The sequence below is a fragment of the Eublepharis macularius genome, chromosome 15 (assembly GCF_028583425.1).
Source record: "Eublepharis macularius isolate TG4126 chromosome 15, MPM_Emac_v1.0, whole genome shotgun sequence".
Classification (NCBI taxonomy): Eukaryota; Metazoa; Chordata; class Lepidosauria; order Squamata; family Eublepharidae; genus Eublepharis; species Eublepharis macularius.
In genome coordinates this window covers 22,156,046-22,209,652 of record NC_072804.1, presented here as the reverse complement: position 1 = coordinate 22,209,652, position 53,607 = coordinate 22,156,046, and the positions used below count along the sequence as shown (strand labels likewise).

The following is a 53,607-nucleotide window of genomic DNA, read 5'->3' as shown; positions in this document are numbered from 1 at the left end:
GTAAACAAAACATGGTTCAACCAGAAGCTAGGTACATCTTTATTGCTCTAGATTTATTCGTAGACTAGCGTTAAATTTGTGATGGCTTTTTCATCTTTGCTTGAGGGAGTAAGTTACAGAACAAAGAGGGCAATAAACTAACACTCTTAACAGGAAGATCTACAATAAACTTCTCAAATGTCCTGCTGTCCTAATACTGGAGGGGGAACTACAATTCCCATGAGTACCAATTGTTAAAGGGCCAGCACATATTTCTCACTACACAGATACAGAGGCTTTCTAAGCTGTGGTTACAGTGCACCCACAATGGGCCTTCCAATAACTCCTGACTAATCTCATCCACGCCCAGCCTCACTTCCCCTCACCCATTTTCCCTGCTATTCATCAAACCTGGTAGCTTTTCCCATCTGGTACTCACAGGGGCATCAAACACCATTTACACCTATAGTCTACCTCTGGAAAACCTATTTTGGGGATGAAGACCTCAGCTTGCCCCAGGGAGCAATTCTCCCTATATCTGGAGTCCTTAGCCACCAGTGCCTGTGTGTGTGTCTTTGGATCCATACACACGTCCCCAAATCCATTTGGGCCTTCTTCTCCACGAAACACTGGTCATTATGCTGCTACCTCTGCAGACCTCTATCTTCAAGACTGATAACTATAGTCTTCCCCAAAACTGTTTTCTCCCCTCTCCTCCCTGATTTTCTCTTAGTTAAGCCTCATATGTGTGCTATGTGTGATTTTTGTATGTTTGCCCTTTTGCTTCTCTTAACACAACTTTTCTGCCTGGTTCATTTCTAGAGTTCTCTTAAGGGGATAATTCCTGTAAACATTGGTGGACAATCCACCAATGGTGAGCTCCCCTTCACTGGCAGTTTTCAAGAAGAGGCTGGATGAATATTTGTCAGGGATGCTTTAGGCTCATCCTGCATTGGGCAGGGAGTTGGACTAGAAGGTCTGTATGGCTCCTTCCGTGATTCTGTGAATCCCAGTTACCGCCTCTCACTTGACTCCTTTAAGCCAATTCCCTTCAACAAATTAGGACACCGCCTATTGGATAACAGAAAGTGCCTCCTTTGCCTTGAAATCCCTGCCCAAGGAGTCCATTCAGGGTATGGGATGATTGGTTAATGGGGTTCTTGCAATCTGCTGACAGGTTAGATAATCATGAAATGGATTTCTCAGCGCTGGGCCAAGGACAGCCATTAACAGCAATGCGTATGACAAACAAAACCTGCATCAGTGAAGGAAAATCTATTTTGCCTCATGTTTTCTGAAAGCAGCAGGAGAAAATAATCCTCTCCTGGGAAAATGGTTGAACAAATATTTTGGTTTCCTGCGATAGATTAGCATAGCTACTAGCCATATGATACCTACTTAAAAAGTATAATATATAATGGCTGTACCTATTTGGCGAGATATCTATTCACAGCTTCTGCATTATTTATTTATTTAAAGAAGTCCTATGCCACCTTTCTACCCAAATAGGATCCCAAGGCACTGAACATCAAAATATTGAATCAGTCCAACTTTAAAACAAGATTTAAAATAGAGTATATATAAAATATTTAAACAGTTCAATAAAAATATAAACATACCAAGACAAAACTTGACAAGGGTGGAGAGCCAATAACAGGTATTGGTAGTATGCCAAATCAAACAAAGTCTTCACTAGCTGGCAGAAGGGAGACAAATCTCCCTGGGAAGGGAATTCCAAAGTTTTTGCACCACCACCAAGAAGGCCCTTTCTTGGGTTGTTAGAGGCCACCAGTAACAGTTTTTCATCAGTTACTATATAGACCTGAACTCCCACAATTCAATACCATTGAGAGAATCAAGAATATGGATACTATTCTTGTTGATTCCAGTCAATTAACAGTGGTACTCTTGAGTTTTTGGAACTAATGATGTATCTCATGAATGGCCTAAAAGATAGCTTAAGTGCTGAATGAATCTTTTTTAACCCCACCATGGAAATGATCTTTTTAAGGGGATGCTAACTTAGCTAAAAGACTGCAGGATTAATAGCACCGTTCTGCTTTCCTGGGAGTAAGCCCCATTGAAGAGATGTAAATATCCTGAGTAGGTCTGTCAGATTATTCTCTAAATCCAACAGTGGGGCATTCAAGTTCAATAGATTTCTTTACTGAAAGGGACCACTATATTATTACTTCCTTGAGGATGTCGTTAAGTAATACATTTAAAATTTGAGTCTTGATTTGACTTAACTAATTATTTACTTGCTAGACCGTTGTGGCAACTAATATGTTCTACAACATCTGGTTGGTATTCAAATTCTGAATTTGGTAGGTAAAGAAAAGTGGTGGAGTTTGTCTAGTGGTCTTCTGATGCTCGAAAATAATAGATGGATTTCTGTTTTGACCAATACAGATGAATTTCAAAAGGATCAGATCTGATTAATCATTCAAGCAGTTTACAAGAAGAGATGTATGGCTCAGAAAGCCATCACAGTTAAGAAAATACTGTCATTCATGAACTAGGAAATGAATGTTTGCTTTATTCTTTGAGCCATGGGAAACCAGTGCTCTCAAGGAGACAATTTGTTCTGAGAATTAAAAATGCAAACCTTTTATGTACCAGAAACCACCCATTTGGTTTAACCACAACTTGCAAATGAGGACTGGAGAAAGTGCTTAGAAAATCTGGCCCAGTAAAGGGCAAATAATGTTGTTTGATTTACAGAACTCCTAAGATCCCCTTTTATCTTTTCTGGAAATACAATCAAAATATATCTTTCCTGCTAATCAAATCTGGAGATACATTGAGCTGAGTTGTTTATCGACAACCATCTTTGGGCCACATGAGCTGAGCTCACTTTTCTTGGTGTTTTGAAGATCCTTAACAATTTACCTGTCCTGCCCTGGATAGCCCAGGTGAGCCTGATCTCATCAGATCTCAGAAGCTAAGCAGGGTTGGCCTTGGTTAGTAATTAGATGGGAGACCTCCAACGAAAGGCCAGGGTTGCAGAGGCAGGCAATGGCAAACCCCCTCTGTTAGTCTCTTGCCATGAAAACCCCACCAGGGGTTGCCATAAGTCAGCTATGACTTGAGGGCACTCACCACCACCACCAATTTATCTAAAATTATAACTCATATTCATATATGTTGCTGTGAAAGTGGAAGCTCCAAAATTAAGCTCCTCAAAGCCAAGAATCTGGCTGGGCAGCTTAATCTTTGCATTGGAACCAGGTACTCAGAGAAATTCTCAGACCATCAGTAGATTTTCACCTAAGACAGGGCCACAGCGGCCTCCAACCCCAGCCCTAACTGCTCTGCTCGAAGGAGGTCTTCAGACAGTGCCGGAGGACCCCAGAGAGGCAGCAGCCACGCCTCCCCCAGCTGCATCGGTTGCCACTGGGCCAGGGAAACAACAGAGCCGACCACGGGGGAGCGAGCTGGGGCAGGGAGCTTCGAGCACTGCTGCTACGTCACAGCCAGCCAGGATGCACAACAGGAACCTGCCAGCCTCCTGAGAGCAGTGGAGGCAACTGCAAGTGGGTGGTTGGGATGCTCCCGGGAGCAATGATGCTGCAAGCAGCCAGGGCTAGACCACCTGGGGAGGCACAGGTGTGGCAATCAGGCTGTGCAGCATGGAGAGGGCTAGCCAGCCCCACCTTACAGGCAGACCCTGAAGGGCCAGAGACAGGGAGGATCCTTAGGGCCCAAGGATGGACCTCTGGCCCCATCAGTCAGTCCCAGGGGGGAAACATTCAGAAACACAGTGCATTTCAACAATCATTTGAATGCCAGTCCACAGTCACAGAATTTAATCATTTCAGTACAGAAGACCACAGCTCCATGGTATCTAGTTCATGTTTGGTTCATTATCCAACTGAACCCATGACGCTGTCTTAGACCGAGTCAGACCTGTAGGATTCAAGCAAGGCGGGGCAGAACGCTGCCTATACTCAAGAGATAAAGACAACAAATCAGAACTTTTATTCTGATTTATGTTGATGATCTTCTTCATAACAAAGGAGAGGATCATCAACATAAATCAGAATAAAAGTCCATTCGTTGTCTTTCTTTCTTGAGTACAGGCAGCGTTCTGCCCCGCCTTGCTCGAATCCTTCTTTGATGAGCATTTGGTTCAGTTTCTGGTTCCAGGCCCTTGCAGCCTGTTTCAGTCCATAAATGCTCTTCTGCAGTTTTGCATACAAGTCCTTTTGTGGTCCTGCAAAGTCAGTATTGCGAGTCTCCCAAGGTCTTAGGCAGAGATCACCGACTTCTTGATCCTTTTAACTGGAGAGGCTGGGACTGAACCGGGGATGTTCTGTATGCCATGCAGATGCTCTGCCGCTGAGCCACGGCCCCAATTATTGATTTCCAAACAAGATTTACATTTTGTTGTTTAAACAGTATTTCCCATGGATGTGAATCCCAGCAATTGGGGGTGGGGGGAGACAAAAAATTCAATACATACGATCAAATATGTTAGTACTGATTTCACTGAGCTATGGCAACACCCTTTCATACTAAGTCATAATAGTAAAGAGTCCAGTAGCAGCTTTAAGATGGACCAACTTTATTGTAGCATAAGTTTTCGAGAGCCACAGCTCTCTTCATCAGATGCATCCTCCTCCGGATACTAGGCCACGTGACTGACATCATCCCATGGTGCTTGGTTAGGTGTGTGAAGGAGGTGGAGTGTGCCTTAGGCTATACCTTCTAAGAGACAAAGGACCCATCATGAAAAGGCTTCACTGGTGTGGTGGGAGGGTTGCCTGTGGAGTGAGGGATACAGGTTCTACCCTGTGTCCCTTTAACACAAGCTGTTTCCAGCCTAACTCTTTGGAATGCATGCAAATCAAGGCACTGTGACAGCCTTCAGACAGCCAGACTGTGCCTTGGATGTACGTAGAAGTCTGGAATGCTCCCCCACTAGGGGTGCCAGCCTCCAGGTAGTGGCTGGAGATCTCCCGGAATTACAACTAGTCTCCAGGCCACAGAGATCAGTTCACCTGGAGAAAATGGCTACTTTGGGGGGTGGACTCTATGGAATTATGCCATGCCAAGGTCCTTTCCCTGCCCAAGCCCCACTTTCTCCAGTTTTCTCCAGGTTTCACCCTCCAGATCTCCAGGAATTTCCCAAGTTGGAACTGGCAACCCTGTCCCCCATTGTTCTCCCTTGCGGTTAGAGGCCTCCTATATATGGGCACTGATGAGTGGGGCATGAGAGCAGTGCTGTGATTGGTAGAGTGATAGTGTTAGTAAAGGAAAGAGCAAGACTCCAGTAGCACCTATAAGACTAACAAAATTTTGGTAGGGTATGAGCTTTTGTGAGCCACAGGCAGCTCACTTCTTCAGATACAGCTAGAATGTGAGTCCATCTATCCTTTTATCTTGGAGAGTGGAGAAATCAGGGTAATGAGACACACTATCCTTTCTCTAGCATGAGGGAGAACAGTCACTTGTCCCACTTCCCAACATGTTAGGGCTCCTCTACTTAACACATGAGTGCAGTAGAGTTCCCAGGTGCCTGCTGGTGGTGGGCAAAATCCTGGGGATTTGCCCCCTTGTCTGCTGATTGCCCAGCAATCGGCAGGAAGTGGCAAGCTCTTGGAGGTTGCCTGACACTGGCAGGCACCTCATGAACGTGCACTGTGCACATGCTCCCAAAAGGCGCAGCGATGTCACCCCCGGAAGTGACATCATCGTGCCAGCTGCTGGAGCGTTCCCATGCTTCGTTTGGGGCCAATGTGGGCCCCAAACAGGCTGAATCGGCCCCATGTGGTGCATGGGAGCACTCACGGGGCCAGCACAGTGATGTCACTGCGTATGCCTCGGGGCACATGCTTCACATGCATCAGAAGAGGATCCTCATGTTCAGCACGAAGTAAGCGCCAGGTGTCCCTACCCTCTCGGTGGGAGGTGAGAGAGACCTGGCAACTCTAGAGCACAGTGATCCCCCAACTCTACTCCCAAGTATGGTTTTCCTTTGCTTTGTCCCCAGCGCCATTGTGACATAGAAGTTCCCCAACAAATCTGTCATGATCCTGGGCCTGTAGGCCTCAAGGGAGCCTGAGGCCTTACAGTAAATTTTCCAGTAGGCCTGGCTGCCAGTTCCCCTGCAGGCCTCCACTTCCCAAGATCCTTCCAGGTTTAGGACTGGGCTAAGGAAAAATGGAGGGAAAAGGAAGGCTAGTCTGAACCAAGGAGGCTGGGCCAAGGGAAAGTAACACAAGGCCCTCGCAAAGGAGCGTGGCGTTCTTCTCCCAGTAGCTGAGGGGCAGAGAGGTCACTACCAGCAGAAGAGTCAGGAAGGGCCAGGTTTGTAGGGGTCAGTTAGCTGCATCAGGAGGCTTTGTTTTTTTTTGCCGGCTTTTTATGTGTTCACTTGGCTTCGTATGTTCCGAATGCATCCCAGTTAAACTGTTTCTCCCAAGCATTTCCTTCACCTGTTTAGTAATTGCTCTTTTTAAATAAAGCCTTTTGCTTTACTTTATTTGAGTACCCGGTTTCCTGGGGGTAAAGCGTAGATGACTGGGGAAGGCAATGGCAAACCACCCCGTAAACAAAAGTCTGCCAAGAAAACGTCGTGATGTGACGTCCCTCCATGGGTCAGTAACGACTCGGTGCTTGCAAAGAGGACTACCTTTACCTATTTGGGTCTTCACGCCTCAAGCTCAACGACTCACCTGCCAACACCCTCACCAGTAGAGGAGCACTGTTAGGAAGGGTGAAGGGAAGGGGGGGGTGCTTTGAGCCCTCCGTAGTTTAACTTCGAGACCAGAGTGGTAACATCTAGTAAAGCCCTTGCCTGTTCCAGGGTTGGAAGGAGCAGGAGAGAGAAGGGTGGGCTGGGGCTAAAGGACCCCCTAGGAAGGGATGTCCATACTAGGAAAGGCCTCACATGGCCCTCTTACCCACGGTGATTTGTGAAACTTGCCTGGCTGTTTCCTTGCAAAGAAACAACATTTCCAAACTTTTTTGAAGAGAGGGGAGGGGGAAGAGGGAGGAGAGAATGAGGCAGAGGCAAGAGGGAGGAGGAATGAGACGGTGGGGGGGGGAGTGGTCAATCCTTGCAGGGGAGCTTTTCTCCAGCCACTGATGAGAGAGCCTTTTTTCAAATTGCCCTACAATGAGTTAAAAAAACAGACTTGGCACAGAGCAGCCTTCATTTTTGTGTGGTCTAATCTTGGAGATTAAGACACTGCTGCTGCTGGCTTTCTCTGGTTTGGCCTGCCTTTGGAGTAGTTTCCTGCCTGCCCTGTGTCTCCACTGCTGCTGCCTGGAAGAAGAGACCTCACTAGCAGGACTTCTGCCATCAGCCTGGTTTAAGAATCATAGACTTTCTGGGTTTTTCCTATCTTTTTTGGGGGAAGGGGGTTGGCCTGGTGTCTGGGAGGTATTGGATCTTAAAGTTTGCCTTTGAAAAAGCACCTTTGCTTTTGTGCGCATGCATGGGGGGGGGATACTTTTTGAACTTTGGTGTTATTTTGCTGAAGTAGAAAATGTGAGTGACACGCTGTGTGTCACAAACCAGCAGAGGCAAGCCCGCAGAAACACCCAATGAAGCTACAGAATGTTGCTGTGTTACGTAGGTAATTATTTCAGGAGTGGGAGAGATGGGCAGTGACGAAGGGCTGACACAGCCTGACGCTCAAGCAAGAGTCCCTTGAGCCGCTTTGAGTGGCTGCAGAGAGAGAGAGAGAGAACTCAGGTTTCCCGAAATCACCCCTCTCTCTCACATTCAGCCTGAGGCCGAGCAGGATCTGCCTTACTCACGTTTGCATGAAATGCCTTGCGCTTGTGCCTGGGTAATTGGCTTGGTTTTGTTCTGTAGAATTCCTCCACTGACTCTGGTTTCTGTGTGGCTGTTATGAATGACGGGGGTTCTGCTGGGCTAAGTTGCAACAGTGTCCCTTGCTTCAGTTCGGTTTGGGTGGCATGGACGTGATGCTCTGGTTTGATATTGGTCCCTTGGCTTCACTTTGGTTCCAAGGGGATTCCATTCCCACGCTTCAGTTTGGTTCTGCTGGCCTTTTTCCTGGATGACCTTGCATTGAGGAGTGTGCCTTGGCCACGGCAGCCTTGCCATGGTGCGTTGGTGCCCCCCCCCCCCCCGAGAACCATCTTGGAAGCTTCCCCATCATAGGGAACAATGGAGAGTGGCTGGGCAGCTTGTTCAGGGGACACTTAGGTTTTGGGGGGCTGTTAGTTTGGTTCTGTTGGATTTTCTGCAGGGATTCGCTTGCATTGGAAGTGTGCTTCCTTGCCCTTGTGTGTTTGTGCTCTGAGAACCAGCTTGGTAGCTTCCCCATCATAGGGAACAATGGAGAGTGGCTGTGGGCAGCTTGTTCAGGGGCACTTGAGTAGGGGTGGGGTGAGGCTTCGGGTTGGTTCTGTTGGTTCTGTCTGTGCATGCAGCTTGCGTTTAGGAGTGTGTTTTGGCCGGGTGTTTCTGCTCCAGTGTGTTTCTGCAGTAGGAGTCAGCTTTGACTTTTCCTATAGGAAACAATGGAGTGGCGGTGGGCACTTTGTTCAGGGGCCTATAGAATTGGACCCAGGGTCCGATATTCCAGAAACTTGGGCAAGGGGCTTTAGAGGACAATTGGGAGTGGGTTCCCAGCTCCCTGGATATCTTCCAGATAGTTTTCCCCATAGGGAATAATGGAGATAAGCTGGGGGCACTTTCTTAGGGGGCCCACAGAAATGGACTCCGGGGTCCAGTCTTCATGGAACTTAATGGGTCTTTAGAGAACAGTCAGAAATTTGGTGGAGTTTTCTTGAAAAATGATCCCCTCCATGATATTTTTTCCCACTGGGAATAATGGCTAAATTAACCCAGCTTTCTTTCATCTGAGCTGCATCAGAGAATCTTTTCTGGATTTTGGAAATTCCAGATTTTTCTGGGATCTCCAAATCCCAAAATCCCAGATTTTTTTGCGAGTACTCACTCCTAGTCCTAGTTATCGAATGTCCTATTACTGGTATTGTATTCATTTGCATTATGTAATCCACCTTGCATCTCAGTGAGAAAAATTGACTACAAATAAATAAATAACACTGCCTCAAGCCTGCCTGCTGCAATTGTTGAAAAGATGAATTATTTCTCTTTCCATACTCCTCAACTTTAAATAATGCAGCAGCTTTGTTACAGGTGAACACTCAATTGCGCGTGTTTGCGTTTATTCCTTTCTTTGGGCACTATTCACTTCTGTCTTAAAAAGTCAACCAGTTCCCCCCCCCTTTCCCTCCCCCCCTGCCACTATAGGCTGCTGGCTTGGCACATACCCCTCCCAGCAACAATGACCTCCTGGCCCAGACAGTTCACAGGGCAGTCCCACAATCTCAGTGCAGGCAGGCAGTGCAAAACACATGCAGCAGTAACAGTGCAGATACAGCGTTTCGTTGAGCGACCAATTAAAATGTGCAGCCAGCCTCCCAATCTCCTTGAGCTTCCAGAGGCCTCCGTTGAGCCTCAGTGAGAGGCGCCCTTTCTTGCCTTAAAGGGACAGTGCTGTAGATGCTGAAACAATTATTCCTACGGGGCACAGCCCCACTCAGCCTGCAAGCTTCTTGAAAATGTTTGGCAGGTGCCAGAAAAGGTGTCTGTGGGCACCCTGGCTCCCGTGGGCTACATGTTGGGGACCCCAGAGCTGGATTAACATAAAATGTTTCTACTGGGATAAATTTCGTTAGTTTCTATGGTGCCACTGGACACCTGTTCTATTGTGCTGAGAAAATGTAAGATGTAAACACAGAGAGGTCAAGCTACACTTGATAGAGATCACGGCTCTCTCCAGTTACAGCTGCAGGCAGTCCTGGTTCAGTGAGGCGGTGTATGGACGGCAGAGGGTTCCCTCTCATTCCCTCACAATTTGATAAACGGAACCAGATCTCTGGGAAGTTCTTAGCCATTTACAGGGGGAGGTCTTTCTCCTTAAAGGGCTATAACGGTGTGCGAGGTGACAGTACAGAAAACATTTGTGCTTCTACATTTGAATCTGGAACGGATTGGCTGCGGAAAATAACGCTATATGCATTAAAGCAATAAGGGTAAATTTGACCTTTTCCAGCTTGCAAATGCACCATAATCGTGATTTGAAATAAAACACCACTTCATTCTAAATGTCCACATTATTTGCACAAAGGTGTACAAAATATTATAATATAAAACATTGCTTTGATATAAAAATAACACCTTCTACATAAATTGACAAATTGCACTGGCAAACATATTTAATACTCGACATGGATAAATATCACCTTAGTGTGTGGGAACTCACATGAGCCACTGCTGGCACTGGTGACCTCTTGCCAGATACTCCTAACCTGGCTGTATTATGTCAGTACTTGGGGAAGGGGGGGGGGTGCAGAACTCTCTGGGCTCTCAGCATTTAGTCACCTTTGCAAGGTCCCAATTATGAAAAAGGCAAGAAGCTGCACTTCAGAAAGGGAGCGCTGCCAGCCAAACTGGGAGTTCGGAGTGCTCCACAGCAACACACACTCCAGCAGTTCGGCACACTATGAGTGCATCAGTATTCTCTGAGAACCTGAGCCTATCTCTGCATTACAATCACCACCTTGGAAGAAGCCATACAGAAGCCAGACTCTTGAGCTCTGAGAATCCTGAAACTCCCCCAGAGGCAAGCAGCTAACAGCTGAAGGGAATGCCGGCTGAGGGTCCTCACTGGCCTCCCCTTTCGCAGCTGGTCATCCCTAACAGTAAAGAAGGGAAAGAGCAGAGACACTCAGCTGCTGAGAGAGAGATGAGCAGGTAGGGAGGTGGGCAGTGACCCCCTACAGCTTTCTCTGCTTGTTTCTTTGGGAGATTCAGATTTCTTAACCATCACAGCGTAAGAACATAAGGCTTGCTGGATCAGACCACTGGTCCACCTGCTCCAGCATCCTGTCTCACACAGGGGCCAACCAGTTACTGCGGAGGGCTAACCAAAGGGCACAGAAACGGAGGCCTTCCCCTGAACTTGCCTCCTGGTACTGGGATTCAGAGGTTTGCTGTGTTGATTGCAGAGGTACCTTTTAGTCACCACGGCTAGTAGCCACTGACAGACCTTGACTTCTGCTTGGCTCCTTCTGATGTGATCGATGTCATGTGTCACTATGCTCTTAGGCAGTTTTCCTCTAACCTGTACCTGGGCCAGCCTAAGATATGTTGATGTCTGATACAAACACTTTAAATGGCACTCGCTACGCACATTGTCCCATACAGTGCAGATGAGATGACAAAGAGCCATGTGCCAGGGCTCTGGCAGTCTTCCCAATGGACTGTGCCCCCTGGATTAGATCTCTACTCAGCTCCTGCTCTGCCCTTAATGGCATCCTCCATCTGCTACCAGATGTTAATCAGGAAGTTACCAGCTTTACATCTAGACTCCGCCACGAACTCAGTGGGTGGCCTTAGGTGAAGCACTCTCACCGCCTTTGCCTGGGATCCTCAACGCACTGATAATGATACTGACCTCCCTTACGAGGTTGTTGGAAGGATTACAATAGAGAAACATACAGGAACGTGACAAGAAAACTCAAAGACCTTGATCCAGGAGAATATATTGCAGACTGGGGGAAATTGAAACAATATCTAGAAAAAAAAGGGGACGTGAAAGGAGGACTGTGGCAGTTTGAGAACTATTAATTTGTGATTGCTTAAATAGAAGAGAGAAGTAACTTTACCACTAATGGGAAAATTTAGCTATTAATTAACCTAAGCTAGTATTACTATTAAGAGACTTTATCAAAAATATACAGTTTAAATAGTGATGTAGAGAATGGATATATTAGTGGATTTGATAGAGTATACATAAGAGAATTTGAATATGCTTAGAGTAAGAGATATAATACATATATGATTTCGAACAATTTAATGGAAAAATAAGTTAAGTAATAAGATAGGTTAAGGGTTGGAAAGCTGTTGGAAGTCTATAAGGAGGGGGGAGGGAAAGGGTGGGGGTTGAAATAAATTAGGTCTGATGGGGAATGTATGTAATAACTATGTACTCACCAATAAAAATTTAAAAAAAGAGAGAGAAACATACAGGGAGGCTCTCTGAGCACTTTCAAGCAACATATATTGCCCACCACTCTTCAAGCTGACACCGAATGACTTCTCACTGACCCAATTCATTCTCGTTCTGCAAAGTCTTCATGGCTAAACCCCAGAGGGTCACGCTGGAGAAGAATGGCCCTTCGCTGTTTCTGTATTCAGTAGAAGATACACGACTATTCAGTTCATTGCTACAGCTGCTGCTTAAGCTAGCCCCAGCAGAGCGAATCATGGATATCCCATCAGACTGCAGACGTTCATCCTCCAGAGCCGTGTCCACTTCTTTAAAAGAAAACAGGCGATTGTGTCTTTGAGATCTGGAGAGTTTAACAGGATCTAAACTCAATTTCTGATGGTTTGCACAATCACTCTGATGTGCTGTGGGCTGCACTTTACGAAACGTTGTCGCAGAGTTGTCCAGTCCACTTGCTGAATTTCCTGATGGATGGATGGGAAATTTCACTGATACGGGCAGTAAAGTTACTGATATTTCTTGGGTAAATGAGTCTGATGTTTGGGACTTTTCAAGGTCAGACATTTCCACTGCCTGGGTAAGGTCCTCGAGACCATTTGGATCTTCACTGCCTGCTTTACAATGGATTTTTTTGTGCCGCCGTAAGACAGCAGAACGACTGAAGCATTTGTTGCAGGTCTCACAAGTATATGGCTTTTCCCCAGTATGAGTCCGGATGTGTCTTTGTAAGTCACCAGACTCTGCAAAGCATTTTCCTATAAAATAAAAAAAAGTATTAAGATACTGGCTCTTCCCAACAAAGACCAACTGCATATTTAGTGTGTTGCCCTGAACATCACTCCAATCAGTGCTTTTTTTCTGGGAAAAGAGGTGGTGGAACTCAGTGGGTTGCCCTCAGAGAAAATGGTCACATGACTGGTGGCCCCGCCCCCTGATCTCCAGACAGAGGGGAGTTTAGATTGCCCTCTGCGCTGCTTGGCGGCATGGAGGGCAATCTAAACTCCCCTCTGTCTGGAGATCAGGGGGCGGGGCCACCAGCCATGTGACCATTTTCAAGAGGTTCCGGAACTCCATTCCACCGTGTTCCTGCTGAAAAAAGCCGTGACTCCGATTCATAATTATCATTCCTAAACTGCCCCAAATATGTTTTTAAAAATAATTTTAATACAAACAAGAGAATGTTTGTAAGTATTGTCACTATGAACAGCAAGTATAGACAGAAGCATGAAAGAGGAGTTTCCAAGGGAACTTCCTTTAAAAGGAGCTTCTTGGTGGAAATGGGAGAAGGCAAGAGAGGCAAATGGGAAACAAGAAGAATACAGCTTCCAATGAACATAAATGTCAGTATGCTAATGAATGTGTATCCTATTGAACATGGAATTATTTTCTTAATTGCAACCCTGTGTTTCGAAAATACGACAATTTTAAGTGGAAAATGTCTCTTCATGACAGAAGAGAAAGACCCAGAGAAGAACTTTTGTGAATAGACCCCCCCGACTCATCCCAGGCCACACACACACAAAAGCATGTGGAACTTCATTACTGGCCAGAACATCCATAAGACAAAGGAAGTGTCACACCAGGGATTTTTATTTTTTTCCGAGACTTACCACAAGCTGAGCAGCTGTAAGGCCTCTCTCCTGTGTGCCTGATCCTGTGCTTCACTAACTTCCGGGGTAAGTTAAAGGATTTTCCGCACTCGTCACAGGTGAAAACTTTCTCTACTGCATGGTTCTTTTTGTGTTGTTTTAAATTACTGAAGTTACTAAACCCTGGAACGATGCAACAGAAAGCGATCAAGATGACGGCCTGCAAGGAGCAAGCCCCCTCGAGGACTTCACTAGGGTGGTGCAACTGTCCCCAGCAGCACATATCCACGTAGGGAGGGCAGGCCGTGCTGCAGACCACGGATGCAGAAGACCATACATGACCATATGCCCCATAACACACTGAGGCCGCAGCACCCAGGTTCGCTCCGAAGGCCTGCTACTCCTCCTCATGATGGGCCCAACCATGTGCGTCTCCCGTGCACCGCAACACTGCCAGCTGTTGCCCAGACATGCCCTCTCCCGCAGATGGAGATTGCCAGGGCAAGGGGCGCCCTGCTGCAGCTTCCTACGGTGCTGCAGGGTTTTGCAGGTAGCCCTGCACACGGTCCATTTTTAAACCCTTAAGAGGAGAGCTGACAACTCTTACATACCTCGGCCACAAATATCACATAGGTGAGGCTTTTCTCCAGTATGAATAATAATATGACGCTGGACATCCCCAGACGCAGCAAACCTAGGAAAAGAATCTGAGAGGTTATTCCAGTTGCATTTTAGAGATTTTTCATTCTTGGCCACCAAGACCCTGCTCTTGCATTTAAAAGTCTCCACGGTGAGAATTTGCCAGTCTGCTAGCAGACTCCACAGCAAACAGAAACAGAGTAAATAGAAAATAGTGTACAAACCACAAAGAATCAGTGTGGTGAGAGCTGCTGCGGGTGTCATGGTTACAAAGTGAGTTTAAATCCACTGTGGCTACATTTCTTTGTTGTGCATCTAAGAGGAGAGAAATGGTTGAAGTGCTGAGGAATGGATGTTTTTTGTCTCCTTGCTGACTATGCATGTCTATGTTGTTATGCCAATAAAGGTATTCAATTCGAGTTCAAATCCACACTGTCACAACGCTCACTGGGTGATCTTGGGACAGTCATTCTCTCTTGCCTCAGCTACCTCACAGAGTTATTGTGAGGACAGACAGAATGAAGGATGCGAGAACCACATAAGCCACCTCTTGGAGGAAGGCTGGGATCAATATGTTATGGACAGGTGACAGCTCGTCCCTTTTGAAGGCTCAGGGCTGTGTGTCAACAGTCCTACATGGAGGTTGTATGAACTGACACCTGCAATGCATTTGCTTCCATCCTGGGACATTGCCAGCAGCCGAATGATCTCCTATGGGGATTTTTAACCAAAGGACCCAGGCCTCTGTGTCACAAAGAAGCTGCTGCACTTAGCATTTGACCATCATCACAAAATGTGGAATTGCCAGATGGATGCAGGCTCGAAACACAACCTTGATCCAACATCAGGCACTGCCACACTGTTAAAGCTTAAAAATCTTCATGAAGTCCTTTACTTCCTCATGGCACTATTCATTTTCTTAATGTATCATTTAGTCTGAATAATGACAACGCTTGCATGTTGTCATTAAGTTTTTGTCTTGATGACAGAAGGGGTACTGATGAGGATACTGCAAGGAAAGAGTTAAAAATCTAACAAATATCCTGGGCATTTGTTGCATTGACAAAAAAAGAAAAAAGGGACAACAAGGAAGGGGCATCTTATGGACCTCCAGGTATGATGGGGGGGGGAATCGGGTCAAGCTTCCCCCACCTGGCAAGGAAGCTTCCGCGGCTGCAAAAGGATGCAGCAGGCAATTACGTCCCCACTGCATTTCATCCACAGGATCCCCCCAACCTTTGTCTCAAGGGGGTTGCAAAGAGCTGCTGGGGTAAAGGTAAAGTCTGTGAGCGCCTTCCATTCACAGTTCACAGGATCCAGCCCAAAGTTTTTACTTATTAAAGTAAGTAAATTATTTACTTATTTTTAAAAAATCTCACATTTAGAGAATACCACATTATTCCTTTAGAATTCCCAAAATGCTGAGATTTTGCAATGGGCAAAAGATTGGAAGATGATGGTTGCAGCTACTTGGGCAGCTATTTTCTGAAGTTGTCTATGCAAACCTTCCTGAAGTCCAGACAAATCCCTGGGATTTTAGTTAATTCAACCCCAGAGACTTTATTGCCTGCGTGTTAAAACACCCATGCCCTGACCTGGATAGCCCAGGTGAGCCTGATCTCATCAGATCTCAGAAGTGAAGCAGGGTCAGCCTTGGTCAGTAATTGGATGGGAGACCTCCAATAAAGACCTGGGTTACAGAGGCAGGCAATGGCAACCCGCCTATGTTAGTCTCTTGCCATGAAAACCCCACCAGGGGTCGCCATAAGTCAACTCTGAGGGCACTCCCCACCACCATTAAAACACTCATACTAGTTATACACACATCACAGTCATACAAACCTTTTCCCGCAGATTTCACAGATGTAAGGTTTTTCACCAGAATGCCGACGTAAATGAGTCTGAAGATTGCCCGCCTGCAAAGGCAAGGAAATTTTTTAATATAGCAGAAGGAGCCAAATAAGTCATTTTGCTAAAGGTTTACAACTGGAAGGGAGGACTTTCTTTACTTCCCAATGTTAGCAACGCAGCACTGGAAAAAATAATGGCTCACTATTAAGAATGAAAAAATGCTAAAATATTAAGATCAAAGAGTTTGATGCCAGCGATTGACATTGTTTTATTTGTATCACAGAAATGGCCACAACTTCCTGGGCAACACTGCCTACCGGTCTATGGGGAAAATCTCCATGCTTCATCCTTAGCCAGAGCATGATTGTCCTTGTGCTTGTATCTATAGCCCTTAGGAAGCAGGGAACACACGAGGCTCACCTAATCTCACCCCTTCACCATTTGAAAAGCCTCTTGCTCGCACAGCTGAGACCTCTGCCTCTTGACTGTTGCCTGGTGCAAGAGGAAGGGAGGTCTCCCAGCACCTGCACTGACAGCCATGAATTCAATCTTATGCTCTGCACTCTGCAAAGATGATATGATGGAGCTCAAGGAGTTAACACTGTCTGGCTCTAAGAGCAGCTCCTAAAGGCTAATCAAGGCCTGTAGCAAGGAATGACAGGCAGGAAAATACGCTTACCTAGGCACTTCTCCACTCGTGCTGGATCATATCCTCACCCTGTTCTTTTACTTATCCTAGCTACAAAAGCAATTACTGATTGTTGGGGGAACTTTTAAAAAATTAATGTGTTGTACTTTACGGATCAGATGTTTGTGGACATGAATGTCTTGGATGTCTTATATTCTTGAACTATCCCAACACTGTTAATGGAGAAAAGGTTTAAATGGCATCACCCGAGATGTAATCACCAATGAGTAATCTCATACATAAAGCTTTTCTTCATTAAAGAGGTTAAAAGTATCCTTTAGTATTTTCTATTCCCATCCACACATCCTACAGAATTACCAAGAAATTCTACACACATCGTAACCTACCTGTAAGATTAAAAAACTGAATAGCCACAGGTGGCCAGACTGTGTATGAATGAAAATAGACTCAGTCTCTCTCTACACGAGACATCTTACATGAGAACACTCAAGTGTAGAGAGACACATTAGCCTGTAAGTGTAGTTTTACCTCTCTACAGAGACAGCAAAGATAGCTCTTCAAAGGGATTGTTAACTTCCTCTTTTCCTCCTGGAAGGCTATGTCAATTTCACCTCCCCTGGGGGGAGGCAAAGAGGAAATTAACAAACCCTCTGAGGAGAGATCTTTGCCAGCTCTGTAGGTGAAAATGACAGAGAGTTTGGCTTTTTTAAAACTATGCTTCCCGGCTAGCACTGCGTCTTCCTACACTTGAGCGTTCTTGTGTAAGATGTCTCATGTAGAGAGAGACTCAGACACAGAAGAACACTTCAAAAATATACTTTAAAATTCCTACCTGTGAGAAACATTTCCCACAAATGTTACATTCAAATGGCTTCTCACCTGAAAAAAAAGCAAACACATATGCAATTGTAATTCTAGTGGCAAGATAAAATTTTACACTTGTTTAAAAGCAGAGGAGAATGATTGCCATCAAAGACAATCTATATTTAACAAGTTAGGCATCTTTGGTCCGATGTCTGAAGATAAACCTTTTCTAAAATTATCACCACTGGCAAACTGTTTATATCACAGAAGTTGCAAACAAGTTTTTAGAACCGCTCTAGAATTGTGCTCCTGTGTGTTGTTGGTTAACTACATGTTACATGTAATTACATGTTATTTTGGCAACTAGCCAATAGGTGGGACAAGCCCTTCATTCAATGAAGAGGTCTGTTCCCTTTATCGCTATCCCCTGCCACACAAACCTTTATATGCGCAGTGGTCTTCCCTCAAGTGAAGTGAATACAGAATTTCTTATCATGAAGGGAGCACCATTCACATGACCAGGAGCTCCTGCACCCTAAGGAGTCGCTGCAGCCCAAGGCACAGGCTGAAGCCATGCAAGACATCAACTTTTGCTAGCCCCAGTCTGCTCATTGCCTGGATGGGAGACTACCTAGGAACTGTATGTATGAATCCCATGAAAGGAGAAGAGAAACCAATATAACACGTAAGTAGGAGAGTTATCTAGGAATTCTTGCACAGTCATTCCCATCTACAGATGCCATTCCACTTTTCCTTCACACTTTCATCTTCCTCACACTGGAATTTGTTGAGAACTCTTGTCTTCTGAAGTTGCTCAGCCATGCACAAACTGGGAGTTTTGAATCACTTTTTTAGAAACAACAGATATACTTTTTTCTGAAATCCATCTTATTTATTTCATCTTGTTACTTGAGGTCCGTCAACACTCTGAGTAAGCTGTTAAGGCTCCAAATGTATTTCAAATAGAGACCTTTGTTTTTTTGATAACTAGGGTTAATCCATATTTCTGTATATGCTACAACTCTTTTGTTACAGATTTTTTTTAAATGTCAAGAAACTGAATAGTGTAGGCTTAGGTTTTGTAGTAGTAATTATTAGAAACTATGGTCATTAAAATACAAAACCCTGAAGGCTGAAAAATAAGTTGAGCTGAAATAGCTGAAGAAAATGGATCAAGGCCACTTAATCAGCTGCGCTGCAGCTGATTAAGTGGAAGGAGCCAATTTTAACATCAGCAACTGTTTGTGGCACTCTTGTTTACTTTCTAAGGCTAGTTCAGTTTCTTGGGGATAAAAAGAATACTAAAAATGGTATTTTTTCTTTCAAAGTGCTAGTTTTTTTAAAAAAGCCTAAAATATTTTATAGTTCTTTTATGTCTCAAAAGGTTACCATAAAGTTAGTAACATGCAAATTACTTAATTGTTTAACCTTCTTCCTCCGCAACTAAATATTCTTTGATATCCCTAAGTAATTTACATTTGCTACATATTCAGCATGATCCACCCAGAGCTAAGCACTAAGTCTTACTGACTTTGATGGGAAAGACGTGCATATGTACAGACGTAAGTCCCAAAGCGATCCACCTCTAGTTAAGTGTGCTTCAAACTGCAGTCTTAAGGGTATGTTTAAACTGAAATTAATAGGCTTTAAGCATGCTTAACTTTGACTGGACCATGCCCAGTGTTTTGCAAGTCTCATACCCTCACACAAAAAAACGTGCCCTATGCACACTCATTCAGAAGTAAGTCCCACTGAATTCAATGACCTTAGATCTGGGGACATACAGCTGTATCCTTAGACTGTTCTGCTAGGTTTTGTGGGCAGGTATTCCCTGGGGACAAGGATCAATGCGCCATCTATTAGCCATTTATCCTCACAGAAGATGTGACCCAGCAGTGTCATGTTAGACATGATGGATAAAACAAACCTCAGAAGGCACGTTTTATCACAAACCATTTCATCTTATTTCCAGCTCTCTATTTAACATAGATGTTGGAAAATAACAACCATGTTGCTTTGGTACGTAAGACATACAACTAAGCAGAAAATCACAGCAAAGAATCGGAGCTGAATTTTTAAAAGAACTGCAGGGGCTGCTTTGGGTTGCCTTTACTAGGCACACATGAACTTTTGATCACATTCATTTAAGATGATGAAGCTCATGGAATCTGATCATGTTATGCGATGATATACAAAAAGCATAATTACTGTGTATGATCTTTGTACCACTTATAACAGCATGGCATGGCCACTGTGCCATGCTGGCCTTTTCCACCTACAATATATTACCTGCTGCACGTAAGAGATTTTGTCAATTTATGTTGGAAAATGGATTGGAGGTCATACTATGGGAAGACCTTGTTTTGAATTCTGTATCTAATAAATTTTTGATTCAAGTTCTAGCAAAGATAGATGGTTTCCAGGATAAGAAGAGATGCTCTTTGTAAGACAAACAGGGTGACTCAGCACTGGCCTCTCCTACAGGAGAAGCAGAAGTATTACACTGTCCAAGTCTTTCTGCTTTCAGGACCCTGCCTACAGGAGCCCTGCCTACAGGAGCCCTGTGGATCATGCTCATTTTTATAGGTTGCAATGGGCTGTTGAGGGAAGGGGAAGGTGGGGAAAGATCCACTACCATGAGCATTCTTAATGTGCACAAACATAAGATCCAGCCCCACGTTCTGAAGCATGGTAGTGGCATCTGTATCACAATCCCTTTTCATTTTGCCCTTCCTCCAAGGAGCAACCTCAACTCTCCCTTCCTCCATTTTATTTTCACACCAACCCTGTGAGGTAGATAAGAATAACTGGCCAATCACCACCCAGCGCACTTCAGGAAAAGTGAAGGTTTAAACATGGGCTTCCCCAGGCACAGGTGAACACTCTAACCCCTACGCCTCATTCATGAAGTTATTTGGTGTGATGGCCAAGTTGATAAACCAGGGTTATAGCTGCCACTCTACTTCTGGAGATGCCTGCCCCGCAGAAACCAGAGCGCCGAGAAGATGGAATATGCACAGTATTTCTAAACATTGGTTCATCTCTATGTTTAGAAGCTCAAATCATAGTTTGTACTGTAAGTGCAACAAACCATGATTTGCTCTGATACCCAGACAGAGTGCATCTTGCTCACATGGCTATCCACAAAAACTTCCTTCTGAAAAGACTATAAAGCGAGGCTTTTTAGTGGCCCAAACTGGAAGTTATCTGTCTTTTCATGATATAATTAAATTGTAATTAGTCTGGAAGTATTCAATCACAATACCTGTATGAGACCTTATGTGCAGCTCCAGATTGCTTGGGTGTTTAAAAGCTTTTCCGCATGATGCACAAGGATACTGCCTCTCTGAAACAAAAATCTGGGACTGGTCATTTGCCTCAGAAAGTTCCAGGGACAGCTCAAGTTCAGCATTTTGCTCCAAGCCTTCTGAATTGACTAGCTCTTCAACGTCTTTGTTTTCAGCAGCAGCATCTGTCCTCTGCATATCACTTCCTCTTCCTGACTCCGTTTCCCTTGCATTGTCCCCATTAGCAATTTTAAGTTCAGGAGAACTTAAGTCTGAAGACTTTCGAGACCTTAGAAAATTCTGTTTTTTAAGAGGCATTGCTTTTTCAAGTCTTATCTGTTCGGCTGGCTGTAAAGACAAGCTTTCTGCATCATGATCTTCGTGACATTCATTTAAAGGCTGAACCAGGAAGTTTGAAGGTAAATGATCAGGTGATTCCAAAATACATTCCGAATGACCGATAGTACAAGCAGCACTAGTCTCAACTGCACTGCATTCTGCAGAGGCATTAAAGGTAAAGGATGGCTCTGGTGATCGTCCGCTGCTGGGACAAATGGTTTGTTTGTAGAACTGTTTGCTGTAAAAGTTACGAAGTTTATAATAACAATTTGGCTGCTTAAATGGGAGATCTGTGCAATTAACATCCATGGAATCTTGCTTCTTTTTGTTCATATCACTAGAAGGGATAGGAAGTGCAGCAGGCTGTGACCCTTGTAAATGATGATCATCCAAGAGTTTGCTGGGTTGTGCACCTGAGGAACAAGTGCACAGTAAACCGGCATCGTAAGTCTCACAATTCGTATCTGCAGCCAAAGTATTTTGTAAGGGAAAGGTATTGTTACAAGGCATACTAGCCGGCTGTTCCAAAACCGTGGAGGATTTTAAAAATGAACGACACGTGTTCAAGACATTCTGCACTTGTAGACATTGCGCAATTTCCAAAAGAACCTGTACGTTGTCCTGATTCAGGTCAAGATGGGACGTGTACATGTAGTCTAAGATTTGCCCTATGCCACCTACATTTTTTATATCTAGGTGAAAGACATCATTCTTCTGTCCTGAAGAATTCTGAAATAGGGTCCTGGAGAGGGGAGATGCACAGTTGTTTAAGAGACACAAACATACAGAATAGCCCAGCACAGAGATAAAAACGTTCTGAAACAAAGCATAAATAATTTGCATGGCATGTAGGTGCATGTCTACATCGACAGTACCCAACAGAGTAGTGTATCGTTTCTTTCCCTACCATTGCCTCTCTCTGAGATACTTCTTATGGCACAGCCCTGTAATCTGGGTAAAAATTCCTCTTGACTAAATCAGTTTTACATAGTTTGCAGAAAGCAAGTAGAGTGGGAGCTTTCCTGACCTCCTCAGGCAGGCCATTCCATAAGGTAGGGGCTACCACAGAGAAAGCACATGTGGGGACAGCTGCTGCTATTACCCAAGTGCAAGGTGGTATCTTCAGAAGGCCCTGTGCAAATGAGTGAAACTGCCGTGGTGGAACATAGCGGGAGAGGCCAAGAAGAGCTTTGACTGTGATAGCCATGACCTTGAACTGAGCCTGGTACTGATGGGAAGCCAATAAAATGACTGCAGAATGGGAGCAATATGCATGCTCCATCTAGGTCCTGAGACTAAATGAACTGCAGCATTCTGCATAAGCTGGAGTCTTCGAGTCAGCTTTGAGGGGAGACCTATGCAGAGTGCATTACAGTAGTCTAGTCTCAATGTTACTGTGCCATGAATCCAGGTGGCCAGATTGGCCATACCAAGGTAGGGGGCCATCTTCCAGGCTAGTCTGAGTTGTGAGAAGGCCTTTTTTGCAGCTTTATTTACTTGCTTCTCTAGCAGCACCTCGAGATCTAGTATAACCACTGGGCTCTTAACTGAGTCAGCCAGGGTCAACTGAACCCCGTCAAAGGTCGGAAGCACAATGTCCTCCAGGATCCCTGCTTTTCTAACCAGCATCACTTCTATCTTGTCTGGGCTCAATTTCAATTTATTTACTTTCAGCCAGTTGACGTCATCAAGCAGCAACTCGGTACCTCCATTGTATCACCAGAGGATCTGGATAACAAGATATAGAGCTGGGTGTCATCTGCATATTCACGGCATCCAATTCCATAGCTACAAATGAGTTCTCCAAAAGGCTTTACACAGAAGTTGAATAACATGGGGAGTAAGATCGTGCCTTGTGGAACCTCAATGAGGATAGCTGGTTTCCAATAGCAACCCTTTGAGTACATCCCATGAGGAATGATTTAAACAAACCAAAGCACATCCCCTGATACCTACTTCTGCCTCCAAACGCCTCAGTAGGATGGCGTGGTCTACTGTGTCGAAGGCTGCAGATAGATAATTCAAACAAAGCGGTTCATAGATTGAAACCTTGGCTTACTAGCTCATATTAAGCATGCATTAGTCCAAATGGCTCTGCATAGACTGGGACATGACAAACAAAACACTCCCACCCAAGATTTTAAACATACAAGATAAGCAGCTGGGGGTAGTCCAGAGCCTGGAGACTTGAACATATCGTATTAATAGACCTTGTAAGACAATGTTATTCTCACAGTGCACCATACAAGGACAAACACTGACATGGAATTTATCTCCTTTATTTGTTTGCTTCATTTATACCCTGGCCTTTCTCTCCAGTTGGGATACAAAGTGGCTTACATCATTCTCTTCTTTTTACATTTTATCTTCACAACTACCCTGTGAGGTAGGTTAGCGTGTCTCATTGTCCCAAGGTCGTCTGGCAAGCTTCCCTAAGGATTCAAACCTGGATCTACCAGATCCCAGCCCTACACCCTAACCACTATACTTGGCTCCAAATCTCAAATTCCATTTACCAAAAAAGAGCATATTTATAAAGCTCAAGAATGCTAAGCTCTGTTTCAGTTTGGGGCATGTGACTACAAAGAAGCTTGGGCAGGGATAACAATGTATTGGGCAAGTTTTTACTTTTGTACCAGTTTTTAACTGTAATAAAACATTCATTCATACTAGACAGGTTTTCCAGGGAGCAGAGAGCCTGCTCTCAGTACTTCTGTGCGTGACTGGTTAAAGTACTTGGTTAATTTATTTTATTATTGCTTATTGTATGTTGATTTTAGAATTATTATTTTCTTGTTATTATTGATTTTAACTGTTGTTCACTGCCCAGAGCCCCTGAGGATGGATGATTTTTAAATCGAAATAATAAATAAATAAATGTAGAATAAATTATGCCAAAGCTGTAAATGTACATGACATATGCTTTTCTAGCAAACAGGGCACAAGAGGACTGTCTAAATTGCAGCATATCATTCAACATACCTGAAATACTGGCTGAAAGCAGCTAACACATTTTTATGTGCTTTGAAACAGACACCTTTGACTACCAACATGCAGTCACAGAGAAGGCCTTGAATACGCTGCTCATGAAGTTGCTGGAGGAGATGACAGCTGTGGCTGGCAACAGTGTCCATTCTAGGATGCACTCAAGTCACCTACTGTTAAAAAACACATTAAAATGTCTAAATTTGGTAACAAACAATGCATCATAAGAAACTTTTATATCTAATAAGGTAAACAGTTCATACTTTAAGAGAGCCAGTTTGGTGTAGTGGTTAAGAGCGCGGGACTCTAATCTGGAGAGCCAGGTTTGATTCCCCACTCCTCCACTTGAAACCAGCTGGGTGACCTTGGGCTAGTCACAGCTTCTAGAAGCTCAGCCCCACCCACCTCACAGGGTGTTTTGTTGTGGGGATAATAATAACATACTTTGTAAACCGCTCTGAGTGGACATTAAGTTGTCCTGAAGGGTGGTATATAAATTGAATGTTATTATTATTAAAGAGAAACTGCTTTGCAATTCCACTTTGGAAGTTGACAGCCTTGAGTTTGTATGAACATACAATGACCAAGAATACCACTTTACAAGCAATATTAAACCACAGCTAAATGACACAACAACAAGAAAAACAATGGGAAGAATGAGGGTGGGGTAAAAGTGTTTGAGAGAAAAGCTGTTCGAGAAGCTTGGCCAGCAGATATGGATCCCAACTGTCCCCCCAGCCTCCACCCAGGTCTCTTCTACAACTAAGATACCTCCCCACCCTCTTTTCTCAAGACTGTTAGCCCTAGTCTGCCTGATCTCATCAGATCTTGGAAGCTAAGATGATTAGCACTAGTTAATACTCGGATGGGCAACCACCAAGATAGACCAGTGCTGCTATGCAGACACAGGTGATGGCAAACCACCTCTGTTCATATTTTGCCTTGAAAATCCCAGCAAGGACTGCCATAAGTCAGGTGTAACTTGACAGCCCTACATTCACAGCCCTTCTGATGAGTGAAGTGCTGGAGAGGGCTGTATCACTTTTTAGACAAGGGAGGAGACTCATATGCTTATCACTCCCTCCCTGTACACTGACTATTGAACAATAACACTGCTTATATACTGCTCTTCTAGACAGATTAGTGCCCCACTCAGAGAGGCGAACCACTCAGGGCTGTTATTATCCCGACAGTGTAGCTGGGGATGAGAGGAGCTTTCCCAACGCCACCTGCTGAGCTCATGGCAGTTGTGGCATTCGAACCAGCAGAGTGATGATTCCCAGCCCGACCACTGAACCACAATACTACGGCAGCACATTCGGGCTCACTCTTAGCCTTTTGGATACAGTCCTATATTTCCACTCACAGAGGGCGATTTAGGAAAAGCATTTCCCACGCTACAGTTGCCACTCTCCAGGTGAGCTCCCGGAATTACGACTGATCTCCAGACGACGCAAACTGGTCCTGCTGGAGGAAACGCCAGCTTCGGCTAGCAGAGCTCCACGGCGTCGCACCCCTCCCGAGCTTCTTCGCCCCAGTCTCCCGGAATTTTCCAGGCCCACCTTCCCCCGTGAGGGGCCGGGCCGGGCATCCCGCTCCTCTCCCTTCTTCCATCGGAAGCCGCGGCCGAGACCTGCCCACTGAGGAGCCTTTTAAAGTCACCATTTAAATGTCACCTCAGGCGGAGCTCCGCTCCTCCCTCCTCGGCCTCCGCGCATGCGCATCCCCTCACCCTCCCACCTGGGTGGGCGCCGTCCCGCGCGGCTCTTTGTCGCGCCCATCCTTCCGCCACCAGGCCAAGCCGGACACTATTGGCTGGCCGGCAGCCTTCGTCACTTCCGTCGCGCAGGTAAGTTGCTGGGGGCGGGACCAAGCGAATGGACGGTGAGCGCTACCCACCCTGGGACTTCCGGTCCCAAACGGGCTCTCCGTTTTGAGGCGTTGGGAGTCTGATTTCCTTTCGAAGCCTGAGGGGAAAAGCGGCCACTGAAGGCCTTTGGGACGGTTTCCGCAACCGGGCTTCGTCCCCCTCGGGAAAATTTCGAACGGGAACCTATTTGGAGCATTTTAAACGGCGAGGGAAACTTAAAAGCGTCCCTTCCTGTGAGGAACTGTCATTTTTGCCTTATGGGATGGAGGGGCACAAGAGGAACGAGGAAGTCCCGCCTCCTGGCCGAGAAACCTCTGGTCCCTCTTTATCTAAACTCTCTCTCTCTGTGGTCTTACCATAGAGTTCTGCCGGGACGGAGCGACATCGTCCCGCCGGAACTTCCGGCGGGCTGGTGCTGAGGTGTTTTCTGTGGCCGGCGTTGAGAAGAAGGAACTAAAGCGGCGTCTGCGGTCCCGTGACGCGTACGTGTGAAAGAGCGCTTGACGAGGGAGAAATGCACTGGATGCTCACAATAAATAACTGTGCACCTGAATTAATTAACTTCAGTAGCCCTGGCCGTGTGTTTAGGGTGGGGTGCGGGTTGTATACATTATTCTTTTTTTCAGTCATAAAGCTCTTAACGCAATTCACAGCATTTTAAAAATATAGCTAAAACTGGTCTTCCCCTACCCTCCCGTGCCAGTGATGAGTCCCTGTTGCTGAGGATTAGAAGTCTCATGTCCCGATGGCCAGCCAAGGAGAAACCAATTGTTGCTCTGTCTCTGGGTAGAATGGCTGTTGTTTGGATGGTGTTAATTTGATAAATATTAATGGAATAGTTTTCAGTTTAAGAAGGGATGTGCAGATCTTTGTGCTATGTAATATTCTGCTTTTTAAACTGAAATAGCAATATGTAAATTGTCGTGCCAAACTTACCTGGTTTTTCTTTTTAATTGACTTCTAGAATTTTCTGAAAGGATTTCTAATAGTCTTTGAAGAAACAGGTTCAATTAGAAATGGTGGTTTTTACATGTAGCGCCTGTGGGGAATCTGTGAAGAAAGGACAGGTTGAAAAGCATGTGAGCATGTGCCGGCATTGTGAATGCCTTTCCTGTATGGATTGTGGCAAAGATTTCTGGTAGGTAGTTTCACTGTTTCACCCTAACAAAACCTGGCTCTAAGGTGATAATCATTCAAATTGAGTCCTCAGTGGAAATGTTTTCTGGGAAGCTATAGTCAAGTAACGTGCGTGGAAAGTCATATGTTAAAATTATCCTCTCTTCGTTCAAAAGAAGCATTTAGACTGTGGGGGAGTGTTCAAGTGTTTTCTCCTTTTTACTCTTGTCTTGGAAAGATCAAGGGTAGGCCACAGACTCACCCTTCTCCTGTTCTTCTTACTGTGAGAAAATAGCTACTAAATTTGGAGATGTTGGTGGCATTTGTCTGAATGCAGTGTTTCCCTAACTCAGTACAAACAACTCCTCCACACATTGACTCACAAAGTGGAGAGGGAGAGCAGACATGAGTGTGATAACCTCACCCCCCACCCTTCTTCTACACAGTGTCCTGGAGATCTGTAGAATGTGACCGTGCAGAGGTAGCGGCCGTGCATAACCCCCTTCTCATGATCAGTGAGGGGGCGTGCACTCAGCCACTGCTTCTGTGCGATTGTGCTCTGCAGAGAACCAGGCAGCTGCAAGGAGGCAGGGAGTGGGGCCAGTGTGCTCATGGGGCAACTTTCCCTCCCCTCACAGTTAATCAGTGTACTGGTGAGTCGTCTGTACCAGGTTGCTGACTGTGCAAATATGAGATCCTACACAGTGAGGGAGGTGGCCCATAACGGTACATGGGACTTCCGAAAATAAAAGATATTCTGTGGATTTTGTTCTTGAAAATACCTTGGCCTGACTCGCATCCATACTGCTGACAAGAGAGCTCTTCCTCAGACACATGTTTTTTTCTCATGCATCAACCTCTCTTGCGTTTTGAGGGGCACCTTGGCATGAATAAAGCTAAACTCCTGCTTTTAAATTGGTTAACATGGCGAAAAGCATCATTATTGATAATTTCTGCAGCAGTGTAGCGAGTGCTTCGTAAATCAAGTCTTGAGCAACTTCCCATACAGAGTTCATTGGGCCAGCTGGTGAAGACTTTTTTGTTTTGCTTGGTGTAGCCCCAGTAAACTCTTGTTGACCCTCCCTGCTTGCATTTGTTTGTATGCGTATTTTATTCTACTGTTAAATGTTTATATGTATATTTTAAATATTGTTTTAATATTTTAAAGGTTCTAATGCCTTGATTTTTGCCACCTTGGGGACCCTGTTTAGGTGGAAAGGCAGCATAGCAATGTTTTAAATGAATCAGTGTATACCTAATTCATCATAGGACAGACTGCATCTATGAGTGAAGTCAGACTGTTTTACAAGGTTTTCAGGTAAACCATAGGTTGATAAGTAATTTGGTCCAATGTGTCCACATTCCAACCCCACATACTCTCAGATGCACCACTGAAGACCTAAGTGTGTTCATGGCTGAAACATTGTGTAGTTCAGCAAAGTACATTTTATTTCATTTGCATTTTATATATGCGGAGGGCTCAGGGCATTTTTACAGTTGTAGCAATCATGCCACCTCACAGTCTAAGTAAAATCTCAACAAATGCTTTGCCTGCATAGATTTCCAGATTCAGTACTTAGTAACTGCACTTTAAAGAATCTCAGGCACCACAGCAAGGAGAAGACCTATATCCGAGATCCTGAAGGGCCTCTGCCAGTCAGATTACTGGTGTGCTAACACCCTTCCATGCTGCCTTCTTGCTATTTCATATGTTCATGGCTGAAAGCATTTTGTCCCAAAGTGCTGTGTTAAAAATGTCATATGCATAAATCATCGGTTATTTTATGTACATTCTTTTTTTCAAAGGGGAGATGATTATAAATCTCATGTGAAGTGTGTAAGCGAAGACCAGAAGTATGGTGGCAAGGCATATGAAGCCAAAACTCACAAAGGAGATGTCAAACAGCAGGAATGGATTCAGGTAAAACAGCAACAAAATGATACATAAATATGGTGCCATAATTTAATTTTAGGGAAAAAATACCTTTTTAAAAAATTTCCCATCAGTTTTCTAGTTCATGCACAGTTAAATCTTGTATCTTAATTGTGAAGTAGCAACTTTTCTGGATGGGTCTCGTCCCTGTGCCCTTATTTACAGTGGCCATAAACACCGCAGAGGCAATGTGCGTATTGTGAAATGTGTAAGGGGCCTTGGCATTTCCAGTTTAAAAGGATCTTGACAGGCTGGTCTGGAAGTAACTGATGCTGGAAACCCTTAAATGTTTCTGCTAGTCTGAGTTGCTACAGAGCAGCTCTTTGGTACTGATGGTAAGCTTACTTCTTCCTTCTCCATCCCTTACTCACCTTATAATTATTCCCCCCCCCCCAAGTTTTTCATCTCTGCTGGGTCCTCATTCCCCCAAGGGCTTCATGGTGATGGGGACAGCTGGCATGGAAGGCTTAAGCAACCACAGAGTCCCCATCTTTAAGGCTCAGTAGCTCCTGGATTCTTTTTGTGCAGTGCTGCTGGAACCCTAGGACGTGGAGTTCCTAATACCTTCTATCTCAGTCCACTAGACAGAAAAGACTTGGGATCTCTTTTTCTTGCACTCGCAGCAAAATTCATGCTTCTGAGCATGTTCCAGAGAAGTAAAGTGGCCAGACCCTAACAGTGAGGACTAGAAATGCTGCCTTGTTCTACTTCCAAGGAAGCAGCCAGCAGAGACGCTTTCTGTGGAACTCGGAGGCTTTAAGGTTTATTTACACATTGGACTTGCTCTGAGAGCTTATTTTCACAACAAGTACTGTGCAGTAATGCAAGTTAGGACGGGTTGTTTAACTTGTTGGAAGGACCTTGAAAAGCTGTTGTAATCTGCTGCAATTACTCTAGCCTTTGATTACGAAGTTTACAATTGTCAAGCATATGTCTGATTTCACTGCACCAAAAATTGCTGTTGACATTTGTTGTGCTTATTCTCTCCTTACAGAAGATTCATGAAGCAATAGAAAAAACAAATATTAACCCCAAAGTTCGAGATATCTTACAGCAAATGTATGCCTTTGACAATATTCCAAGAAAAAAAGGAAAATTTCAGGTATGTTATTAAGGGGTAAATTATTTTCAGGTTTCATGTCTCCAACAATTGTTTTCACACTGTGTTTAGAAACCCGTGAAGTTCTTCAGACATTTATCAAGGAGTCAATCAGGACTGAACAATAAGATTTCTTATAAAGACCCCAAGGTGGTTTAGGGTTATATAGTCTCACTTCAAGATAGCTTGGTTGTCTGCATCATCCTATCTAGTGGCAATTTTGCTACACATCAAATGCCGAAGTGGATGGGATAAAATGGTCATTGATTGCCACACAAAGGCACAGGAAATGTTGGGTGCATTCTAGGTGGCATTCTCACTTTGTGGAGGACAACAGCGAGGCCCAGTAGGCTCGGCTAACATATACTGAAAAAATGGCTGTACGTTGTGTCTAGAACATGCCACAAAAATCCCCTTCTACAGGTTCTGCAATTGGCAACGTAGTGTGAAAGGAGAAGATATGAAAACCACTGTTCTGTTGACATGTTTTTTTTTCTTTTAAACTTAAATCTCTCCTCTCCTTCCACATCTAGAACCATTTTCACAATTCTTATTTCAAAGTTGGGGGTGCAGGTTTGGCAGCTGCCTCAACTCCACTGGCAGCTTCCTGTTGCCCACTTCTCTTCCTGCCATTATGGACATTTTCCCTTCTGATGAGGAACCACATCAGTGATTCAGATGGAAGCACTGAGTGAATGGGAATATTCAAGCACTGCAGCCCTCTGCTTAATTTCTCTGCCTTGGCAATGGTGGGAGTGGATGCGGCATCAGCAAAAAGGGTTGCGGGGAGGGGGAGGACAAAAGCTGGCTTAACTGAGAAGGGATGTTGACAGACATCCACTTTGATGCTGATTCCATGACTGCCTAAAATGCAAACGGGTCCAAACAGAGCTTCTGTTATATCAAACAGGAACTAAGATGGGGCGGCAGGGGGGGGGCCTCACCACCCTCACAGTCTACCTAGGCTGCTTGGGATCCGTCTTCCCCTGCCACCTGTGTTTGCCATTATTAACAGCAAATGTAATAAGCAAATGTATTAAGTTTGAAAAGCCAGAAATTATATGAATCAGTCTAATATATGCAGAATTCCCAGATACAGGTAACTGTTTGATGTGATACATATGTGAAACAACTAGCTGTTAACCAGATGCCTAAGAAATGAAAGTATGCACTGATGCAGTTGCTGATGCCATCACGTTGGTGGTTGGGGCCTTCTGCTGAACTGAATGCTTCAAAAAGGGCTGCTCAGTTACAAGAGATTTTCTTCTGCTTCCCTTCTAAACAGAACTGGATGAACAACAGTTTGAAAATACACAACACTGTTTTACAAGATCAGGTGTGGGATATCTTTTCAGAAGCTACCAAGAAGGTAAGCAAATCAAAGACGTGGTGTTTTATGACTTAACAGGATATTAACATGTATTTAACATATTCAGATGGAAAGCTAGTCTTGGTTTTGGGTTGCGTCACCGCCAGTCCCCCAGCAACTCACATCTAGGAGGTGGCCGAGCATAATGCTTTCTTACTTGAGGCTGAGGTACAAGACCATTGAGCTGAAACAGCAGAGCAGCTTCAGCCTTATTGGGACGACACGTTTGCCCTTTTAACCCATAGAGGGGGCTTGTTCTCCCCTCCAAAGGGCAGACAGAGAAGGGTATTCTACTGATGGGAAGAAGTATGTGAGAGTGGAGATAGTCCCCAAAGGATCTGATCCCAGCTCACTTAGGGCTGTAATAGTAGCAGTCACCATTCTGAATTGGGTGCGGAAGCCAACAGGCAGCTGGTGAAGATCTTCAATACAGGTACTATGTATTCCCCATTTCCAAAGTCTGCTGGCAGACAATTAAGGCTATTTTGAAACGTTAAAGAGTAGCCCCATGTAAAGTGCTTGGCACAAAACCATACGGGCGTGACTTCTCCACCTAATCTACCTGAGAGAGTTGCTGTGAGTATAAAATAGAGGAGGTGAGGAATGCATCTGCTGCCATTAGCTCGCTGGAGGAAAGTTGGGATAAAAATGTGATAGATCTCCATCAGCTGAACCAGAAGAATACCATGGCCAGTGGTACTGAATGATGCTGAGAAGGTTGCCGTCTCCTAGGAAAGTTGTCAGGCAGGGTAACCAAGTAGGTACATGCCCCAGCAGTTGCGTTTATTTTTTAAAGAATTAGCTGGAATTGAGAGGGGGTGCTTCTCAGAAGCATCAGTGATTGGCTTCTTGTGCTGTAGGAGAACACGTTGCCAGTGGATCATATCCACCAAAGCCAACCTCCTGTAAGTGATTGTGCTTTCAGACCTGGGTGGTGGTGATTCTTTTAGATAAGTCTGTCACATTGTGTATAGGCCCTATAGTCCACTTGGGGTGACTGCTGAAGCTTCTCTTCCCCCTGATTGGAGCCACCTTGTTATAGTGAAGCGTGTGCCCTTCTTGTCTTCCCCATTGAAAGGAACCAAGTGAGAAACAAGGGAAACCCCAAGACAGAGCTCTGAACGAGTGTGAAAAAAGTGAAGTTACGCCAAAACTATCCAAAGAGGATGTAGCAAAAACAGAGGTGGCGGCAAAGAAAAAGAGCAAAAGGGAGCAAAAAGAAGAGAGAAAAAATGTCAAAAAGGAGAAAAAAGAACTAAGGCTCCAAAGCCAACAAGCCAGCTTACAACCTTTAAAAGCCAAAAAGTCTAAGAAAGAAAAATGTGAGAATGAAGATGAGAAAGTATTCCAGAGCGATTGTGTGAAGGGGACGAAGAAGAAGCGGCGAGCAGCTGACGTGTTGGAATCGCAAGTGAATGGCTACGGCCTTCATTCGGAAGAGCCAGCAGGGACCAAGCCCAACGCCAAGAGACGCAAGTGCGGTCCCTCAGAAGGTACGGAAGTAGCATTCTGTGCTCCTCCTGTTTGTAAGAGGTGTCATCATCTTAAAGCAAAGGATAGAATCACTGGTTTTGATTATTAAATCTAAACGGTGATGCGTGTCTACCGTTTTTAGTTGAGCAAATCAGTGAAGGAGGGGAAAATCTCACCACGATCAAATGGGAGGCAAGGAAAGGAAATTTGGGGGAGGTGAGGAGGCATTCTGCACTTTCCTTGGAAGAGCAGCACGATCCTGCCCCACCTTTTCAGAATTTCCTTCCCATAAGAGGATTGGATACAGCAGAGTCAGGCAGAGCAGGATTTCTCCCCCTAACACGGGCTTTACTGTTGTTTATTCTCGTACTCTTAAAGCTTGTCCATTACTACGACATACGGGCAGGAGTCCTGCCTCTGTCTGTTAGCCGCGAAGTACAAAAAGAGCTGCCTCGGGTACAAGGAGAAAAACCAACAGTAACAATCTCCCCCAAGTACACAATTACAAAATCTAAATGAATTTATATATATTTAAAGTGCAGAGTGCTAGAAAATTGTGCAAATTCAAGATACAAGCATCAAGCTATAAACAACAATAATTTAACCAACAATATCCAACTGGTGGGACGATACACACAATCAAGGGTTGTTTTCTATACAATATTCACTACAAAAATACTTATGAAACAATGTGTTACATTCAATAGAGTATCTATACAAAAATAATCAATGCCAGTACAAAATGCACAGGGGCGTACAACCAAGTTCATGAATCTTCATAGTAAACCAGTTGCCTGCAGAAGTCTTGCACAACTACCATGCTCCAAACAGCCACGCCTACGGGTTTTGCCAGCATATGTTGTCCAATCCCGTTTCGTCCATTCACTTCTTCATAGGTATTTAAATAGCAATTGCTACAGTCAGAGCGTTAGACCATTTGAATTCAACCAACATGGTGGTATATGACTGACTGTAGCAATTGCTAGTTAAATGCCTATGCAGAAGTGAATGGACGAAACGGGATTGGACAACAATTTGATTACAATGTGAGAGCATCTGTCTGGACCTTTTGTCACTTTTTCATTGTCATTTCTCTCCTTGTAAATTTAGAGGAATCTTGTGTTGAAATAAAAAGAATGAATTGTCCAGTAACTGAAGAAAATGAGGATGAACACCAAGGTAACCTTAAATTTGAAAGGCCGCATGACAATAACGTATTTTAAATATTAAATATCTTAGGTGGCATTTATAAACCAAAGCAGCTCAGCCAGTATGGAGTGTACAGGTATTTGTATTAATGTTGTGACAGTGCATGGGAGTGGTTAGTCGTTTATTTTAACAGTATTGGAGTTCTTGTGTATTCTAGCTTACTCCCCCCCCCCTTTCCCACTTCTCCCCTCTCTGTTAATTGTTAGTCTTTTCTCGCTCTTGGCATTTCCTCCCCACCCCAATACATGTACAGGGCAACATTTAATGCCCTAAATGGACTGGGACGAGCATACCTAAGGGACCATCTCTCCCTGTATATAGACTGCTTAGATCACCATGAAAATATCTACTAGTGGTCCCTGGCCCCGGAGGCTCAGCTGGCCTTGACCAGGGCCAAGGCCTTCTCAGTCCTGGCCCCAACCTAGTGGAACTCTCTGTTGTAGTATACCTGGGCCTGCCAAGATCTTTTTGATGGGCCTGCAAGACAGAGATGTTCCGGCAGGTGTATGGGTGAGGCCAGTCTAAGGTTTCTTTGGGAATGCCTCCCGACCAGTCTCCTGCTGCGGGGGCAATATAGCCACCTGCCTCCCTCATATGCGAAGTCACAGTGATGACATCAGTTGTACCCTCTCTCCCCCCTTATTTATGCTATGTTGGGAAGAGTGGAGAAGGCTGCCATCTGGAGTTCACAGTGAGCTCTAGTCCACCTGTTGTGGACTAGAGCTCACTGTATATATCGCTAATTCTGATTTTAACATATTTTAATGTATTTAAATATTTTATTTTTGTTGTAACCTGAGCCTGCTTGCGGGGAGGGTGGGCTATAAATCAAATAGATAAATAAATAATAATAATCCTATGGAGAGTTACTCCAGTCTAAGCCCATTGAAGTCAATGGACTTAGACTGGAGTATCTCTCCATAGGATTTCAGTGTTAGTTTCTTATCCTCTCTGGGCAGGGATTTGTCTTTTATGCTGCTTCATAAAATGTATATTTATTGTTCTTCTAAAGGATAGGAGTGGTCATATAATGATGATAGCAAACTAAATGTAATGTATGGGACCAAGTGATAAATAGACCTGACTTGAAATTGCAAGTTAATCAACCCTTCCTCAGGAAAGTATGCAAGAGGCTTGTTAGAGAACCCGATGGACCTCGTTGAAGTAGCCACAAATGCGGGCTATCCTACTTTGATTTTGCTCAATCTCCTATCCCCTCTGTCACCTTCACGACCAGTTTATATGTACTTTGTTTTTCTCCCTCTCAATCTCTGACCAACTGCGTTCATGTTATTTTTCTTATCATTTTTCAATGTCTGTGTTGAAGTGAAATGTCACTTCACAAATAACTTGTGTAAAATGTACAATCTTGGAATAGAAATGTTTAATTCATACTCTATTCATGCTCAGAGACAAGTTTAGCACAGCCTTTCTAAGTAAGCAAGAGACTGTGAACCAAGTTTTTTCCAACTAGTTTTCTTCCTCTCTTCTAGAAGGTTGCTGCTTCATAGGTTAATGAGGAGTAGCCAACAAGCAAAAAGGTCACTGGAAATGTTAGTTGACACTTTAAAAAAAAGAAGTAAAAGTTTTGCTCAAGTAGCATCTTTTGTGGACTAGAGCTCACTTTGTCAGATGCAAGGTGGTGGATGGATCCTCAGTAGGCAGACGTTTTATATATGAGGTGATGGTGAAAAATAAATGAAAGTGGGATCAGAAGGTGATGAAATGCAGGAAGTATTTAATGAGATGTAATTATGTAAAATTCAGAAGTAATCAAGAACGGTACATTCGCAAGAGCTGTGGTGGGCCACTTCTCATGTATTGCTAAGCTAGCTAATCAGAAATGTCTGTGGGGCCAGATTTTTTCCAAGTTTATTAACACCTATTATGACTACGAGCCAAGCTACAAGCGACGAATGACACCTGAACGGCAAGTAGTGATCAAGTGGAGCGCAAGTGAACAGGGAGGAATACACGTGAGTCTGTTCACTTGCCGTTCAAGTGTCATTCGTCACTTGCAGCTTGGCCCTAAGGCATTCTGAGTCTTGGTCAGTCTGGGGTGAGAGGGTGTATCAAGCCACTTGATGAATTCTAGTCCAGCAGTTTCCCTGAAAACAGGGACAATATGCTCTCTAAAGCCTGTGGCTTATGCTGGAATTAAATCTTGTGAGTCATGAAGGGCCTCAAGACTTCTGTTTATTTTGTTGCAGTGCAGCCATCTATCTGGAATTAGCTCAGCTAGATAAGTGCAAGGGGAGGGATTTGGTAGTTTTTTAACGTCAGCTCCTGGGAGTCTGTTTTTGGGGGAGGGGAGCGGACTGGCAGAGAACAAGATATAGCCTGGCCTTCTCTGGGTTGGTCTCCTGAAGGCTAGATGACTTATCTCCAAGAATCAGACATAGGAAATCAGATATAGGAAATCCTGTAAGACTTCTCTGTGTCTGCTAATGCCTGAATAGTTTATAGCAGTGCTTCAGCCATTACAACATAAGGCCCAGGAAGCTACGCATTTAGCAAGCAAGTACCGATCCTGGCATTGCGCAATAGTTGGTTTTTGTACTACAAAACCTATTTAATTTAATCTCTGTGTAATGTGTATGTTTGTTAATTGTACAGGTAAATTCAGTTGGAAAGGAACCATAAAGGCTGTTCTGAGACAAGCACCTGACAATGAAATCTCACTTAAGAAACTAAGGAAGAAGGTAGGTTGAACACTTCATGAAACTCAGGGCACATTTGACCAGCAGATTCTCCGGTGCAGACAGCCTTGAAGTGACTGGGAGCTGTCCGAGAGCACAATGGAGCTTCTGTTCATTGAACCAGTCTTGTGTAGAAGACCTGCCCGTGTATACTGATACAACAGCTTACAAAACAGTGACCAAGAACCAAAATGTGAATTGTTCATTTACTCTTAGTGGGCTTAGTGAAAGAGCAGCGCTGAAAGTGTTTGCTGTTGGGAAGCAAACTTTGGGCTGCATTCCAGAAATGCTGCTTAAACTGATTTTAGAACAGGATTTTTGTCATGTTGTAAGTTTTACCCTGTACTGAATTAAATATGTGTTTTATTTGTTGTACAGGTTTTAGCCCAGTATTATGCAGTTGCAAGTGACCATCATAAATCTGAAGAGGAAATTCTGGCTTTATTTAATAAGAAAGTCAACAGTAATCCTAAATTTAAAGTTTTAAAGGAAAAGGTGAAACTTTTGAAATAGCTGCTTTACTTTCAAATGATCAAATTTTGCAGTGTGCCCAGTTTTACAATCATATGTCAAAAGTGGCTTTCATCATACCTGTGTCAGCAAAATCTCACTGTATTTGACTATGAATTGTCTTTTACCTGCCACTTCTAATGAGAGCTTTTCTACTTTTTTTTTAAAAAAACTATATTTTTGTAAAAGAAGATAAACTCCATTAAAATTTTGCTTGAGGTATCTATAGTGTCATGAGTTTTCTTTTGTGATCTGTATCATGTTACTGCTTTTGAGGAGCAAATAATTTCAATGCGCTTCATATATGTTCAAATAAAACGCTTTGGATCAGTAAACCGCCCAGCTCTGATCCAGCTAAAGTGAATTTCAGCAGGACAGCAACAACACATTTGGCAGTTTGGGGGGCCTTGTGCGGGCTGAAGGCATTTAACATGTTTTCCTACAAAACAGAGGCAGTTTAAATGCATGTGAGCTGGCTCAGTCTTGTGGACTTCAGTAATGTCACCCTCTTAGGACTGCAGACAGAAAGCTAACGCTTAATTTTAAAGTGCAGGTGGCCACCTCGTGCTCCTGTCTGTTTTTGAAGTCCCTGGAAAGCAGGCTCAAACAAAAGTAAAAATAAGGTATGAATACTTCAATAAATAAAAAAAATTATTCCCAGAGTCAGGAGACTATACGGAGGAACCGATGTGCAGGCAGCCTCATAGGATGCTAGAGGGAGTGGGAAGTTGTGCATGTCTTCTGTATCCTTATCCAGATAGGTAGTCGGCATCATTTTGCAGATTCTTGTGATCAGGCTGTCTCTGTATGTTGGTCCTGCCGGATGCCTCCTTTCTTCCTGTTTCTCTGGCAGTACAGTATCTGTGAATCCACTGCTACTAAGAGCCAAACTACAAGTGACGCCTTACACAGGTTGGACACTAGTCGGCTTCCCTCAAGTTTTGATGGGAAATGTAGGCGCCCTGGTTTTACAGCTTGGCTCTCCATTACAGCTGCAAGACCAGGATGCCTACATTTCCCACCAAAACTTGAGGGAAGCCGACTAGTGTCCAACCTGTGTAAGACGTCACTTGTAGTTTGGCTCTAAGATGGGAAGGCTGAGGGTAGCACTAGATTCCTTTCTTGGATGGGCAAGGAAAGACACTCGGCTCATGCTCGCAGACATGTCCTTACGGTCCTTTATTAAAAGGCTTTTCATCCAGAAAGACAATTATACATTCTTGGTGACCTTCAGCCCTAGGTTCCTAGGGAAATAAAGTTATCTTGGAGAATAACTATTGAACCAGAGGATGAGCGGTGGGGGCCTTGTTTGATTTATCAAGTGCTCTGTAAGGTTTCCAGGTGGTATTAGAGACTGGAGATTTGTAGGAGGCAGTCACTTTAAAGAATAACTCTATTTTGTTGTAAATAATGCTCTGAATTCTTGAATTTTAGTTAACAATATTTGGTCAACGTCAACTTTCTCACTGTCATCTCAGTTGAAGTGGTATCTCTCTCATTTGCAGTGTGCAGAGAAGAATTAACACCATCAAGAAGCCATTTTCCATTCACTCAGGAGCCTCAAGCGCAAGGCATATACTTGGATCGATTTCCAATTATGATTTTGTGGTTATCTGGGCATGCCAATAAATCAGCCTCTCATGCAGTGATGATATGCCAGGAGAGGACAGAAAGCCAACCATTAGCCAGTTTCCAAAGTTAGCTATGGTGTAGTTGCAGCAAGTGTGTAACATAAGATCGTGCTCCTATTATCCCTCATGGACTTGCACAGGGGAGTCAACACAGTATAGCTGCTCTGTAAACTGGCCCAGGCCCAGGTTGATGGTGGGATAATAAATTGTTAGAATTGAGGGCTTCTTTCCGGTGGGTCCAGATGATAAAGATGTCTCTCTTGTTTCTCAAGTAGAGGTGAAGCTGTTGGAAACAGGAGCTGATTCTTGTTCTAAATCAGCCATTGAATGGCATATAGTGGAGCCACCAAGTACAAATTGTCTCCATTCTGAAGACCTTGTAAGTGAAGGCAAAGCGTCAAAGCTTGATAGTCAAACATCTCTGAGGATAATATTCCTGAGGGTTTGTAGTCCACGTTTTGGGGAAACAGTGTATCATTATAACTAACAACTGGCTGGCACTCATGGAGGAGATGAAAGTAGCAAAAACGGGCATCCCCAAACAAGGTATGGGTCTCTAGCTACTCGGGGGATTTCAGCAGAAAAATGGTTTTGTAAATTTTAAAAAGGCAAAGGGAGGAATCCAAGCATAGTCCGGTGAAGACTAAGTGTGGTCCCAAAGGAACAGAATAGGGAGTTGGTAGCACAGAGCCTGACAATGAAGTCCACGGAGCCATGATGGGAGCCTGAGCCTCAAAAGAAGGGGAAGGGAGCACACAAGATTACTTGGCTTGTTCGTTCGGCTAGTGGATAAAAGTCTACTTGGGCATGTCTGCTCACATTTGTTCCTGCGTGTATAGAGGCAATTCTTTCATTTGATAATCGTTCTTTCTGGTATGCTTCACTGATGTTGGAAAGACGCCTTTCTTCTTCCCATATGAAGTCCAACTCGATCATGATAACAACGGCCACTCCTTTGTGAACCTCTTTGATTCTGATGCCAGAATTGTTTTTGCGGCTTTTGATTCTTGTATTCTGCACGACAGATATTTTTCTCGTGTGTGTGCAGCTTTATTTTAATGCAGTTTTTATTTTGTTGCTTTTAATGGGTTAAGTGCCCTGGAGCCTTAGAGTGGGACAGATTAGAATTTTTCTTATAGACTAACAAGAAAAATATTGTAATCCAGTACATATTCCAGCCTGTTTATATTCCTTTTATGGGACTTTTTTCGTTGCATCAGAACAAAATCTACATACCCCAATGTTTCCAGTGACTTTGTTGACTTGATACAGAAAACCAAGACACTGTATCCTTTAGCTTCATCCTCCTTTAAGAAGGAAATCAGAGATCAAATATTAAAACTTTATTCAGGGTAAAGTTTAAAGAGATATATTGTTCTATGCATTGAAGTGTAGCCCCAGGTTACTAGATCTCCCAATCAATATATTCAACATTAAGCACAATTAAGCTTTCAAGAGGGGGGGGGGAATCCCTACACATACAGAACAAGTCTTCTAAGTTTCATTTCTGCTCTGTCAGCCAAGGAGAGCATATTAAGTTACTCATGAGTACTTAATAGGAAACGTTACTTTATATTCAGCTTTAACATTCAGCTGGGCCAGAAGTCGTTTGTTGAGTAGCTTCCCTCTGCCCTTATTAAGGAAGAAGCAATCAGGTCAGCTGGGGAAAATCTGTCTTAACCATCTGTATATTCTTGTAGAATAGATATTGAATGAATCAGGAATTTCTATCAGTTCAGTTAAAAAACACCTTTTCAAAACTGGAGTCCTCAAGCAGGTACCGGTTTCAAGAAGAAAGTATGCATCCTATTTTTAACATAAAGAAAAATGTTTTAAAGATCCCAATGTTTCATCACATTTTAGCAAGTACGCTGTGAATATGTAGCGAACGCCCCAGAAAGGCAGTATATGACTTCAGAGGGCAGGCAATATGTGTTTAACACTTTTGCTCCCCCTAATCTAGATTGATTACAAAGGTGATCGTCCTTTTCAGACTTGGGATCTGTTCTTAGCCTTCAGGTGGCAGTATGGGACCCGCTAAGCGAAAAGCATGTGACATCACAACCACATGACAGGAAGGCAGAGTTGTGACCTCTCTGAAGTCGAGGCCAGGACCGTGGGTGCTCACCAAGAAAGCTGGGAACAGAAAACACAAGCCGAGCACCCAGAGGTTACCATAACCAGGAATGAACTAAGAGGCAGAGTGTGTCATGGAGGAATCCTCTCTCTGTACCACTGAGTGACCTCACTGCTCTATCCTGCTGCTCTTCTCAGGAGGGGTACTCCTTGCTCTCTACCCTTGTGCACTAGCATCAGCAAAGAAGTAACATGATGGGAATGGCAACCCAGGAGCCAGAGCTTATGGCCCACCTGATAGAGATGGGCACGAACAGCAATATGAACTAAAAAAACCCACGAACAGCCCAATCTGCTGTTTGTGAACAAGCTGTTTGTGAGGCCCCATTCTAAACAAACAAGTGGTCGTAGCAAGCCTCGTTCGTTGCTGTTCGTCAAGCCAGACTGTCTGGCACCTGCAATCAATTATCATGGCAACTCTGGCAGGGATTGTCTGAACTCTGTCTCAACTCCTGCTGTTGCTCTGGAAACCCCAATCTAAGCCCAATTTAGCTTGATAGGCAGGTCTTCCTTCCAAGTGTGGACTGGAGCTCCAAATTTGTTACAAGAGGAAAAGACCAGGGGGGAGGAGGACTCCCAGCTCTGGCTTTCAGGGAGAGACAGCTGCTGTTAGAGAGACAGGGTGAATGCATTGGAGCTTGTATTTTCTTTGTGTGTGGTGGGATAGGGATCTACCCCTTCAGGTTCCATGGCTGCTGCCCAGGCTCTGGGGCCAAGCTATTATTATTGGTACATTTCCTGCTGCCTGCTCAGGTAGGGTTTCTGGGAGTGGTGCAGTAGGGATCATGATGGCCTGCTGGTCCCCATGAACAATGAACATGTTCGTGACAGGATCATGTTCATCACTGTTCGTTGTTCATGGATGGCAACGAACAACGAACACCATGTTCGTTGTTTTTTTCTGTTCATGCCCATGTCTACCACCTGACTGTCACAGAGAGGGTTGTATTAGGGGGAAGCATTGAGCATTTCTTACCTTCTATAGATCCAGAGGAGTTAGCCGTGTTAGTTTGTAGTTGCAAAATAGTAAAGAGTCCTGTAGCACCTTTAAGACTAACCAGCTTTATCGTGGCATAAGCTTTCGAGAATCACAGCTCTCTTTGTCAGCTCTGACAAAGAGAGCTGTGGTTCTCAAAAGCTTATGCTACAATAAAGTTGGTTAGTCTTAAAGGTGCTACTGGACTCTTTACTATTTTACCTTCTGTATTGGGCCTGCCTTGAGAAAAGGATGTTTTTGCTCTACCCACAACAGTGGGAGAATGGCTAGGCATTCTCTGCCACTTCCCAACTTTCTCACGGGGTTTTATCTGATACATCTATAGAATTTGCAGCCCTGTATGACTGTGCTCATTGATTTTCCTCCCCATGCAGGCAACTTAAGTTGTTAGTACATTGGTGGGAAGGCAAGAGAAGCTACCTGAACAATCACGGGCAGCTTTTTGTGCTTCATCATAACCCACGATGAAAACTGGCTGTGACTTGGCTAGAACGAAGTCCATGTTCTTACTGCTTTTCCTGGCACGGCTTCTCATGAGTTTCAACTCATTGCAGTGCTGTTTGGGCGAGGCAGCTGGGAAAATCAGAACCACATCCCCTGCTGCCCCTGTTTAAGGAGATGCTTTCAATTCATTCTAACAGGTCTGGCATGTTTGCTGTGTCTTAGGTCAATTAAATATGCTTGATTGGGGACTTCTGACATTTTTGCATGTAGCGAGCAAAATGTTTGCAACAGCACGTGGTTTATGCAAATAAATAAGTCTGTAACATCCCTTTTCCTTTCAAGAAGCTTTCTTCCCTGCTTATACGGATTACAGTAGACTGTTAGGAAAAGATCTTCTGTATCCTTGATTTCCAACATGAATGAGGATGTATTTTAATATGTATCAATATTCACTTCATGTATACCCCACCTTTCTCTCCAGTGGGGACCCAAAGCAGCTTCCATCATTCTCCTCTCTTCCATTTTATCCTTACAAGAACCCTGTGAAGTAGATTAGGCTGAGAGAGTGTGACTGGCCCAAGGTCACCCAGCGTGTTTCCATGGCAGAGCGTGGATTGAAACCTGCGGGGTCTCCCAGATCCCAGTCCAATACTCTGACCAATACACCACACTGTCTCTAGGATTATTTAGATGTCCAGAGCCGGCACGCCCATTGAGGCCAGGTAGGCAGTTGCCTCAGGGCGCGAGGGCGCCGGAGGGGGTGTCGGGGGTGGAGGCGCGTGCTACGGAGTTGGCGTGGCTGGCCCGCAGCTGCTGCAGCCAGCCAGCCAGCCCCGTGCCACTGCCGCCACTGCCACATGCCCCCAGCCGGTCGCAGCAGCCACAAGCCACTGCCGGGGCAGCGTGCGGAGCGCGACGCAGCCTCCACTTGCCACCCTAGCCATCCGCTGGCTGATGCCCCCAGCTTGCGCTGCGTGATGATGTCATCGTGTGATGATGTCATCACGCAGTCCGTGGCGCGCATGCGCTTGGGGGGAGGTTGCTGCAGGCGCCAGAAACCCTGGTGCCAGCAGTGTAGATGTCACCAACCATCTGCAATCTCTTTGTTCAGGAATTAGCCTGAAATCCAGGTTGAGGACTTCCTGGTTTAATGTGGCCAGTGTGTGACATCGAAATGCAGATGGATTGCTGCTTGCAGAGAAAGTAATTTCAGCCCAGTCATTCTTCCACACAACTATGGGAAAATAAAATGTTAGGCATTATTTGATAAAAAGAAATAGTTGCCCCACGAGATGGTATTGTATTCATCCTTCATGCCTATTGGAAAGAACAAACATGAAGTCTTGATTTTCAAGGACAATAATTCCCACAACAAAGAGCCAAAGGCTCCAGCCTTAAAATGCTAAAACCTATTTAACCCTTTGAAGGATGATCAGAGTTAAGAATATAAATCACTGAACCAGATCAAGCCCTTAATATATGATATTCACAGGAAGAAAGGAAGAACAAAAAGCTAGCAGCAGGGTTTGCTTAGAGGTTTATTCTCTCCTCTCCCCCCTGCTGTTTCAGATAGAATTTAAAACAAAGTAAACTTGTTATAAAGCACAGGAAAGTAGTCATTTTATGCACATTATGCCAGAACTGAGATCTTTATAGTGGCTGCCATTTGTTTGGGGATTTAATTCAAGGTGTAGGTTATGAACTTTAAAGCACTTTATGGCCTAGGATGAGCCACGTCCTTACAGGACTGCCTTTCCTGGTATGTCCCCATGCAACCTTTCTTCTCTTCTGACCAATGTCTGTTCCTTGTGCCTTCTTGTAGGCAGGTGTGGATTGTTGTAGAAAACACCTGCACTTTCTGAGTAGTGGCAGCCACATTGTGAAACAGCCTTCCCGAGCAATGTCAGAAAGGCAGTCACTTTATTTTTAGAAAATTAGGGAAGGCACAACAGTGCAGGGTAGGGTTACTAACCTCAAAGTATGGTCTGGAGTTCTTCTGGAATCACAACTGATCTCCAAATTACAAAAATCAATTCCCCTGGAAGAAATGGTGACTATGGTATACCATAGAGTCTACCCTCCAACCCTGCCTTTTCTATAGAGGCTAGAAGAAACAGAAGTCCTAGAATGACATTACATGTTCACTGATCTCTGCCTCCTCCTCAAACCCTGCTCTCTTTAGGCACCAGTTGTAGTTGGCAATCTCAGGTCAAGAGCAATTTTAAGTAAAGACTGCTGATGACTGGATCTCTGTAGGGGTGTTGGTGATGGTTGATTGTTGATAATAACAGATTGAAAGCTACCTTGTACCTGCTTGCAGAGAAAGGCAAGATGGCATGGTTACCTATGCCCAGGGGTCATTTCATAGAAAAAGAGCTGGAGGAACTCATTAGCATAACTCATTAGCATATGTCACGCCTCTTGCCATCACCGGAAGTGTGTTATTAGTATAACGGATTTGCATATGCCACAACCCCTGGCATCACCTATTCTGGCTGTTTTGGACTCAATCCTGGACATTCAGGGGCCTGAAATTGGGCCCAAAATGGCAAAAAGGGGCTTATAATGGCTGAAAAGGGGCCTAAAATGGTCAGGATCAGGCTGCTGATGAGTGGGAGTGTGATCCACCACCCGTCAGAGGCCCGATCCAGGCCGTTTCAGCCCCAATCCAGGCCGAAACAGGCCCCAAATGCCCAAGAGTCAGGCAGGCGGGGCCACCTGACATGTGACCTCTTTGGGGAACTGCCGGAACTGCATTCCTGCGCATTCCCCCTCGAAATGAGCCCTGCCTATGCCCCATCACAGCAGCTTCACTCATCTGAATAGGGCCTTTTGTGGGTGCCACCTTAGAAATGGGCAAAATCAACAGCTGCCTGTACACGCACTTGTAATGGCCCCCTACTTTATGGAATGCCCTGCTTGAAGAAGTCAGGAAAGCTCCCACTCGCCTGGCTTTCTGCAAACTATGCAAAACTGAATTATTCAGGAGGACTTTTTACACAGGTAATAAGATTGTGCTGTAAGCAAAGGAATCAAAGAGACGCATTGGTAGAGGGACAGGGTCTGTTGTTGACTATACTACTGGGTACTGACTTTTGCTGTAATTATGCTCCTACTGGATAGTTACTCTGCGTTGTTTAATGTCATGTCAATTTGTTTATGTTTTGTATCAACGTTGTTTCTGCTGTATATTGGATTTCTGCTTGTTTTTCAAATTTCTATTGTATAGTTTATTAAATGTCCCAGCCGTTGATTGTGTTAACTGAAACTCTGTAATCCACCTTGAGTCTCAGTGAGAAAGGAGAACTATAAATAATGGAAATAAATACAAATTAAAAATAAATTGATTATAATAATATAGTTCTACAGTACATGTGATACTATCTAGTCTTGGAAGACTTGTCTGTCCTGTTCTGCTGTAGAGTTAAGAGCGCAGGACTCTAATCTGGAGAACCGGGTTTGATTTCCCACTCGTCTACTTGAAGCCAGCTGGGTGACATTGGGCTAGTCACAGTTCTCTCAGAGCTCTCTCAGCCTCACCCACCTCACAAAGTGTTTAATGACACTTTGAAAACTGCTCTGAGTGGATGTTAAGTCATCCTGAAGGGCGGTATATAAATCGAATGTTGTTGTTGTTGTTGTTATCTTCTGCCAGAGGGTAAAGACTTTTTTGTTTTGTCTGGTGCTTCTTCAATGACCACATCTTCCTGACTATGTTTTAATTGTTGTTTTTGTGTTTCAGTGTATTTTAGCTTTGGTTTTCATAGTTTTAACGGTGTGTTTTTGTTTGGTTTTGTCATGTCTGCACCCATCCATGCCATTTATGTATTCTCTGATATGATATATTGATCTCATGCATTGCTCATATAATTGTGCTTTGTTCCTATATACTTCTGCTTTGTAATGTAGTCACATAATCAAGTACCAAGGTTGACCTGCCTGAAAACAAAAGTGCCTGTCTCCCAGAGCAAGCAACTGTCATCTCTGAAAGTATGCTCGTTGACCTTGCAGCTATAATGTAACTATTCAACCCGTATCAACAGGCAAAAGCACTATTGATATATGAAGTACTATTCCCCCCTCCCTTTGAGCAGTTTGCATTTAGGCGTGAAAATCCTAAAAAGTTCCATGAGAACGCAATAGCTTAGTCTGGACAGAAAAAGGCAGAAGATTACCAGGAATCAAACCTCCCCCTCTCCCCTGTGAATAGTTCGATAAACATAATATGTAACAAAATATTAAAACTACATAATAATAAAACCAAAAGTAACATTAAAGAACAGACATATAACAAAATATTAAAACAACACAATATTTCTCCTCTCCAACTCCCCACTCAGGGCCGGAGCGGCAGAGGGCTATCTAAACTCCTCTCTGTCCGGAGATCAGGGGGCGGGGCCACCGGCCATGTGACCATTTTTGCCGTGGGCGATTTAAACTTTTTAAAACTCCCCCCTTGTTCCAGCTGACCCAAAGTGACGTCATTGTGCGGTCCTGAGTTCCACCACTGAGTTCCACCACCTCTTTTCCCAGAAAAAAAGCCCTGGGATACATTATGCTCAACATTTTATGTTCCATCTTTCAAGCCTTTGCTAAAGGCCAGAAGGGTCGGGCTTTGCTGCACTTCTTCCAAGATGCTGCTCCATCGCTGAGAAACTGCTCCAGGGAACTCCCACTCCTTCATAGAGACAGCCCTGCTGTCTGGTGAGAGGAAACGAATGAAGAAAATGTATAGGCAAAGAGTATAAGCAGGTCTGTGCCAGCGATTCTTTAGAGTGGTGGGCCTCGGGCATTAAAAAGAATCGTCAGTACCTGGAACGGAACCCAGATTCAAACGGGTAGCCAGTTGGTATAATATGGTCGCACAACTGGCTGCCTTCTGCACCATCTGACTTGTCTTCATGGGTGGCATGCGTTGCAAGAGCCCTTTCTGGAGGCTATAAATCAAGATAGCCGCATTGGCTGTGTCTAGAAAAGAAGACAGTTTCTTGACTAGGTGTAGCTCAGAAAAGAAACTCCCAGCTGTGGCTGTTTCTCAGAGAGTAACGGAGGGCCCAAATGCACAGTGAGGCCTTGACATGGTCAGCTAAGGGCAATTTTAAACCATCCAGCAGAGGAAAATCAGTTCTGTAGCTGGCTGAGCCATCCTACTTTACAGCTTTCCCAATAGGATAATAAGTCAGTATGTCGCTCAGTTTCCTTGATAGGATCAGGTCACTAGATTGCCCATTTTCCAGCTCTGGATAAAACCTGAAACAGTAAATGTAAAGGGCTCTCACATTCTGTTCCTCTCTTGTACCACAGAGGGCACCAGAGTTTTGTATCTGGCTCACTTACTGAAGCATTTCCCTTGTGATTCTACTTTATTCATTGCAACAGGCATTACGGTAACTATCCAGACCAGTTCTTCTCACAACAGTTTTCTTGGTTGACAGTGTGTCAGAGGAGCATTATAGCCTTCTTGCCAATTCTCTGTGTTTATAGAAACATTTGCAGGGTAGTTTCAGGTGGGTGGCCATGTTGGCCTGTAGCAGAAGAACAACATTCAGGACCAGTAGCATCTTAGAGCAGAACCACAAGTGACAAAAGGCACAGATTGGACACTTGTCTGCTTCCCTCAAGTTTTGATGGGAAATGTAGGCATCCTGGTCTCGCAGCTTCGCTCTCTGACTGCTGTCCAATGGACTTTTCAACTGTCACTTTTCCAACATTCCGCCAAGCTGCCTACATTTCCCGCCAAAACTTGAGGGAAGCTGACAAGTGTCCAATCTGTGCCTTTTGTCACTTGTGGTTCTGCTCTTAGAGACCAACTAGATTTCCAGGGTGTGAGATTTCGAGTAATTATCACCCTCCTGGCTAGGGTTGCAGGTCCTCTTACCCTCCAGGCAGGAGGTGGCGGAGAGATATGGCTCTTACCTTCTCCCCATCTGTGTCATTTATTTGTGTGCACACAGTGTGCGCGCTCTCACAGCTGTGTGGTGACATCACTTCTGGTGATGTCACTGTGCAGGCTCAGGGTGCATGTCCGCTTCACAGTGGGCTGATTTGGGTCCAAACGGGCCCAATTGGGCCCGTTTGGAGCCTAAATCACCCTGTGGCAAAGTGCGGAAGTGCTCCTGGGGTGGCACAATGATGTTAGTGATGTTGTCACACCACCCTGGAAGTGCACCCGTGAGGCCCGTTCCTGACATCATTGCGCCACCGGCCAGGCAAGTGGAGGCAGAAGGTGGAGGGTGAAATGGGGAATCCCCTGCCGCCACTGGGGGAATGGGATCCCTACTCCTTGCTAGTGTACAACAGTGGACCATAAATGGACTTCACCTGACTTTTCTCCTTTATGGCTAGTAATCAGTCCTGTCGAGGTTCACACTTGTTTGGAGCAATATCCATGGAGAAAGCAACATCCTTGCTTCTTCAGGAGCCTAATAATATAATGGGATTTCCTTCTCCCAGCAGAGAGAGGCAAGTGCTTCCCAGATTTGGTTTCCTTTGAACCAGAGCACACCAGAGATGTATGGTGTCTAGAGATGAGAACAAACCGGGAAAATGGCAGTTCGTGGTGGTTTGTGGTTCGTCGTGTTTCACAAACCATGAAACATGAACTTTCATGAAGTTGCCTGGTTCACAAACTGGTTTGTTTGGTTCATCAGTTTGTCATTTCCAGAGGCCATAGAACAGCCTCCTTGACAGTCAGAGATGCCAGACACACAGGGAGTCTTCAACTGGCTCTCCTCCAGCCACCCTCCAGGTTTGGCGAAGATTGGATTTCAGATATCCGAGCTATAGTCCCCCCCAAAGCGGGCGCCCCCAGAAAAGTTCCATTAGATATAATGGGAGCCATGCATGCCAATTGACTTTCATTAGCTCCATTGATATACATTGTAGTACCAAAAAGTTGCAATGAAAATGTGGAATGGAGTTACAGAATCTTCCTCTGAGAACAGAATGATGGGGAACGTGAAGAAAGAAAAAAAATGAACATGAAGTGTGACTGTTTTTAATGCCACCGTTGCCCCTTTACCACTTTGCCAGCCAGTTTCCTGCCATAGTGAGCACCCCCTGACTCTTGCTTTCTTTATGATCTCTCTCTCTCTCTGTGTACTGTATGTATGGGAAAACTCAGTGGATCTATAGTTTAGAGGGAGGGGGACTAATGGTCAATGCATTTTTTGGATAAGAGCTACAATAACTGACCCAGAGTCTCATTTCCCACCCCCTGAAAAGGACAGAGTGCGTGTGCTCGCTTGCCTTCCCCAAGCATTCTTTGGAGTCTGTAAACAGTGAATCTCATTGTTGTATGTGCTCAAATTCAGTGGGCTGATGGCTTAGAGGAAGGACTGTGTTCTGTACGATTTGGGTGTCATTAACTGCAAAAACAGCTGCCCCAAAGAGCCTGGAAGTCTTCATTGCAAGGAACAGGGCTGAAACTCATGATAATGACAAAAAAAGCAAATGGATTAGGTCCAAACCAATAATGTTCCACCTGGAAAAGACCAATAATGTTTGGAAACCCCAGTTTTGAAACTGAAACAGATTTTTTTTTTCAGCGCAGAGTCCCTACTGTCTATTTCCACACAGTAAGCCTTTAACGGGACATTTTTATCTCCAGGCCTGTTGGCAACTTTACAGAGACCCTGTATTTCAAGGTGATTCACTTTCAATGAACTCATAACTTGCTTGCTTTCTCTCTCTTCTGCACACATACCTTTCTCTGTTCTGATGGGTCTCTGAAAAGACTATCTCCCAATTTAACGCTTATTGAGGAACTTTAAATAGCATTCTCATTCTTCTTTCGCAGGCCCTAACTCCCACCAGGTGTGTCACTGCAGAGTCAGACTCAAACCATAATGATAGACCCATTCATGGTAATCAGACTGCAAACCCACAACTTTACAGTCTGACCTCTCTTCCTAGTTTATATGCACAGCTTAACAAGAAATCAAAAACATGCAAGGTGATTAATTGCTTGCTATTCATATATTGCAGTTCCCATTTCTAATACATGTTTTTTTCTTTAGACTAAAATCTTGCTTGCTTGCTTCCTTGCTTGCCCCCTCTTTTGTTTAATCTATATATAAATGATCTAGCTATTTTTTTAGCTCCCTGTTTGTCACACACTCCTCCTTTGGCAGATCAAAAAATACCGTTAATGCTATACGTGGACGATGTCCTGCTATTTTCTTGTTCCCTAACAGGCCTTAGTAAATTACTTAAGGCCTTCTCTGAATACTGTCTAAATGAGGGACTTTTATAAATACCCAGAAATCTAAAATCATGTTCTTCTCCAAAGCAAGAAATATTCATGAATATAAATGGCAAGTTAATAGAAAGAAAATTGGTCGAGTTAGACAATTTGATTATCTGGATATCATATTTCAAGCAAATCTAAGCTAGAAATTACATCTGAAAAGTAGTAAATGTAAAGTGAAAGTATCCAGTAATGCCTCAATTTGTTTTTTTCATACTGGAGGTGGGGATTTTATACCTGAAGCAATCAAAGTGTTTAACGCTAAACTAATTCCCCAGATATTATATGCTATCGGGGTTTTGATTGATGTGGTAGTTGAATCAATTGACCAACTAGTAATTCAGTTTCTCTGTAGAATATCAGGCAAGCCGAACTGTATCTCTGGGGTAGTCCTCAGAGCGGAGCTAAATCAGAAATCTCTGAAAGCTTTAGTGTGGCAAATATCATTTCTATTATATCAAAAGATGGTTACGATTAATGAGGGGCTGTTAAGTTTTATTAGAAAGGATCTATCATTGACTTCTTGGAAAAAGGTAAATGAAAATAGGTTTCAGTCAAATAGGCTTAAGTTGCTGGACTTTAACCCAAATAATGTATATGAGACAAAAGAAATCAAGTCAGTTGTGACATCTTTGGATTTAGTAGAACACAGGAGAGAGCATGACGTGTATGCTCAGTGGCAGCTCATGGCTTAAACCCCTTGTTGTGTATTGGGCTGAGTTAGGCCAAACAAGGCCTCTAAGGTAATTACTGTATTGAATGTTATGCACTATTAGCTTCAGGTTACGTCAAGGTTCCTAACGCACTTCATTCTCATTGGTTACATTGCCTGCACTTAATCCTCATTGCGTACATTCACATGCACATTCATTGGGTACCTTCTGAAGGCAGCAGCCAATCAGTCCTCTCAAATAAAGACCAATCAGTGGCCTGCCTATCTTATACATTGTATATAGTTAATGCAAATGAGGGTATTGTAAAGTACACGTTCTAATTGGTTGCTGGCTATTCTTGGGGCGGGGTTTCTCTGTATATATTGAGGGCTTCTGTTCAGTCTGTAGTGAGTGTCTAGTGTGTAGTGTCTGCTGTAGTCTGTCTGTCCTGGCTTGCAATAAAGAACCTTATTTTGGCTGAAATCACTCTGGGCTGCAATCATTCTGAGCTCCAGGCTCAGTACATAATACCCCTCCAATTCTATTTCACAATATGTTTTTTACTTAATGGTGCTCCATTTATAAAAGGCCATTTAGGCTGGCTAGGCTAAACACCTTTCCATCTATGGTTACTGAGAGCCGCTGTGCTGATATACCTTATTTGGATAGATCGTGTAAATGTGCATATGGTCAAATTGAGACTTCGGAAGATATTTTCTTGTTTTGTTGCTTTGGGGAGAACTTGAGGAAGAGCAGTTCATATTTTATAAATTATCTTTCTTCACAGAGATTAATTCAGTTATTATTAGATAATGATAAAAGAATTATGTTGGCTGAAAAATTTCTGTTGGCAGCAATTGAATGTAAAAGGGGATAACTCCCTCCATCCTTCATCCCGCTCATTTTCCAACAGGACAAAGGAAGGAACAGCGGCACATGCGTGTGCGCTCATGGTGAAAACGACCTCCAAAGAGGTGGATTTTACTCTGCACAAACTGGGATTCCTCTGCAGAAGGGGAGCATGTGCACCTGCTTCTCTGTCCGCACCCCCTGCCGGCCAGGTGAGCCAGGCCTGGGGATGGCGGGCGGGGGCAAGGGATCCCCTGTCCTGGGCGGGGGTGGGGTGGGGTGGCAAGCCTATTTACAGGCCAAAGTAAGCACTCGAACTGCATCCTGGAATAAACTCGCCACCAGTGCAGCTCTTTTAATACGGGAGTAATGCGCTCTCTGGAGTCTGTCTGCCAACATTCTTTCGGCTGGATACAGCAAAAGGAGGCTCCTCCACACAAAAGCGATGAAAGAAGGAAGGGGGGGGGGATAACCGCAACGGGAGGGAAAGTTATCCAAACACAAATGCAAAAATAAACACTATATTGTGAACAATGGTTGTCAAGTTACATCCAGTGAAAATTCATATAATGGAAAAATTCATATAGGGAAAACAGTCAAACCAAGTTCATACACAAGCATTATGTGCAGGCAAGCCGCTCAAGAAAACCTGCGTAGTTCGCAGTCCAACAGGTGAAGTCCACCAAATGTCTGGTCTCCAATGTGATGAAATTGAAGAATACACTAACCCAATGGAGGATGCAATTGACAATTTCCACCGGGTGTACGATGGTAAGGTTTCTTCCTTGCTGTCTTGCCGAAGTGTTACAGCAGGGGAAAAAAGATTTCCGGAGCACAAACTCCACAGCCCAACTCTCAGGGCCGGCTGTTGCCTCGTGTTTCGTGCTGAAAACACCTCCTCAGGGGCAGCAATGATATCCCCTGTAGTTACATAATAATGTACAAAGTTCGTAAGTAACAACATCTGCCGTGTTCATAAATTACATACACTGAACAGGACACAAGTAAACACTCACCAATATCATACATGGAGTCAAAAGCAAATACTTTGTCAGAAGTCAAAGAGAGAATGAGTCAAAGAGGCGGCCAAGTGCCGAGTTGCCCAAAACGCCTAGCTCTTATAGCCCTAATTGGGTGAAAATCTTAAAAGAACATAACCCAAAAAATAAGGCAAAGCTTATCCTTATGAACACGCAGTTCAAAATACATAAATTGCAAACTGCTGA

At 44.2% G+C, this 53,607-nt stretch overlaps 2 protein-coding genes across 5 annotated transcripts; one reads left to right on the top strand and one right to left on the bottom strand.

The window, feature by feature from the left end:
- Positions 1–10,114: 10,114 nt before the first annotated feature.
- ZBTB49 (zinc finger and BTB domain containing 49) lies at positions 10,115–25,830 on the bottom strand. Of its 4 annotated transcripts, none has more exons than XM_054999353.1 (8): positions 25,512–25,830; positions 24,143–24,318; positions 20,800–21,902; positions 17,563–17,609; positions 16,073–16,146; positions 14,203–14,285; positions 13,613–13,774; positions 10,115–12,757 (listed from the first exon to the last, which is right to left on the bottom strand). In XM_054999353.1, exons 2-8 carry the CDS (start codon positions 24,292–24,294, stop codon positions 12,093–12,095), a joined length of 2,286 nt encoding a protein of 761 aa, XP_054855328.1. In that variant the 5' UTR covers positions 24,295–24,318; positions 25,512–25,830; the 3' UTR covers positions 10,115–12,092. The 4 variants fall into 4 exon arrangements, with proteins under 4 accessions (XP_054855328.1, XP_054855331.1, XP_054855329.1 ...); XM_054999356.1 differs by lacking the exon at positions 25,512–25,830 and adding an exon at positions 23,117–23,166 and having other exon boundaries at positions 24,143–24,205; XM_054999354.1 differs by lacking the exon at positions 25,512–25,830 and having other exon boundaries at positions 20,800–23,166; positions 24,143–24,205.
- A 48-nt stretch (positions 25,831–25,878) lies between these two features.
- On the top strand, positions 25,879–37,645 carry LYAR (Ly1 antibody reactive). Its single transcript, XM_054999357.1, has 10 exons — positions 25,879–25,994; positions 26,377–26,497; positions 26,980–27,153; positions 28,938–29,052; positions 30,059–30,166; positions 31,449–31,532; positions 32,611–33,025; positions 34,116–34,184; positions 36,831–36,916; positions 37,292–37,645. Exons 3-10 carry the CDS (start codon positions 27,032–27,034, stop codon positions 37,424–37,426), a joined length of 1,134 nt encoding a protein of 377 aa, XP_054855332.1. The 5' UTR covers positions 25,879–25,994; positions 26,377–26,497; positions 26,980–27,031; the 3' UTR covers positions 37,427–37,645.
- The last annotated feature ends 15,962 nt before the right edge of the window (positions 37,646–53,607 follow it).

Excerpts from the sequence above, each read along its gene's own strand:
- ZBTB49 (XM_054999353.1), bottom strand. The coding sequence starts at position 24,294 with ATGGACACTGTTGCCAGCCACAGCTGTCATCTCCTCCAGCAACTTCAT. Across the intron at positions 21,903-24,142 it reads GCTTTCAGCCAGTATTTCAG|GACCCTATTTCAGAATTCTT; the intron begins GTATGTTGAATG and ends TCCCCTCTCCAG. Across the intron at positions 12,758-13,612 it reads TTACAGCTGCTCAGCTTGTG|GAAAATGCTTTGCAGAGTCT; the intron begins GTAAGTCTCGGA and ends TTTATTTTATAG.
- LYAR (XM_054999357.1), top strand. The coding sequence starts at position 27,032 with ATGGTGGTTTTTACATGTAGCGCCTGTGGGGAATCTGTGAAGAAAGGA. Across the intron at positions 29,053-30,058 it reads AACAGCAGGAATGGATTCAG|AAGATTCATGAAGCAATAGA; the intron begins GTAAAACAGCAA and ends CTCTCCTTACAG. Across the intron at positions 31,533-32,610 it reads TTTCAGAAGCTACCAAGAAG|GAACCAAGTGAGAAACAAGG; the intron begins GTAAGCAAATCA and ends CCCCATTGAAAG.